General features: G+C 37.0%; 1 protein-coding gene and 2 long non-coding RNA genes across 6 annotated transcripts; 1 reads left to right on the forward strand and 2 right to left on the reverse strand.

Annotated features, from left to right (window-relative positions):
* Window positions 1–657: 657 nt before the first annotated feature.
* Window positions 658–23,075, reverse strand: LOC137073909 (uncharacterized). Of its 2 annotated transcripts, none has more exons than XR_010904820.1 (3): window positions 23,009–23,075; window positions 21,231–21,399; window positions 658–1,056 (listed from the first exon to the last, which is right to left on the reverse strand). It is a non-coding gene; the product is annotated as an uncharacterized lncRNA (long non-coding RNA). The 2 variants fall into 2 exon arrangements; XR_010904821.1 differs by lacking the exon at window positions 23,009–23,075 and adding an exon at window positions 22,561–22,674.
* LOC137073911 (uncharacterized) lies at window positions 22,837–32,519 on the forward strand. Its single transcript, XR_010904822.1, has 3 exons — window positions 22,837–22,920; window positions 28,732–28,826; window positions 32,382–32,519. It is a non-coding gene; the product is annotated as an uncharacterized lncRNA (long non-coding RNA).
* otx2a (orthodenticle homeobox 2a) lies at window positions 25,654–32,594 on the reverse strand. Of its 3 annotated transcripts, none has more exons than XM_067442619.1 (5): window positions 32,503–32,594; window positions 30,381–30,498; window positions 28,742–28,859; window positions 28,416–28,567; window positions 25,654–26,774 (listed from the first exon to the last, which is right to left on the reverse strand). In XM_067442619.1, exons 3-5 carry the CDS (start codon window positions 28,836–28,838, stop codon window positions 26,040–26,042), a joined length of 984 nt encoding a protein of 327 aa, XP_067298720.1. In that variant the 5' UTR covers window positions 28,839–28,859; window positions 30,381–30,498; window positions 32,503–32,594; the 3' UTR covers window positions 25,654–26,039. The 3 variants fall into 3 exon arrangements, with proteins under 3 accessions (XP_067298720.1, XP_067298721.1, XP_067298719.1); XM_067442620.1 differs by lacking the exon at window positions 32,503–32,594 and adding an exon at window positions 32,246–32,349 and having other exon boundaries at window positions 30,381–30,420; XM_067442618.1 differs by lacking the exon at window positions 32,503–32,594 and adding an exon at window positions 32,246–32,266 and having other exon boundaries at window positions 30,381–30,809.
* Window positions 32,595–72,089: the final 39,495 nt, after the last annotated feature.

The raw sequence follows: 72,089 nt of genomic DNA on the forward strand, positions 1-72,089 counted from the left end.
GACTGAAACGTTACCTGGGATGAAGACATTTCACACGCGACGCCAGAAGAACTCCTCTTGCAGTTTTCAGGGGAACTGTTATTGCTGCACCGACCCGCGGGACGCTTTTACTAAGTTATTTGGCCCGCACCGCACCACTGTATATATTTTTACAACACGCCGCGCACCTGCGACCATTAAATAGACATACGGGGTCCGCGGGTTATGAGACGACCCGCGCATCACTAGTTCAGGGCTATCAGGGTTGTCATGTCAACAAATGCACGCGCGATGGCATCCCCTGTTGTAGGATTACAGAGCTTACGACAGTAGTTGAGGACATTATTTTTTCCAAACTGTAGGGGGACCCCGAGAGCAAAAGTAGCCAAGTGGGGCTTTAAAATCTTGCTAAATAAAACTTAATGTCTTTAATGCCTATGTGCTTAAAAGGCCTTAAACGCTTGAACCCCGCTAAATGCTGCTTGCAGCTTTAATTATATATAATACTATAGTAAAATTAATATAATAATATAGTATAATATAATATATATACACTACCTTTTAAAAGTTTGGGCACAGTAAGAAATTAATACTTTTATTCAGCAAGGACATATTAAATCAATCTAAAGTGACAGTAAATACATTTATAATGTTACAAAAGATTTCTATTTTAATATAAGTGCTGTTTTATTGAACTCTCATGTGTCAAAAGCTGACATCAATTCTTCATCTCAGCATCTGAGCTCAGGTACTAAAGGATTTTTTTTTTTGCCACGCACATACATGTGCTAATGCACACACATGACAATACACACATGCATACGCACACACTTACACTACGAGCTGTCTTGTCTGCCATTATTTTTAGAGAGACACTTGATCGGCCAATAGGACGCTTCGGCTTTTAAACACTTGCTCTCACACACAAACAGGCTGGCGCCGCTCTGTCCCTGTCCGGGGCTGAATGGGAATCCTGTGCCACCGGGTGCGGTTGTGCGGTTGTTTTCCTGCCCTCCTCATCAGCCTTTTCTTTATCTCCTTCATGTCTCCTTTCTTCTCCTCACCCTCCCTCAGGGCCTGCAGAGCGAGCAAGAGAGAGACTCTGAGGAACTGTAACTCTAGAACGGAAATTAGTGTGACGCAAATTGGGGTTGGATGTCTTTTTTTTTTTAGGCGCTGAAGTCGCTGAGGTGATCAGTCTAACAAGCAAAACAACCCAGCCAAAGTCTCCAAGGCCTCATACACATTGCAAAGTTTTGGAGGGACTCCCCTATTTTTTGTTCTGAATTGATTTCCATGTATTATGGGGACTTTCCATAGACTAAATAATTTTTATACTATATAAACTGCATATTCTATCCCCCTACTAGGGCTGTGCGATATTGAAGAAAAATACGATATGCAACTTCTTGTTAAATAATGCGATATTTGGTTTGCAATTAGTGTGTAAACTCAAATTATATTACAAAAATTATTTAAAAACTGAGAATTAAACTATTTGTGTTTCACATTCTTTCTGGGAAAAGAAAGCATCGCTACAACTTCTGAAAGTGACCAGCAGTGTTGTAGAAAATATTTGTGTCACAAATTGTTTAAGTTTCAAAGTTTAAGTGTGTGTCAAACAGCGCGAGACTGCGAATGACTGTTTTTTTGCAAATTATTGCATTTAATAACTCTTTTTAGAGTCAAGCAAAGTCACATAAGTAACGTGCCCAGTCTATTCTCTGCCCAATGTGTGACCTAAAACTTTCCACAATGTTGAAGTAGCCTATTAAAATCATTCAGATATTGCGAGCCATTGCGATATGCATATTACGATATGTACATTTGTGATATTTTGATAATTTTGATATATATTTCACAGCCATACCCCCTACACTAACCCAAACTCTAAACCTACCTGTCACACAAAACCTGTCTGGATTTTTACATTTTCCAAAAATGTCATTTAGTCTGATCGATATACTGTTTTCCTCCTGAGGACCAAAAATGTCCCCATAAAGTCAAAATGTACTGGTATTACTACTATTTGGTCCCTGTAATGTAGAGAATACCACACACACACAAACACACACACACACACACGTAGTGTTTCCATGTTTTATGGGGACTTTCCATAGGCGTAATGGATTTTATACTGTACAAACCGTATTTTCTATCCTCCTACACTGCCCCTGCCCCTAAACCTACCCATCACAGGAAACATTCTGCATTTTTTCTTTCTCAAAAAAACTCATCCTGTATGATTTATAAGATGTTTTCCTCATGGGGACCTAAAAATGTCCCCACTAGGACAACTATTTCAGATATTGCCATCTTTGTGGGGACATTTTGTACCCATAACGTAGTGATTACCAGCCCACACACACACACACACACACACACAAACACACACACACACGTTACACACTACCATATCTAGCGTAGCGTCAGTTCTGGCAGGGCACGTTAGTCAAGCTCGCATAAGCTGATCACGTCTACCTATAGGAATACACCGTCTATCACAGCATAGATATATAAAAGCTCCTTCAGTACCATCAGCAGCTATCGCGTTTCTCCAGAGCTCATTTGCCCTCCTCCACCCACAGTCCTCCTCTCGTCCAGTCAGGATTTGGTTTTCTAATTCCCCTTTAATCAGACTAAATTCCTGAATTATTTTGTACATTTAATCCAAAATAGTGATGTGTCGTTCATGAACGATTCATTTATTTTGAACGAATCTTTAATATGACTCAAGAACGACGGGTTTTCTCAGAGAGCGATTTGTTCATTTTGTGTTGACTGCGAATGCGCAACATCCCATATGTTCTGTACAGGGAACAAAATTGATTTGTTTGTCTTTCGAGTCCGGGTTTGAGTCATCCGTTCATCAAGTCTCAGCCCCATAGACAATGCTATGCAGTCTGTACCGGAAACAGAAATGATTCGTTCTCTTTAGTCTTTCGGTCTGAGTCTTGTTCTTTTGTCAAGTGACGTGACAGCCGTGTTGGATACAGAAATAGTTCATTCACAACCTTCCTCACAAACAAGTGCGTTTAGGAGTTTTTTATTTTATTTAATTTTTTTAGTTCAGTTTTTTTTAGTTAGTAGGCCTATAATAATTTTTCCTATAAATCCTGGACACATTGGGTTGGTCAGAATGGATAGGCATAATAACAGTTTATTGCCCATATCTTCTGATGGTTTTATAATAATAAATATATTACAATCTGCAGTCAATAATACGACTGTAATGTTGTATATGTTGTGACTTGTGAGACACTGAACCGGCGCGGTCATGTGACAAAAGAAGGAGACTCAGAGTCAGACCCGAAGAACGACTTGAACGAGAAGACTCGAGAGATGAACTAATCTCTTCTGTTTCCTGTGACTACATAGCCTTCCTCTATGGGGCTGGGACTTGATGAATGAACGACTCGAAGACTTGAGAGAACTAATCTTTTCTGCTTCCGGATGCATGTTACATATGAGGCATCACAGCCCAGATCAGACATGATGACAAAAATAACGGCTCGAACCATAAATCACGAGAGGTGTACTAATCTTTCTAATGAACAGACGTGATTAAATGTGAAGTGACTAAAGAAAGAACGATTTGAATCGGGGATGTTGAGGCAAGCTGCAATTAATTAATAATTTTTATTCTCAAAGTTTGGCCATGACTGCATTAGCTTATAGGTTAAAAAGTACTAAATGTGTTGAAAAATTTACCATTTGTACATTTTAATTAGATTCTGCTTAAATGAACGAAATGACTTGGAAAAAAAGATCCGTTCATTTTACTGAATGAGATTCAAAGATCTGAGTCAGTAAAATGATCCAAACTTCCCACCACTAATACAAAACATGAATGATATCTGCAATACATTATGTTGGTTCTGTTCTGTTACCCTCAGGGGGTTTATCACTGTTCTCCCTGCTCTTATCCAGGCTGCATGGATGCGCAGGGAGTTCTTGCCAAGAACAGAACCAAACTGTATCCTAATAGTCAATCTTCAAGAAGTTAATCTTCTTTGACGATAGTGGTCCTGACAAAACTGATCATTCAAAAATCCTTCTAATATGCTGAGTTGCTGCTCAATTATTATTGGTACTCAATTTTACTACTAATAGTTCTTAAAGGGATCCCCTGGTGTTGAGATTTGTATGGCTTAATATAACATACATGATGTCTCTTACTGAAATATGTAGTAGAAAACCCATGAAAGATTTACGTTATTTAAAAAATCGATTTTATATTTGGACCATGGGCGGCGCCATCTTGTTTGCGTTTTAGGTTGATGACGTAGAATGGTGGCACTCCTCAATCAGCTGGCGTTACCCGTAGCTATTTTTACCACAACGCAACTCGAACATTGTTTCAGAGTTAAACAAAACCAATGAATTGCTTTGTAATTGTACTTAAAATACACTCAAACATACATGTGCACACAAACTTTCTCTCTCACAGACTCACACACACCCCAACAGATCGGCGCGAACACACACACACACACGCACTGCGTGCGCGCATACATAACCCTCAATCACTATTCCCTGTGTTGATATCATAGATAGACTGTTGTTGATATGCAGTAGATTAACTGTAACGCCTAATGTATCCAGCAGAGGGAAATATCTAGGTAGGACGATGGGATAGGGTAACGTGAGGAAGAGAGGCAGGATGTTTTGGTGATGATGCATGGGATTGGTTTGTGCATTAAAGTTTGAGCACAAGCTCAGTGAATTAACCACAATCTTTAAACTTTCATCTTTAAGACACGAATAACATTCCCTGCTTTTGTTCACTAATACAACTTGAAGGAGTGAATGAAGACGAGTGCGTGAAGTCGGACAGCTGTTGTGTGTAAATCGGCTGTACACTCGTTTTTGCGATGCAACGTGAGACTGAATGACTGCACTTGAACATGTCCCTATGGTGTCGGACAACACTACAAATGGCCGTCCCTTCAAATAATGCCCTATTTCAGGGTATAGGGGGTCGATTTCAGATTCAGCCCCTGACGTGGAGACTGAGCAGCGCAACATCTCGATTGAGACAGCGCAGTCTGTCAGGGGTGTGTGCTCGCCCGCCGGTCTGTTTGTGACTTGTGTAGGTGAGTTTGTGTTCACATGTATGTTTGAGTGTGTTTTAAGTACAATTACAAAGCAATTCATTGGTTTTGTTTAACTCTGAAACAATGTTCGAGTTGCGTTGTGGTAAAAATAGCTACGGGTAACGCCAGCTGATTGAGGAGTGCAACCATTCTACGTCATCAACCTAGAACGCAAACAAAATGGCGTTTGGTCCAAATATAAAATCGATTTTTTAAATAACGTCGATCTTTCATCGGTTTTCTACTACATATTTCAGTAAGAGACATCGTTTATGTTATATTAAGACATACAAGTCTCAACACCAGGGGATCCCTTTAATAATTGCTCAAGAAGTTAATGTTGGTTCTGATAGAAAGGTGTCAGAATACACCATAATCACATCGTAGTTTGTTGTGTATGGTGCTGCATAGCCACAGACCAGTCAGCTCGGATCAGGGCTGTTTTGGGGGACCTGGAGGGGATAATTATTTATATATATATATATATATATAAAATTATCAATCAGGCACAGGTCCCCCTTTTGGTGCCAAAACAGCCCTGATCCGAGCCGACTGGTCTGTGGCTATATGCAGCATTTTGAGCTCCAGTAGCTCATCTGTTTGATGAGACCACTCGGGCCAGCCTTGGCTCTCCACGTGCATCAATGAGCCTTGGCTTTTTTTTTCAAATCTTTGATATATAAAATAAATATTAATCTTAAAATAATATCAATCTTAAATATAATGTACATATTCTGATGCCACTTGCAGCAATTGATTTTAGTCTTTAGTGTTTAATTTTAAATTTATTTAGACAAAGATGTTGCCATAACATAATTAACAGCTCATCGGCATCAGCCAGAATTTTAACTCTGGTGCATCCCTATTCAAAAGATTAAGGAAAGTGTATTCTTTGTGATATGACACATTGAAATTTCTTTTTACGTGCAGCTTCTCAGTGATTTATTTCACATACAGCCAGTTTGTCTTATAAGTCAAACGTATGATAACAGCTTTGCCATTTCAGGACAGATATTATCAGGCGATGTTAATCAAATTGTGAGATTCGTGCCATCAAATCTTTCATTGTTGCTTCAGACAACTGCAACCAATCAGATTCATCTGCCTTCTCGGTCTGAATAAGATTAGACCATATCCACACACCACAATACAAGACTCATGAGGCTCGTAATCCAGATTACTGTTAAAGCGATCGTTAACTGAAGAGATTGTTGTGTAATCGTTTTGTTTGAGCATCCAGCAGGATCGATCGTATTTTAAGGCATTTTAATCCCTCTGATGCTCATTTCTTTAGCTGGTATTGTGGCTCTGTTCTTTCTTCCTAATGGTGAGATAGGCTGATAGAGGAGTAATCTATCCCATAGTACATGCCAGATCAGGAGTGTGAGAGTGATAAGACATAGATCCCCACAATTTTTGACTCAAATCCCTTAAAAAAGCCTTGATTATTGTGGTGACCAACAAATATCCAGCTAACAGTGAATGTTCTGACATGGTTCTCTCCAACATATTCTTCCAGTAACATTAACAGAATGTTTGTTCAAAGTTATCTGGTCTTCACAAAAAACATTATTTATACATTGTTTATATTTTTTTCCCTGAAACATTCGAAGGGGCAGTAACGCTACACTTTTCATTCTATCGATGTCTATTCATATCATACGCACGCAGAAAGCTCATGCGACTACAGTTGGGCGTGTTCCAAAGTTTGGTGAACTCTGATCTGCAAATTCTTCCCTGTCCCAAATAGCACACTTCATGTGCACTTGGGGTCTTGTGGACTTGAAATGGCCGCCACATACAAGTGCCCGTTAAGACCGTAGGGTGTCCCATTTGTCATGTTAGGTTTCAAAACAGTGCTCGCCCCCTTGTTTATATGATATATGCCCTCAATACACACTTTTGCTGAACCCTCAAACCATGATAGTCTGGACTTGGAGGAAGATCGCAAGGGCTTAAGGCTCTATATCACGTGAAGACTTGTGACCAATAGAAGATCTCAGAATTAAAAGAAATCATCTCCACTGCAATCCACTGTTTTGCGGTAGGGGGCGCTATTGGACATCTTCTGAAAGATTAGAGAATCTGCAACCCAATCTCACGGCAATTCATAAGTATTTCATGAGGTGACTAATTCGTATGAATTTATACAACCTCACTCGTATGAATTTGTAAGATTTTTGCTAAATCGTATATATTTGATGAGTTGCCTAATTTGCATGATTTGTACAAATGACCTACCCCTAACCCCGCCCCTACACCTACCTGTCACTGCGGTTTAGACAAATCGTACAAATTCATATGATGTCGTACGAATTAGCCACCTCGCACAAATACATACAATTGGTCATGAAATAGCGTTTGACTCTCCGGATCAAAAAACAGGAAAAGAAGCAGAAACAAGCGATAAAAGTATTGCTTATGCATATGTAACGCGGTCATCAAACATGAAACAGCATTTAAATCAAAACTAATGTTACCGAAAGAAATGCTGATAGACAGAGATTTTCTCAGATTTTTGTTCAAAATGTAGATTTTTGATGAAACATCCACAAGTGCTGATAAAAAAAAATGCACGTAGCTAGAAAAAATTGTTTTTTTGTTGTTGTTTAAAAGCAAAGGCTTTCTTTTTCTTGTGATATCTTATATTCAGATATTAATACAACAAATTATTTTGGGGGCCATGTAAGTTTTATGAAAATAATAAAAAAAGCTGGTGCTGGTTGGCAACATAAAAAAAATGCGGGCGGGTAAAGAGTTAATAATAATAATAATAATAATAATAATAATAATAAAATTGACGTTTTGAATGTTCAGAGAACATTGACAAATAATTAAATTTTAGTTTAGCGCTGACATATGACCTTGATTTTTTCTTGACAGATGGACAGTCTATTTCTAATTGTGCACAAAAAATAGCACTAAATGTCAACAAAGTATGCTTTGAAATTCCCTACCCAGTTTTAGCGTAAGATACTTACATCTACCAGCAGGTACTCATCAAAACCTTACAATGAGGAATAATTTTAGGCTCCACAAAAAACCTTTCAGTGATCAGTTCTTAAAAGATAAATTTTTCTTAATGTGAAGAACATTTCAATAATCTGAAGACCCCTTTTCCACTTCTGTGGAATGGGTGTTAACGGTTCTACATTGTACTGCAGACGCCAATAAAGAACCTTTATTTTTAAGAGTGTCAGATGGGCCATATTTTAACTTGATCAGATTTGTGACATAGTCGCGTCCTCTGGTGTGTGTGTGTTTCTTTCCTCTTCCACACATCTAATTAAAGTGTGTGTTGTCAAAGGGCTGATCTTTACCGTGAAATCATCTTAGCGGATAGAAGGCCTGGGAGAAAGACAGAGCGACAGAAAGAAAAGAGACAGGGACTTCAATCAGCTCCAGCTGGGATGGTTGTTCTCATTGTAGCTTGTATTAGCTGTAGTTTAAGCCTGTTTTCTACTTAGAGCGGCAGCTTTTGCACAAACGTTATTGCGAGCGCTCTCACTGTGCTCTTCACCTGCTCTGATTATTGAAGCCAAACATTTGTACAGCACTAACCAAAACTCATCCACTATCTTCAGCAACACAAGCGTGATTTGAGTTTAGAAATTGGTTTGCATGGTTCCATTTTTAACCCTTTTACCCAAATTATATAAATAGTAAGTCAAGGTAACTTATGCTTTTACATTACTTCAAATAACTTTAATTTATCTGAAACTGGGCTGGGATTTCTATTTACAGCCTTTTTTGTGCATAATAATTTTAAGTGAGAGATTTAGTACACTGTAAAACATTTTTGTTGGTTTTTGTTGGTTTAACTTTTTTTTGTTTTTGTTTTTTTTAATTGAGCAAAATTGCAAATTTACAAAATAATAACTTTTACAAGGTAGGGGATCAATGATATACATACACTTACAGAAGAGGAGAAAGAGAGGAGAAAAAAAAAGAAAGAAAAGAAAGAAAGAAAAAGAAAGAAAAAAAAGGGGGGGGAAAGAAAATAGTAATAATAGAGTTTTAGTAGCAGTAGTCATCATAATAATAAATATAACAACAAAAATAATAGTAGCAGAGGTGGTAGTAATAGCAATAGTATTCATGTTAACAATCGTAATAGTAGCTGTATCATCTGTGAATTATAATAACGATAATAGTATTAGTAATAATAATAATAGTTGTAGTAGTAGTAGTTGCAGTTGTTGTGATAGAGGTAGTGATGACAAGTATAAATATAGTAGTATTCATGATTATAATAATAGCAGTAGTGGTAGTACTAGTAATATATAATAACAGTAATATTATTAATAATAATAATAAGAATAATGATAAGTAACGTTATTGTAGATATACACTATTTAATTTTATTTTATAGATCTGGGAACGACTCCACAATTGCCAGTGAGCACAACCAACAGACATCCCTAAGATAGACATGGTCCCCTCTCTCCATTCCTCATCCCCCAGCCCCTTTCCTCCTCGCCAGTGACTCCCAAGCCCAGCAGTTAACCCTCTCATGTATTGCTGTGTTTTCCTCCACCAAGTATGCTGGGGCACCACAACAGGCACCGCCAAACCAAGCTCTCTTAGTCTGGTTGTGACCTGTCAGAACAGAAGATATGTTTGGGTAACCCTCAGCAGCTTTTTATTATTATTATTTTGTTGGTTTAACTTAACAAAGTAAGCAACCTGGTTGCCTTAAAATTTTGAGTTTATTGAAATAAAAAATTGAGTTGATACAATGAAGGAAATTTGTTTAATAAATAGAAACTCAAAATATTTTTGTATCTGAACCACAAAAAAAATTGGATGAATCATGAAAATAGCACAATTTGGCATGTTTCACTGCATGATCACAAATAAAACACACACAATTACCCAATATGCTTACTAAATCTTTTAATAATCTTTTATTAAAGGTTGTCGAATCTCAAAAAATGTTCATTGTATTAACTCAAAATTTTAAGGCAACCAGGTAACTTTTTTAAAAATATTTTTTAATGTTTTTTAATGTTAGTTTAGAGGAGTTTCTGTAATTTTGGTTGTTTTTAAGTAGCATGGCAGATTCCAATGCAGCGCCAGGCTTGCAAGTGTTTTTTGCTAGATATCATTTTCGCGTCCAACGACACATTGCTTAAATAGCAAATGCACTCGCGGCCATCTGTTCACCCGCTGGTCTGAAAACCAGGTGTGTTAAGGTGCATTGTTGGCGCGTTGCTATTTTGAGGCAACTGAAATAGACCAACAAGAACCTGGTCTAAAGTGATAAAAATAACCTGGTCTAAAACATAGTATTTTTTTGTGTTATCTAAAGGGCACTTTAGTAATATGTGCAAACAAACAATGTTAAAATATTAAATATTAAGTCTTTCTGCTCGCAAATTCCGCCATTGTAAATAGCGAATCCGCCATGGTGCGAGTGCAACTGGCTTTTAAAGGGAATGGGAGATGAGACTCTGACTGGTTTATTGCACATTACAACCAAAACACACCCGTGACACATTAAGAGACTAGGTACAACTCGTTTGGACTATACTTCTGGCGTGCCGACTGTTTTTTCCGTCAAACTATCCATCGTTCCATCGTTAAACTAGCAAAAGTGGATTCAGAAACACCCTAAGTGCACTTGCGCCTTGCGCTTCAGACCATGTGCTCAGATCTTTAAAATAGGGCCCCAAGTGATCACTTAAATGCATTGCAAGGGTTCTGCCAGTAGTGGGCACTTGTGCATCATAAGCAATGGCGTACATCTGAGTGAATAAGTTGTAGAGAAGTTAGTAAAAGAAGGGCATAAAACTTAAACTTAAACGTAAAGGACTTAAACATAGCCTCTTGACTCAAGATTCACAGTATTGATCCTTCAGGCTAACTGTTTCCCTGTAAGCCAGTTTCAACATTTTCTCCTTACAATTCTTATGAATTAAAGCCAATCCCTAGTGGACATGCTCCTTGTTAGCCTTAAAGGGATAGTACAACCAAAAAATGCACATTTTATCATTACTTACTCACCTTAAAGTTGCACCAAACCTGAATGTGTTTCTTTCTTTTCTTGAACCTAGAAATCTAGACGCACCCTAGCGGCAGCAAATCTAATCTGCCCGCAAGTGTCGTCTAGCAACTCTCAATACCCTTCTGAGCTGTAAACGGCAAACTCTGGATGGGCCAATCACATCGTTTATAGAGTCGGTGGGCGGGGCTTAACATAATGACGGCCGAGTTGCGTTTGCGTGCTACTAGTAAACACAGAAACTGGCGAACGGCGGTCTTTCGAATTAGCCTTGACCGCGACTCTGGAAGACTTGGAGTTAAGCTTTTCTCTGAGAAAAGAACAAAGAACGGCACTGAAGTCATTCTTAAAAAGGGAAGATGTGTTCGGATTTTAGCCGACCGGATACGGCGAATGTTTAATCTGTCAACTAGCTCTGTTTCACCTTCGTTGCTCTGGTTGGTTGTAGCGCTATCCTATCGCGTGCAGAGGGAGTTAGAAAGACAACCGTTTATCCCGCCCCTCAGATTGAGCTGTCAATGGTGAGTTTCCAGACCAAACATCTTGATGTGGGTCTGGCTTGTCAGGCTACACAAAATAAAATATTTTAAAGAATGTTGGTAACCAGACAGTATCCATTGACTTCCATAGTAATTCTTTCATTACCAACATTCTTTAAAAAATATATTTTGTGTTCTTGGTTGTCTAAATTATGACAAAATGTTCATTTTTTGGGTGAACTATCCATTTAAAAAATGCCCTTCCAGGACAAAATGATCGGGTATATGAAAAAATATGATTTAGGAAATACTTCCTAAATGAAGAACACTAAGCAGATTGTGTCTGGGCCAACGGTCAATATCCAGATAACAGGGACCGTTCTCTGAACTTTAGCAAACGTTCTGACAACATTCTCTCAAGTTATGAACTAACATTCTCCAAGTAATGTTAATAGAACATTTGCTCAAAGTTATCTAGCCTATAATATGTATATACACACACACACACACACACATTTATACGTTCTTTCTGAAACATTTTAGTTGGACGTCCGTCATTTTTTTAAATGTTGCTACTTGTTTTAGAATGTTCAGACATCATTCAAAAGTAACACTCCCAAAATGTTTGCAGAATTCTAAAATGGAATGCTTACTTAACATTCACAGAACCAAGAAAGAACATTTTTAAAACATTAAAAAAAAAACTGGACGTTTTGAATATTCAGAAAACTTAATGGGAACATTACCAAAAAATTCTTAGAGCATATTTTTGTTAGCTGGGTACTTACATATTAACTTTCACTGTAATCTCTTACACACACACAGGGAGATTCCAAAGATAGCAACAGTTCCAGTTGAGCCGCTCTGAGAGAGTCACCGCGGTGCGCCCAAATTGAAAGGGTGGGACCGGGGCCGCCAAGCATGAAAAAGGATAGAAACGAGGTAGGGAGAGGAAGAAAGCATGAAAGAGAAAGAGGAACAGGGAGGGCGGCACCCTTAAAGGACCCCATCCCGCTCTCTTAAGGAAGATGAGAGAGTGCGAGTGACGAAGGATGAAAAAGAAGGGAGAGAAACAAATTAATAACACCCCACCGACCACTTTAAAGAGGACAAAAGCAGGGAATGAGAGAGGAGCGGACACAGGGAGAGGTGAAGACACAGGGAGAGGAGGGACGCTAACGTTTCACCGTTACACCCACCGGGGTTTCCGCCCGTTTCATTTCGCCACAGAGGATAAACTGACCAGATCAGTGTATGTTTATAGCCACTATATAATACTTACAGGATGACTGCATTCTTTAAAAAATTATAAGATTATATAAAATAATTACTTTAAGAAATAATAAAAGCATGGCCCCACGTTATATTAGGTGTCCTTAAGTACTATGTACTTACTTCAAAAAATAAGTACAATGTACTTACTGTCTGTGTTCAAATTGTATTGCAAACACTTTTGCTGATATTGAGGTGGGATACGGGTAGAGTAAGGGACAGGTGTGTTTTGTGGGTAAGTTTAGGTGTAAGGGAAGTGCCAACTGTGTAATTACAAATGTAACTACAGAAATTAATTACAGACATAATAACATGCAGGCATTTTTTTTTAAATGTAAGTACAATGTAAAAACATGTATGTACATCAGGGGTGCCCAAACTTTTTCTTATGAAGGGCCAAAAATCAAACTTGATTGAGAGCCGTGGGCCGAAAGTAATTTTTTTTTAATCATAAATAAAGTTGCTATGGGTTCATTTATTTCATAATGTTTAAAATAAATATAAAACAACTTTAATCTGATTAACTAATGCAGTTTTATTTGTCAAGTGTTGCATTTTAATGACCAATTAAAGGGGCAACAATCCCCAAGTGTTCAATGTAAAATACAGTTCAATGCCAAATACACACTGATACAGATTCATAATGAGGACGGATATTGTACTCTTTTAAAAAAGGGAACAGACTGTTTGCAAACTAGACACACTGCCTTTGATTGGACATCTGTGAATATAAACTCATCTTGCCAAGCTTTTTTAAAATGTCTCTTGTCTGTGTGCCACTGCCTTGATTTCTCCATTATTGCATTTAATTTGTTGATGTTTATTGATGTCGTGTCGCAAAATACGCAGTGCTGCACCTTGAAATGGGCATTTACAATATATATATTTTTTAATTAATTTACATTTAATGTAAACATTTAATTTCAGTTTACTCTGTTGAAGTTTAACAATAAAACAAACAAATTCTGTCAAATTAGAAATTAAAATCTGTCTCTCTCTCTCTCTCTCTCCTCGGACGGTATGGTGGGCCAAATCAAAGGTAACCGCGGGCCGCAGGCCCTAGTTTGGGCATCTCTGATGTACATAATAAGTGCAGTATTAATACAAATTTAACTGATGGTTACTGTTTATATAACTTACTGTCATGGACTGACATTTGCTATTCTTCCACACTGTACTGAATCAGTTGCGACAATACATTTTTAAGCTGTTGCACTGCATTATCTTCGTCTGACTAAGTTGCTTATTCTGATTTTTAATGTATCAAACCGCATTTTAGGGGTAATCAAAAATGCATGTGCCCACATTGAATTTGCAGTGAAAATGCTAATATAACAAATCTTTTAAATCTGATTATTGACTAAAATAAAAATAAGTAATCGCTGTTATTTGAAAGTGACAGTGGCTATATCCTCTTGAAAGAAAACAATTTAATAAAAAATGTTTTGGGTACAACTTAGATTTTACAACACTATGGAGTTTAGTTAGGGGAAAACTGTCCCATCATCTGTCCCATCAAGGACATCACCAGCATGTGTTGTGTTTTGGGTGCTGGTGTCCCAAACCAAGACATCGTTAGCTTAACCAGCAAAGCACCAGCTAACAAGGAAACATTCTTATGTTTATATACTGGCAAGGTATATTAAGTAAAATTCTTTGTTCAAAGAATTTTTCTTTCGTGATCCTAAAAAAGTTTTGATTTAAGTTTTGATTTTGATTTGTTTCAAAACGTTCTTAGAACATTTAAATGGAACATTCCCTTAATGGTTTATCTAACAATCGTAAAACCCAAAAAACACATTTTTTTGTTTTGAATGTTTATACACTGTAAAAAATTAATTAGAAAAAAAGTTACCTGGTTGCCTTAAATTTTTTAGTTCATTGAAATTAAAATTTTTAGTTAATACAATGAACATTTTTTGAAATTCAATAGCCTTTATTAAAATATTATTAAAATTTTTGTAAGCATATTGGGTAATTGTGTGTTTTTTGCTATTTTCATGATTTATCAAAATTTTTATGTGGTTCATATACAATATATTTTGAGTTTCTATTTATTAAACAAATTTCCTTCATTGTATCAACTCAAATTTTTAATTTTAATAAGCTCAAAATTTTAAATAAGTTAAACCAACAAAAACCAACAATTTTTTTTACAGTGTACACTGTAAAAAAATATGTTTTAACTCATCAAAATAAGTTAAGAAATGTTTTTTATAAGTTATACAAATGTAACTATTTTTTTAAGTCAGTTTAACCTAAGTTGAAATAACTTAAACATCCAAGTCGATTGTACTTAAAAATTTCAGGTTGTGACTATTTTTTTTTTTTTTTACGATGCAGAACATTGTAGAACAAGGAGAACATTAGTAGAATGCTCTTAGAACATATTTTTGTTAGCTGGGGATGTACTTGGGCAACCCGCATTGCCAGCTAACGTGATAATGAACATCTGGACAGCAACAGACCACGTTCAATAAGATACAAACTTTTTGCATATGTGAAAATGTATTTAAAAAATAAGTTACCTGGTTGCCTTAAAATTCAAGAGTTCATTGAAATTAAAAATTTGAGTTAATACAATGAACCTTTTTGAGATTCGACAAACTTTATTCAAATATTATTAAAAGATTTTGTAAGCATATTAGGTAAATGTGTGTGTGTTTTATTTGTGATGAAGCAGTGAAACATGCCAAAATTGGTTAATTTCATGATTTGTCAAATGTTTTATGTGGTTCAGAAACAATAATATTTTGAGTTTCTATTTATTTAACTAATTTCCTTCATTGTATCAACTCAATTTTTTTATTTCAATAAAAACAATTTTTAAGGCAACCAGGTTACTTACTTTTTTAAGTTAAACCAACATTATTATTTTTTACAGTATATCAGTAGAGGAGAGATAGAAAACTAATTAAAGTAGTCAGAATACTAAACGAACGAAAGGTGTGTTTCGTGTCGCATAATGAACTCCGACGTTCGAACGCCTCTTTGATTCCTGAACCATCAGAACTTCAGAAGTTTAAAGGTTCCGCTCAACTTTTGTCCGAGTCTCATTCAGGACCATAAATAGTCATAAAACGTGTGTAAGCGGTCCTCAGATCTGTGGCAGATGAAACCTCGGGGCCAGCCTTAATCCTGCAGCTCTCTGCTGTCACTCAAAGTCTGACAGTACCCAAGGGCTGCTGGGAGATCCCTTTACGCTCCTGCTCAGACATGCAACACAAAGCAAACACACAACAAGCTCAGCTGTAAACACACTTTGGGCAGGGTTGTGGCGCGCTGGATATAGTTTCAAAGTCGGAACGTCGACGCATGTGTGTTCAGAAAACACACAAACAGATTGGAGAGGTCGAGGAAGTCATCTTTAGGCTGTTTGTGCATTTGGGGCGTTTTGGGCACGGTGTGACCCTGTTATAATTTATTCACCCTCATGTTGATCCGACTCTTCTTGTGTGAAATAGCACAGCTATGTACTATAGGAAATGGGGCATGACGGTTAAATATAAAGTTTAGTGTTATTACAAAAATATTCTACCACAGAATGTAGCGATTGATATCGATGAGTATTATGTTCTTAAATGGATAGCTTTTATCTAGCGTTAATCGTCTTCTTTTCTCTTTCGCCTAGCAGAGATGAACTCTACACATGCGAATCATCAATGCTTGCATGGTGGAAGCATTATGCAGTGAGCATAAGTTTTAGGCCAACTTGATTTAGTCCTTTCTTTTCTTTATCTAAATTATTCAAACAGAGAGAGAGAGAGAGAGAGAGAGAGAGAGAGAGAGAGAGAGAGAGAGAGAGAGAGAGAGAGAGAGAGAGAGAGAGAGAGAGAGAGAGAGATTGTAGAGCAGACACCACACATGCTATCTGCATGGCTATTTTGAGACTATATTGAAGGACTTCAGTGAGACAATAAAGCTCAGAGACTGACTATAAAAGAACAAACTGACAGATGGCAGTGAAAATACCAATGCTAAATGTACAATGTAATAGTAAAATGCAGCTAACCACACAATCATGCCTAGCTAGAGTAAAATAAATCAACAAATAAACAGTAACTACCGCATCATTACTCCGCCTGAATGAGCCAGCAGCTCTCATTTAATATTCAAATTAGGATAAATAAGTAAATAAGCGCTTGTTACCTATATCCAGACATGCTCTTTATTGACCTATTTTAAATTAAATTTTAAAAAAAGTTTTTAATTTCAAATGAAAGTGGCAGTTTGAAGGAAAATGTAAAACCATTAGGATTTCTGGCTGGACTTCCATCTTGTGCAATCAAACCGTTGCAAATGATCCAGAACGCTGCAGCACGTCTTGTATTCAATGAGCCCAAAAGGGCTCATGTCACACCTCTATTCATCTCTCTGCATTGGCTACCACTCGCTGCCCGGATCAAATTCAAAGCCCTGACTCTTGCTTATGGATCTTCCACAAGCGCAGCACCCGCATACTTCGACTCACTCCTACGCGTCTACACACCCACCAGAAGCCTTCGCTCAGCTAATGAGCGAAGGCTTGTGGTACCATCACAGAGAGGCATGAAATCCCTCTCTCGAACTTTTTCTTTCATTGTTCCGGGTTGGTGGAACGATCTTCCGTCCTCCATACGCACAACAGAATCACTCACTTCGTTCAAAAGACAGGTAAAAACTCATCTCTTCCATGAGCACTTAATCATACAATAAAAAAAAAAAAAAAAAAAAAATCCCCCTCTATTTCTCCTTTCTTCTTTCCTTTTCTGGTCTTTTCTACTCTAAGCAGTGTACAAATCTTAGTATTTAGGGCACTTTTTGTGTTTCGTTGCCTCTTCTTGACGGATCGCTTCCTGTTCTCCTGAGTTGTAAGTCGCTTTGGATAAAAGCGTCTGCTAAATGCATAAATGTAAATGTAAATGTAAATGATTTCCTTAAAGGGGGGGTGAAATGCTGTTTCATGCATACTGATCTTTTTACACTGTTAAAGACTTGGAATCCCATACTAAACATAGACAAAGTTTCAAAAGTTAAGGTGGACGTTTGATGGGAGTATTTCTTTGTCAAAAATACTACTTCCGGTTAGTCATAAGTTTCGGCAAGTTTTTTGAGATCATGCGTCCCCTTTGACGTTAACGGGGGCGGAATTTCCTTGTATGGGCCTTACGGACAATTCTACCGGAAGCGCGTGAGAGAGAGCGAGAGAGAGAGCGAAAGTAACAGGCTACGCCCATCAAAGCGCTGGCTTGTAGGATGCTAAACAGGTGATATAACCAGTAGCTACTGACTTACCCACTGATAGGCCGGCGGTCGATCTGTATTAGCACTTTCCTCACGCGACGGGCGAATCACTTTCCTCACAGAGCGACTCACTTTCCTCACGCGGCAGGCGAATCACTTTCCTCACTGAGCGAATCACTTTCCTCACAGAGCGACTCACTTTCCTCACGCGGCGGGCGAATCACTTTCCTCACTGAGCGAATCACTTTCCTCACAGAGCGAATCACTTTCCTCACGCGGCGGGCGAATCACTTTCCTCACTGAGCGAATCACTTTCCTCACAGAGCGAATCACTTTCCTCACAGAGCGACTCACTTTCCTCACTGCAGCGCGCTGCTGCACACGTCATTATTTAGCTCCGCTCACATGACACGCCCCCACCCGCTCGGCTTTTTTCGGAAAGACTCGGAACAGCGCATCTTTCTTATATAATTATAAAAAAAATAAAGACTTTTCGGAGATATGCAGGATGCAATGCTACTCTATAGGTACTCAAGATTGACATGACACTGACTGAAACTGAGTGTTTCACCCCCCCTTTAAGAGAGCGGGGTCCAGCTGTTACATGCAAATTCCTGATGGGCTGCTAGCCAATCAGAACATATTCCTTCAAACATAAATATGAGTGTATAAAACTCTGGAGCCACCATTTTAAGACACCCCTCGCTGCAGCCTGTAGCACGATGATGTGGCTGGATCAGATCCGATACGTACTGGATGGTGGATCGTTATGGCAATGTCATAGCCTACCGAACTCTGGGTTAATTTATAATGCATATGCGCTAGTCTTAGTGACATGTATGATCAAACTGTGTAGTTGTAGTACTAATAAAAAGTATTGATGAATAAATCATCTTTTCATAAATGTGATGCTTAAATTATCCTAGTTTCTCTGTACATGCATGCAAAAAAGTTAACATTTTAATATATTCTGATCATGCTGTTGAGTGTAAGGAAAAATGAGTCAAGTAATTGTCTCTGTAATTTTAATCCTCAAGGTACAATGCAACACGATCTGTAAAGAACTTAAAATACCAGTAGCCTACACATTCAAGGGAAAATGCAAAACGTGTGTCCTGATGGCGTGAGCATGTTATTAATTCTTATTTTTGCGCGAGAGGTTTGAGTATTTATCTATCCAGCAAAACTCTCCTGTGCATTCAATGATGTCCCAAAAACTCTACTGCGCATGCGTATATGACGTCACCGAATTGTGAATGAAAGCACCAGTATGTGTTGGATCTGATCCAGTACGTCATCGTGCTACAGGCTGCAGCGAGGACTACTTGACCATTTTGGCAGGTACTCAGGGGAGTGCTAGAGCGGTTGGAAGCACTCAAATAAATGTGTGACAAAGTTTCTGCAACAGCTCTCTGATCGCAGTGTATTACACCAGTGTTTGAATTCCTCGCTTCATTTCATTCACTCCTTGCTTATAGTGCACTCAACTGCCATGCACTTTATAGGGATTAGAGAACCAGTAAACAAGTCAGCGATTTCGGACACAGCAACAGAGTCGATGCCTGTGCTATTCAGAGACGATCAATCGACTATTTTGGAGTCGACTCCCCATCACTAGTTGAAATGCCATGAATTTCAGTTTTTTCTTCGTTCTAACTATTTTGCCTCACGTAACTAATGATAAAAATAAGTTCCTATTAAATATGATACTTAATCATAAAAAACACAAGTGATTTTATATAGGAATAACAGTCAGAAACTATTCTGAACTAGGCTATTTGAAACAGAATTAAGAATCAACAAATAAATCCCTGCATGGGAGCTGCTACACTGTAAAAATCTTTGTTGGTTTAACTTAAAAAAGTAAGTAACCTGGTTGCCTTAAAATTTTGAGTTTAATGAAATCAAAAATTTGAGTTGATACAATGAAGGAAATTGGTTTAATCAATAGAAACTCTATATATTATTGTATCTGAACCACATAAAAATGTGATAAATCATGAAAACAGCACAATTTGGCATGTTTCACTACGTCATCACAAATAAAATACAATTACCTAATATGCTTACAAAATCTTTTAATGATATTTGCATAAAAGTTGTTGATTCCCGAAAATGTTAATTGTATTATCTCTTTAAATTTAATTTCAATGAACTCAAAATTTTAAGGCAACCAGGTAACTTATTTGTTAAATATTTTTTTTACAGTGTATAGATTCACATGGATACATACATATTTAACGTTTTTAGTGCTGTCAATACATCAGTATTGTACGTTATAGTGTGTATAAAAACGTAAGTAAATGTATGTGTTGTAGAAACACACTTTACGTAAAAATAGACACGCATTCTCAGGAGATCATGTTGATATTTTATATAATCATTGTTTGTCTGCCTCCCAGCTATATATTTACTTTCACACTTATGGGTTTCTTTGGGCTGAACTGAATTGTATGCAAGATATCCAGAGGCAGACAGTAGTGGAGTATTACTTTCTACTCAAGTCAATTTTTAAGTATATACTTTATCAGTGTTTTTCTTTTACTAAAACTAAAAAACTATTACTTCAATGAATTCCAAAGCATAATATATAATGTCATACTCTTTACTGCACTACATTTCATTACAAAAAGTTGTTGTTTTCTTACCTTTAATACTTAATTACAATAAAAATGTAGTGCTTTCTTACTTGTATACAGTACACAGTATACAGTACTAAATTTTTTATGTAATTAAGTATTAAATGATATTCAATATATAATGTATTGCTGTAAAAAGTACAATATTATGTTTTGGGATGTTGTGAAGTAAAAGTTTTCCAAAGAAGAACACTGATAAAGTATATACTTAAAGTAGATTACTTTGAAAGTAAAAGTACTTCAATACTGTCCGCCTCTGAAGATATCTAATAATATCTTTATATAATAATATAGTTCATACTCCATTGTATATCTTATATATTGTATCTAATATATGGCCAAATTATATAATGTACATTTTTAGGATTATATAAGGCTGTTCATGATTTGTAACTATATATTTAATATATATTTTTTTATCATTTAATTAGATTTCTGACTATGTATTTAATGTTTGATTAAACATTCAGAATAGGTCCAATGTTATTAATTCCTTTTTTGTTTGCATAATATATAATGAGCGGAAACCCAAGCCCACCTGGACCACTGCAGCCAGAGGAAAACTGAGCTTCTTCCCTCCGGTCCGGAAACGGCTCCCATCATGCCTGCTTCAGGTTGTGGTCTGCTATTGGTGGATCTCATGTGAGTGACAGGCTGCTCCGCCCTCGCGCCAGTGAACACATCATCAAGAGAAGAGCTGAGCTGAGCTGCATGAGGGAGGGGAAGATCTTTTGATTCGAGATTACGAGGGACCATGATGTACACAGATAAATGAATACAGCAATATTCCATGAAGAAAAAAAACACAAAACAAGAACTGTCCATTTTGATTTCATTGTGACTTCAAGCTACAGACACTTACAGGAGTGTGTTTCACAAAACCACAGTTGCTAACCTGTTAGCAACTTGGTTGGCAATTGGAAATTGCATTGCAACCAACAGTTGTAACTTATAGCAACTATGGTTTTGGGAAACACACTCCTGTATAGGTTTGTCAGCAGTTTAACAGCACAGTGTGTTGTAGATAATGATCTAATCATCAATTTAATTTAAAATCTCATGTAAACGTGTTATATTTTTTGTTTTTTTTACATTCAGTCACAAATGGATGAGAAGTTTAGACAGATTGAGCAGAAGATATCATGTTTGCAGGTTTGTGTTCTACTCAGCTCTGTTTGTGCACCTCAAACCACACAAACAGGTGGAACACAAAAATAAAAGCAGAGCAATGTGCCATTATTATTATTTTTTTCTACGTTTTGTTTTACTTTATTTTAATATACTTTTTTAAAATCTTTAATGCAATAAACATATACAAATTGTGAGTTAAAAAAGCCTTTATGCGCACTAAAGTTCAAAATTTTGTCAGTAAGATTTGTGTTTGTTTTATAAAAATAATTAAACAATTATGTTATTAAGCAAATACATTAAATTAAGACCTTAATATTTCTATTTCAAATAAAAGCTGTTCTTTTGAACTTTATGTTTATCAAAGAACCCTGAAAATTATGTATCATGGTTTCCACAAAAATATTAAGCAGCGCAACTGTTTTCAACATAGGCTAAGTTAGATAAAGCTTAATAAGAAATATTAGAATGATTTCTGAAGGTGATGTGATGTGACACTGAAGACTTGGAGTAATGATGCTCAATACATTTTTTTAAACATGTAAATTCACATTTAACAGTTATTTTAAATTACCATAATATTTCACAATATCACTGGTTTTGATCTACGTGATTGTGAAGATGAATATCTTCTCTTCACAACCGATAATGTTTTACAATGTAAAAAAAAAAAAAAAAAAAAAAACCTCTGTCAGAGATCCGCCATATGGCATTTCTGTTCAATAAATTACTTTACTCACCTGTTTTGTTGAGTAATAAAAACTTCATAATCTCCGAGTGTTTTTACAACATTTGAAACCCCGCCATCTCCGAGAAGCCAAGCCAGTGTTGATGATAGTTTTGTCGCGTTTTCGTTTTGCCAGCAGACTCTGTTCGGCGTTTTTCTTTTTAACGTGTGATTTCCCTGCTAGCTTCTCCATGTCAACATTGTAACTAACTACCTGCCTATCGCATTCCACACAAGAATCGAGTAACTTTTCTCTATTTATGGACATGACGAGATTTACGCGAGTAATTACTCGTATACTTGAGTGAAGTAGGCCTACACAATTTCCCGCAAAAACCGATCAGGTCTCAAATAATAAACATACTGAATCAGGGTAAGACAAAAACACTTTTTGATGTTGTATCGGCACATTATTTAAATTGTTAATTTTGAACTAAAAAAGTTACATAGCATAGGCCTACCTTTAAAATAATATTCATGTTTGTTACACAGCCCACTCCACCAATACAGCACTCTTCGTGCTTGACATTTACACAGTTAAAGGCATAGTTCACCAAAAAAATGAAAATTACCACGGTAAGTCATCCTAGATGTATATGATGTTCTTCTTTCAGACGAATATAATCAGAGTTATATATAACAAAAATGCCCTTCCAAGCTTTATAATGGCAGTGAATGGCAGCCCAAAAGTTGCAGCCCAAAAAAGGGCATCCATCTATTATAAAAGTACTCCACTCGGCCTGGGGGATTTATAAAGCCCTTCTAAAGCATATCAATGCGTTGAAAAACATCCATATTTAACACGTGATAAAGTAAAATATGTATTTTCTGGTAGGACGCTTCTGTAGAAAGTAGGACGTAGAGTAGGCTGAGCATTTTGAACTGCGAGTTACACTTTCTTCTTGAATACGGAAGGCGGTTTGGCCGGAGCTAAATATTTTAAATATGCATATGATAATATTTATATAATAAATATTATTTTCCTAACACAAACGCATCACTTCACTTCAAAAGGCCTTATGAACCCTCCGGAGCCGTGTGGAGCACTTTTATAATGGATGGATGCACTTTTTTGGGTTTCAAATTTTAAGCTCCCATTCACTGCCATTATAAACCTTGGATTAGCCAGGACAACTCCGATTGTTTTCGTCTGAAAGAAGAATGTCATATACACTCCATCAAAAAATGGTGCATGACACTGCTAAGCCTATGTCATCTTAACTGCATATTGTTTCCCTAGGCAGATTTGTCAAACAATTTCTGAACTGTTGGGCTACCACTTGATTTGCAATGCAAAATCTGGGTCCTGAAGTAAAACCTGTTTTCTGAATACCAGGATAAATGTACGGGAGGTGGTGTTATGTGGTGGGAACAGGTGTTTGGATTACTGCGGTCCAGTTTTAACCAGACAACCGCATTCCTCAAACATGCTCAGAGATTAGTTGAGCTTGTTTGATGCAGATGTACCAAATCCCACGATGTTTGCGCCTCAGTAAGATGCCATGCAGCTACAGCTCAGCAGGATCCCACTGACCAAACAAGCAAACATTGCCATCCCGTTTATCCAGCCCTATTTACCCAGCTGTCTTGAGGTAGCTGATAATTAAAATCGTGATTTGTCATTTTTCTGTTGGATAAATAAATCTGCACATCATTGCAAGCCACTGATTACCAGTCAGAATATACGTGTTCATTAATGTGTTGATATGACTTAATTATTGTTTATAAGAGCTTTTCTCTGGGATTGACTCTAAACCACCCTTTTATTCAAGCCAACACTAAAATGAAATTATGAGCAGTTTGCTCAGTTATTAAACTGTGAAGCTATCCTCAATTTATAGACTTTTAGCTTTATAAAGCTTTATTAAACAGAAACATCTCCTACAACAACCTATAGTTAACAGGCTATATTACTTTGGTGGAAGAACTGTTTTTTATCATAGTGCTGCCACCACCATTTATGAAAAGCAAAAAACCATTTGAAGCCATATTTTACAGTGATTTCACCATGGTTAAAGGACTTTTAGGCCATTCACGTTGTACACAAGGCCATGAGTGACATATTTCTGCATTAGAAAATGTATTTAAAAATGTATTGGATAAGCCACTTGTGAAGCTATACACATATATTTGTGAGGGATAGACTGCACATCATTTGAGTTATATTGTTAATACACATATGGTATATAAAGTCTATACATCTACAATGTCACCAGTTGTGTTTATGAACTTTTATTGGTGGAATGAATATTTAGGTCTCTCATGGACTATAGCTTTAAAATTAAATAATTATAACCTTTATTGTAGACCTTAGTCATCCATGACAGAGGTTGAAGCATAATATTGTTTCTTTATAATAGTTTTAAAATATTAATTATTGAGATATTTTTGAAATGTAAATATATATATATATATATATATATATATATATATATATATATATATATATATATATATATATATATATATATATATATATATATATATATATATATAAACATTATATATTAGTGTGCAATATTAAAAAAATGGTATATATAATAAAACTTTATGTATGAATGCATATTATACTTACAAACTTTTATGTTAGAAGCAATTAATTGTTATTAATCAATTTGACAGCACACCCACAAAATATATTATTACCAAATAAGGATTGTTATAATTGTTTATATAGTGCTGTCAAACCAATTAATCACAATTAATTGCATCTAACAAGGGTTTATGTAGGTATCTATGCATATTTATATATATATATATATATATATATATATATATATGTGTGTGTGTGTGTGTGTGTGTGTGTGTGTGTGTGTGTGTGTGTGTGTGTGTGTGTGTGTGTGTGTGTGTGTGTGTGTGTGTATATATAAATATATATACCACACACACACACACATACATATATATATATATATATATATATATATATATATATATACAAACTTTTATGTTAGAAGCGATTAATCATGATAAATCAATTTAACAGCACACACACAATATTTACAAACGTATATATATATCTGTCATTTTGAACTTGATATTTTTTGTACACGTTTAAGTCAAAAAGGGAATGAAAAAACAATTCAGCTCAATTTTAAGCTTATATTTATTAAATGAACATGAATGCAAAATAGTTTTTAACATCTCACATGAGCTGTAAGGCGCAAGTCAGCTTTTCCTCTGGAAGGAAAATCCTATATAAAATTATTATTGCCTTCATTGTTTCAAACACCACGTGTCTCATTCGTTCAGTGCGTCATGCCGGGAGTGCGTCAGATTTGGCCCTCGCTTCTCTCTCTGTCCGTTGAGGGTGGCGAAGAACCCGTCTCGATTTTAAAATGCACATGAAACTTTGGTAACCCTTGTTCCTACGGCTGGAAGAGGTTGGCTCAAAAGTCACTACTTCTTCCCCAGTGGTGTCCGATGTTAAGGGAGGGACTTTCTCCAAAGGAAAACAAACAAGTAAACGTCAGGAAACAACATCAGGAGTCCTTACAAAACCTGAAAACGCCAGGCAGCCTGGTCTTTGTAGTCTAAGCAGTCTGCAGAACTGAAGTTCAGTTTCCATGATGATGCCACGGCGGCCTGCTCTTTGTAATCTTTGTAATCCAGACAGTCTGAGGAGCTGAAAGGCAGCCCACTGCCGCCGTACCCCTGGTGAGGGTGGTGTGGGTGCCCGCCGCTCTGCCCGATGTGGTGGTGTGGGGCGGTGCTCAGCTGTGTGTGATGGGTGTGCGGGTGATGGTGGGCGTGCCCTGGCATGGGCGCCAAGTAGGACCCGCAGTCCATGCCTCCAAAATAAGAGGCGGCGTTCGAGGCGGGGTAGCCCTGGGCGTAGCTGGGAGCCTGGTTGTAGGGCATGGGATACGACGGGACTCCTGTGGAGCCCCCGGCGCCCGAGATGGCCCTCTGCATGCAGGACGCGCTGGCCGGGGGGGAGATGTCGGGAAGCGAGGGGGGAGCAGGGAGCGGCGAGACCGGAGCGGGGCTCCAGATGGACGAGACAGGTGTTGTTCCTGAGGACGAGCTGCTGATCAGACTCACGCCGGGGTTGGAGCCCGAGGACGAAGACGACGAGGAGACGGCGGGAGGAGTGAAGTGGCCGCTGCTCTCTGACCCCGGGCTCTCGCGGGATGGAGAGGGTTTCTTTTTCGCCGGACGGATCTTTGAATTGCTGCTGCTCTGCTGCTGCTGCCGACACTTTGCCCTTCTGTTCTTAAACCAGACCTGCCAACAAACATGTCACAGGTTAAAGGGTTAGTTCACCCAAAAATAAAAATTCAGTCAATAATTCCTCACCCTCATGTCGTTCGACACCCGTAAGACCTCCGTTCATCTTCAGAACACAAATTAAGATATTTGTGTTGAAATCCGATGGCTCAGAAAGGCCTTCATTGACACCAATGTCATTTCCTCTCTCAAGACCCATAAAGGCACTAAAGACTTCGAAACAAAGCCCATCTCACTACAGCGGCTCTACAATCATCTTATGAAGCCATGAGAATGGTTTTTGTGCGCAAAAAGAACTAAATAAGTGATGTGCTGATTTCAAAACAAAGTTTCGAACGGTTATGAATCAGCGAATCGATTCATGATTCAGATCACATGACAAACTGCTGAAATCAGGTGACATTGGCGATCCGAATCATGAATGATTCACTGATTCATAGCTGTTTGAATCTTTGTTTTGAAATCGGCCCATCGCTATAAAAGTCGTTATTTAGTTCTCTTTGTGCACAAACACTATTCTCGTCACTTCATAAAATGATTGTAGAGCCGCTGTAGTGAGATGGGCTTTGTTTCGACGTCTTTAGTGCCTTTATGGGTTTTGAGTGAGGAAATGACATTGGTGTCAATGAAGGCCTTTCTGAGCCATCGGATTTCAACACAAATATCTTAATTTGTGTTCTGAAGATGAACGGAGGTCTTACGGGTGTGGAGCGACATTAGGGTAAGTCATTAATGACAGAATTTTCATTTTTGGGTGAACTAACCCTTTAATTATTATTGGATGGATTAAAAATCTGCAAATATTGTCAATGACCTCAAATGTTATGTAAATAACTGCACTGACACTTTCGGATGAGATCAAAATTTGATATATGAGATGATACTAACTTTGCAACACCGACACTTATTGAGTTGAATTGAATCAACACTGACTTGAGAATAATAACACTATTAGTCTTCTGTAGAGCTGATTTAAAGCTGAATTATAATTGATGAACTTTGCAATGCTGACACTGAATTGAACTCAAACAACGCTGTAGTGAATCAAAGTGAATAATGACACATTGCCTTCTGTAGAGCTGCTTTATCCTAGTTTTATGATTGAAGAACTGAAGCATTGACTCAGTTATTGAACTGAACTGAAGTTTTCATAAGATGAACTGTACAACACTGGCAGCATTACACTGAATTGAATCAAGATTGAACTAAACTGAGCTGAAAAAGTGTCTTCAGTAGAGATGCTTTAAGTTGAATTGAACTTGTCTTATAATTGATGAACTTTGCGGCACTGGCACGGTTACTGAACTGAACTAAACTGAGCTAAATGACACTCACTTTGCAACAGTTATTGACCTAATTTTTTATTGATTTAACTGAAATAAGATGGACTATATTGTCTTCTGTAGAGCTGCTTTATAGATTAATTGTACTTGTTTTTATTAACTTTGCCACACAGAAGCAGTTATTGAATAACTCAAGTTCAAATAAGTTAATTTCATAACTGGTGAATTTTAACACTTATTTTCCTGTTCATTGATGTGAAGCTACTTTGAAACAATATGTATAAAACACTATATAAATACATGTGACTTGACTTGAAATCTAGAAGCATATGGAAATCGGCACCACACCACCCACCTGCACTCTCGACTCGGGCAGATTGATTTTCAGGGCCACCTCCTCGCGCATGAAAATGTCCGGGTAGCGTGTCTTTGCGAACAGGTTCTCCAGTATATCCAGCTGAGTGCGAGTGAACGTGGTTCTCTCTCTTCTCTGTTTACGAGGATTTGCTGCAATAGGGAAGACATTCAAAGTTACAAAATTAAGTCTAAAAGAGTTTCTCCTTCCTGACTTTGAAGCGCTCTTGAATTGCCATGCATTGCTTAAAAGTACTGAGAAGTTATTATATGTTGCTTATGTGAATACAGATTCTCTTAAAATGTTTATCTTTCAGGGATGCTTACCCGGATATCCCACAGAGGGATGGAGGAGGTCCATGGTCGTCCCGCTGAGCCCCAGCCCGTTCATGGCATAGGGGGACTGTTTGAGGTATGACATCATTGTTGAGCTCCAGAGAGACACCTTCAGCAATAACACATTATTAATTTAAAAAAGGAATTGCAGCTATTTTTTTTTATCACTATAACACATTGCAGCATAAATACACAGCATTTGGCACAGCCCCATTGTAAAAACATGTTAAACGCATGTCAGGAGAGTGATCATCAGTGTGAATATGACTAATGTCTTGCCTTTAATGATCTCTTTTTTCACACTCGACTAATCAAGGGCTTCACACACACTAATTGGCCATTTGCATGTCATGCCCTGTTAAGCGCTCCTGATGGACGCGACGCCGCGCGAAGCGTTTGATCTTTCCTTTTGTTGGCGGTACAATTATGAATTTAGGCTAGCCTACATAATGCTAGTTTTAATTTAACACATGGTAACAGATAGGCATTTAAAAGCTATGTAAATTATTTGCATTTATTACAATTTAATTATGCAGTCATACGGAATGACTATATTGCTATATAGCTCTATATTTAAACATTAAAACACCCCTGTAAATATATATATATATATATATATATATATATATATATATATATATATATATATATATATATATATATATAAATGTGTGTATGTATAGCCTAGCTACTCTGTAAACAATTATTTTTCAAATATTTCAATATAGTCTATATAGAACGAACAAACAAATAGGTAAATATTAACAATTTTTTAAACGAATTTTACTACTTTGAAAGTTGGAAAGGAATATTATCCACAGTCATACATAATCTTCTGCATCTTCTGAGCGCTGCTTGAAGCACAAGGCCGGTCGGGATCAGCTCGAGACTTATGCGCATTTGGAATTATTTGGGAGGACCGACCTGTGCTTCGCCGCAATTGTTATGAGGCAATAGTACAAATGTATTAAGACAAAAGTTCTGTAAATGACATGTTGCGCTTTTTCTCCGTCGCTCATGCCTATGAATGGCCCCATTAATCCCACGCTGAGGACAGATAACATGGGCCTAAAGACTCCACAATCGAGCTTTAACTATATGTAAATGACCACTGAGTGTGCAAATTATTCTCCATAGCCATTTAGATTAGACCCAGAGGGGACTCCATTTGCAGAAGAAACCTTATCAACTAAATAAACGACACAAACTCTCGTGCACACCGAATACTCTGCAAAGTTTGGCTGCAATTAATTACGTTTTGAAAGAAACTAATAATTCTAGGAAAATGCCTATATGCAACGCAAATTATTTATTTGCATTCGGCCAAGGCATAATTTCTAAAAAGGCATAGGCCTACACATTTAATTAAAGTGAATTTCTAAACGCAACTTAATAACCCCTTCAAATAGGAAAAAAATAAGTTTATTTCCTGTCTAAACGTTTAGGTTAAAGTAAAGTGGTGCCAACGTTACAATCTGTGAAGTATTGCACATTTAAATCACCATGAAATCTCATGAAATCTGGTCGGAATTGGAAAAATATATTGTTATAGGCTATGGAATAATACAATAACAAAATAATAATCTGCACTTTTACATTAGCATATATATTTTAAACATTTATACTGTACCTTTTTTCTTGGTCTTCTGTGCTCTTTTCTTTGAGATCCACTGAAAATCCACAAAACCAAGAAACACTTATTTTTTTCCTTCTTTTTTTGTGTGAAGATAAGTCTGAACTCCAGCTGGCTGGAATTGTAAGAAAACAATTTAGCCACAAACTTCAAAAATTCCCAATATGATCGCAAAGTCCTTTTGCACTCAGTCAGATGTGGCTCGTTGTATCCACGCGTAATATTAGAGTGATGGGATGGCCAACGCTGTCGAAATGAGATTGATCACCTTGTTGATGGCCTGTCCGTCTATGAGCAAAAGACACCTGCGGACCCGCCCATCATAGCCAATCAGAAGGCTCGTTTGTCCTTACAGACGACTGCTCTAGCCAATCAGAATGAAAAAGTGCTCATTAACTCCTCCTTTCGACGTGACGACACATTAACCTGCAGTGTGAATGAGCGGGTCGCGAGGAGAGTAAACAGTTTGAATACACTTTTAATTGGAGCCTTTAGTGAGCGCATCACCCCGGGAAAGGAAATATAAATGTTAAGAACTCAATTTTTAAATAAATGTACCGTTCGGTCGATGAAAATCCGTCGTTTTTAGTGAGCAAATCTTTTTTCTAACAATTAGCCTATCAACATGCATAAGGCCTACATATTTCCATCCTCACATAGCTAATGCATAAAGCTATGCATTTAAGAAAAGTTAGCTTGGGTATAAATACAATAATAATAACAATTATAAGCATGTTTCAATTGCTTAATTAGGCTATAAATGAGATGGCGATGAACCGTTTTACATGCGATTCCTTGCGGGCCAATTAGCACTTTTAATCTGGATTTGTACTAGGCTACGTTAAAAAATAGCCCAAGAAAATTAGAGAATTCCGGTAGGCTATAAAACTATTAGTAGCATTTGTTGTTGTTGTTTGTGAGACTGAGGCCTATGGTGTAACCGTGCGAAGAAAAAGAGGCATTAAAATGCTACAAAAATTAATCTTGATATATGTAGCCTAGCTAAGCCTATATAAACAGTGAAACGATTCTTTAAAAAAAAAATAACATCTAGGCTATTTGAACAATTATTTGTCTGCCAAATCAAAGTCAGTGTGGCGTAACAACTTTTTTTTTTTTTTGAAAAACAAAACAAAGAAGAACAACACAAAGTATTTTAAGTAAAAAAAAAAATAGCCTATTCTTACATTTTAGTCAGGGAAGTGGCCTATAACAAACTTTTAGACATTGACTCGATGTTAGGCTAAGATAATGAATAGGCTAGGCTACATAAAAATCAATGTAAAAGTGTGCTAGTATTAGTTAGTATTTTTTGTTTGCTATTTTAGAGCACTCTAAAAACATTTAACATTTTAATTAAAAATGTAAACCAACGGTTACAAGTTTAAACCAACAGATTGAATTGTTCATATGTTTATTTGGGTCAAATATGGGCAAAACCAAGCGTTGGGTGTAGCCTAATTAAACATTTTAAACCGACGGTGTGATTAGTCCATATTTGACCCAAACATGAGTTGAAGCAACCCAGCATTTTTTTTAAATGTGTGTGGTTAAACTATTATATGGAGAAAACGTTAGGCCTATAAACTTTTATAGGCTACAAACAATTAAGTTATTCATAAGGAACAGGCCTATAAGAATAAGCAATAAATCATTAGATCAGCCATATGCTTTCTACAGCTATATTACCAAATCAGAATTAGCCTATTGCTCCATATCTAGTGTCGCACACAACGATGAGATACGAGATCCTTACAACATATAGACCCGGAAAAAAACGCATGCGGACTTCCTAAACACTTCTGCATGCACCACAAGTTGTTAAACGATCCCGTAAAATCAAGATATCTGTTGGCACTAACCTATTGTCCAGGGGTATTTGTGTAATCCCAAAATGCAGTGGAGTTTCCTGAGCAGTATAAACCCGTAAAGCCGCGGGATCAGCCGGCCTAAAGCGAATGTGTGTGTGTGTGTGTGTGTGATTGGTCTCTTTGCCAGGCGGATTGTCGTGTCTCTTGTAAATTGTCGGCGCTTATTAAAACGATGGTGCATAAAATCCCCTGTAAATCCCAGAGTTGTCAGAAAGCGCGAGGGCAGGACTCGTTGATCTGTCACTCACCGGAGCTTTGGTGAAACGAGGAAGAAGCGGAAAAGTTTTCCACCTGGATCGCGGAGCTCATGAGGTGATCAGCAGGTAGACTCAGACCCTGCTTTAAATCATACAAGTAGGCTATGCGAGATTTTCAAAAGTGCTAGACATCTTTTCTCGGTTTAATCTAGGCTACTTTTGTGTTTTGTATCAGGCATAGGCATTTACGTTTTATTTTAGGCTATGGATTGGTAACGAAAAGTTGTTCTTACAAGAAGTTGTAGTTCTGTCAACAATACCCATGAAAATTAAAATAAATCGTCCTTCTGAATCGATAAAAAAACCTTTCCTGTGTCGTTTCTTGTCATTTGATTTGTTTAGCATACTTTTTTGTTGTTGTTGTCAAACTTTTACTTTCGAATATTTTAAGTAGCTTTTCAATCGTTTTTAGATGTATTAATTTAAGAAGATGTAGCCTACATTACAAAATAATTTTTGATTGTAAATAATATTTAGACCTATTCATATAGGCCTAGGCCATGTTTGTTTTACTCGGTCGTGAGAAACAGAACCTTCTTAATAAAAAAAATAAATCTAATAAATTAAACTTCAGCTCGAACATGCCTAAATTGTTTTTTTTTTTTTTTTTGCCTTGTTATAAAATATTTATCCAAAACTTCACTATAAAAAAAGGCTGTTTTTTTTTTATTGATCCAAAAATGGGTTGAAACAACCCAGAATGTTTAGTGTTATTGCATCACAATGGTTGGAGAGAACAGTTGCAAATAAGCCTAAACATCAAAAATGCTTTGATTGATAAGAAAGTTATCCAGAATTAAGATGAATTCAGCAGATGCATTTAGATATCAATGGTGTCATAATGCCTCGGTCACACCAATAAGGGTAAATATACTTAGTTCAATATAGCCCAAAGTTAGCTTATTTAAGAGAAATGTGCACGTATAGAAGAGCACACAAGCATGCTCAATATCAAAGAAACCATGACTGAACAAATGTGCTGGATAAATGACAGCAGTGATTAGAGAGCTCGCTAACTGATCGAAGCTTTTGTTCAGGGGGAAATTAAACTCGCCGCTGCTGCCAGAAAACACAACCTCTCGCCTGCAGCTTTCAGCTGATCTCAGTTCAGAGTTTGCATTTTAAATCCAGATAACGCGACTGTTTCGAGACAGAAGATCAGACCCCAGGTCAGAACTATAATCTGAGACCCACACAGGCCCTCAGCTTAACCTGCATACATTATTCAGCAGACTAATTTTAGGTTTTCTGGGTTGTGTAACATTACAAACTCCTTACAGTGTGGCGTAACAATTCACAACAAACCTGCTGAAGCGTCTTCAGTGGCATCTGGGTTTAGGGAATCTTTCCATTGCACAAACGGTTAAGTGGAAAAAGGTTCTTCAGATTATTAAAATGTTCACACTAAGAAAAAAAAGGTTTCAAGGTTCTTCTATGGCATCGCTGGGGGGCTTTAAGAACCTATTTTTGAGTTTCATGTAATTTAAGTAGTGTCAAGTAATTAAAAATTAGGATTTATCCCCACTTTTTCCATCAGTATCAGGGTCACAAAGATAAAAGATTGTCCATGACTTTTCCAGCTGTTCAAGATAAGAACATGAAAAAAAAAAAAAAAAAAAAGAAGAAGAAAGAAATTCCATGAATTTTTAAGACTTTATTCATTTATTTTTTACTTTTCCAGGCCTGGAAATCATGATGTTACAATTATATATTTCTATTGCTGTGGAAACTGATTGCCTGAATTCAGACAATGATTCGATAGAATTGAGTCCAATGTAATGTAATGCATGTCCGTTATTAATTATAACATCACGTGAAAAGAAGAGCTCTGTTTCATACAGTACATTTCTAGGCAAAAGCAACATGTCACGATTACATTTTAGTGTCATCAAGAGCAACTTTTGCGTCACTGATATATTCTAGTTTTTGTTAAAAATTTAAATTAGATTTTATTTTTTACATTTTCTGTTTTCACTCTTGTAGTTAAAGTTTTAGTCATTTTTTGTGTTTTTTATTAGTTATTTTTATTATTATAATTTTTTATACTTCAAGAAAAAAATGATTAATGTCTTGGTAACAAGTTGAAATTAAATACGATTTTTTTAAATATATAGTATATACACTGTAAAAAATATGTTCAATAAGTTATAACAACATATGTTTTTACATTGTTTTAACTCATCAAAATAAGTTAAGAAATGTTAAACTTCTTTTTATTAGTTATACAAGATGTAACTCATTTTTTAAAGTAAGTTTAACATAATGTAAGTTGAAATAACTTAAACATCCAAGTCGATTGTACTGCAAAAGTTCAAAAATTGCCTTTTTTTTCAGTGTGTATATTTATACACTGTAAAAAAATATTTAGAAAAAAAGTTACCTGGTTGCCTTAAAATTTTGAGTTCATTGAAATTAAAATTTTGAGTTAATACAATGAACATGTTTTGAGCTTTGACAACCTTTATTAAAAGATTATTAAAAGATTTAGTAAGCATATTGGGTAATTGTGTGTGTTTTATTTCTGATCATGCAGCGAAACATGCCAAATAGTGCTATTTTCATGATTTATCACATTTTTTATGTGGTTCAGATGCAATAATATTTTGAGTTTCTATTTATTAAACAAATTTCTTTCATTGTATCAACTCAAATTTTTAATTTCAATGAACTCAAAATTTTAAGGCAACCAGGTAACTTACTTTTTTAAGTTAAACCAACAAAAAACAACCAATTTTTTTTTAAGGAGTATATATAGTCTATTAAATTAATATTTTATTTCCGGTCATATTTTTTATTTGTTTGTTTCAAGTATTGACTATGCTATTTATGGTTTGAGATTTAATTTTAATAGCCCTGGTGACGTCACTTAATGATGGAGGGTAAAAGCCAAACACTCACTGTGAGTGTGGACATGAAGATAATGGAGAGGAGGGAAGAGCAAGGGAGTGTGGAGCTGTCAATCACAGCACATGGCCCCGCCCCCCTCATTAGGAAGGTAAATAGAAGGGAGGAGTGATGAGAGATAGAATGAGAGAAACAAGACTCAGGAGGAGAAACCAGATACACAGCTTAAACACACACACACACACACACACACACACACACACACACACACACACACACACACACACACATTTCCGTGTTTTATGGGGACTTTACATAGGCGTAATGGATTTCATACCGTACAAAACCGAATTTTCTATCCCCCTACACTGCCCCTAAACCTACCCATCACAGGAAACATTCAGCATTTTTACTTTCTCAAAAAAAAACATCATTTAGTATGTTTTTAAAGCTATTTGAAATATGAGGACATTTGAAATGTCCTCATAAGCCATATTTATAGTGTAATACCAGTGTAGTACCCATGTAGTTATACAAATTTATGTCCATAAACCACATAAACAGGCTCACACACACACACACACACACACACACACACACACACACACACACACACACACACACACGCACGTCAGGTCCACTATCTGTGTGTGGACTCTCCATAGACGTAATGGTTTTTACAAACTGTACATTCTATTCCTTTACACTGCCACACACACACACACACACACACACACACACACACACACACACACACACACACACACACACACACACACACACACACACACACACACACTTTAACAACATACTCCACTAAAAATCATCACAACAATCATCACATCATATTAGCTGCTTTATAACCTCCAAAAGACAGACTGATACTTAAGTTGCTATTCAATGAATAATGTTCCTCAAACAAACAAAACGTTCTCTTTTTGTGTTCCATTGTAAAGTAAGCAGGCTATGGGTTTGGATGGACATCAGGGGGAGTGAATGACATAATTTTAATTCCTGCCTGAACTTTTCAAGCCAAGTTCATTTTTGTCACTCCAGCCTTCCACCTCTATCCTGTCTCAGCATCTCAACACTTGCTAACAAACACAAGTGGTTCATCTCAACATGAGCAGCACAATATTTAGCTGCCAATAGATGGAAGAGTGTTTCGTTTCCTTCAGGTTTTTCCATCTTGGCTTGTGAAGACTCGCGTTATAACTTGCATGGCTGCCATAATCTCTCTCTCTCTCTCTCTCTCTCTCTCTCTCTCTCTCTCTCTCTCTCTGTGTGTGTGTCTAACAATGCGGTTCACTGGTTACCATGTGAAGCTCACACAGCCCCACAAGAATGTGCAGGTTCAGATCCTCATGACCCGCCCCACAGAAACGAGAGAGAAAACAAAAAAGAGAGGGATTAAGACCTGCTTGCAGGACCGAACGAAGAGGAGAGGGGAAACTCAAAAGTGGGTCTATTGATAGACAGTCTCAAAACTAGTTTCCAGTGAGAGGAAAATGCCATCTTGGCTGTCATGATATTGATCCAGTCATGTAAATTGCAAAGAGCAATTAGATTCCAAAGCAGAAAAAAAGAAAAGTGTTAAAGTTTTAGCCGCTTTCAGGTCGTCATGAAACTGAACAGGCATCTAGTTTTCTCAAACGTGCTGCGTAACACGAGAATGAACCTCATTGGTTCTTGCTGAAGCTCAAACGTGCTGCGTAACATGAGAATGAACCTCATTGGTTCTTACTGAAGCTCAAACGTGCTGCGTAACATGAGAATGAACCTCATTGGTTCTTGCGGAAGCTCAAACGTGCTGCGTAACACGAGAATGAACCTCATTGGTTCTTACTGAAGCTCAAACGTGATGCGTAACATGAGAATGAACCTCATTGGTTCTTGCGGAAGCTCAAACGTGCTGCGTAACACGAGAATGAACCTCATTGGTTCTTACTGAAGCTCAAACGTGCTGCGTAACACGAGAATGAACCTCATTGGTTCTTACTGAAGCTCAAACGTGCTGCGTAACACGAGAATGAACCTCATTGGTTCTTGCGGAAGCTCAAACGTGCTGCGTAACACGAGAATGAACCTCATTGGTTCTTGCTGAAGCTCAAACGTGCTGCGTAACACGAGAATGAACCTCATTGGTTCTTGCGGAAGCTCAAACGTGCTGCGTAACACGAGAATGAACCTCATTGGTTCTTACTGAAGCTCAAACGTGCTGCGTAACACGAGAATGAACCTCATTGGTTCTTGCGGAAGCTCAAACGTGCTGCATAACACAAGAATGAACCTCATTGGTTCTTGCGGAAGCTCAAACGTGCTGCATAACACGAGAGTGAACCTCATTGGTTCTTGCGGAAGCTCAAACGTGCTGCGTAACACAAGAATGAACCTCATTGGTTCTTGCGGAAGCTCAAACGTGCTGCGTAACACAAGAATGAACCTCATTGGTTCTTACTGAAGCTCAAACGTGCTGCGTAACACGAGAATGAACCTCATTGGTTCTTGCTGAAGCTCAAACGTGCTGCATAACACGAGAATGAACCTCATTGGTTCTTACTGAAGCTCAAACGTGCTGCATAACACGAGAATGAACCTCATTGGTTCTTGCTGAAGCTCAAACGTGCTGCGTAACACGAGAATGAACCTCATTGGTTCTTACTGAAGCTCAAACGTGCTGCGTAACACGAGAATGAACCTCATTGGTTCTTGCTAAAGCTCAAACGTGCTGCGTAACACGAGAATGAACCTCATTGGTTCTTACTGAAGCTCAAACGTGCTGCGTAACACGAGAATGAACCTCATTGGTTCTTACTGAAGCTCAAACGTGCTGCGTAACACGAGAATGAACCTCATTGGTTCTTGCGGAAGCTCAAACGTGCTGCGTAACATGAGAATGAACCTCATTGGTTCTTGCGGAAGCTCAAACGTGCTGCGTAACACGAGAATGAACCTCATTGGTTCTTACTGAAGCTCAAACGTGCTGCGTAACACGAGAATGAACCTCATTGGTTCTTGCGGAAGCTCAAACGTGCTGCGTAACACGAGAATGAACCTCATTGGTTCTTGCGGAAGCTCAAACGTGCTGCGTAACATGAGAATGAACCTCATTGGTTCTTGCTGAAGCTCAAACGTGCTGCGTAACACGAGAATGAACCTCATTGGTTCTTACTGAAGCTCAAACGTGCTGCGTAACACGAGAATGAACCTCATTGGTTCTTACTGAAGCTCAAACGTGCTGCGTAACATGAGAATGAACCTCATTGGTTCTTACTGAAGCTCAAACGTGCTGCGTAACATGAGAATGAACCTCATTGGTTCTTACTGAAGATCAAACGTGCTGCGTAACACGATAGTGAACCTCATTGGTTCTTACTGAAGCTCAAACGTGCTGCGTAACACAAGAATGAACCTCATTGGTTCTTGCGGAAGCTCAAACGTGCTGCGTAACACGAGAATGAACCTCATTGGTTCTTACTGAAGATCAAACGTGCTGCGTAACACGAGAATGAACCTCATTGGTTCTTACTGAAGATCAAACGTGCTGCGTAACACAAGAATGAACCTCATTGGTTCTTACTGAAGATCAAACGTGCTGCGTAACATGAGAATGAACCTCATTGGTTCTTGCGGAAGCTCAAACGTGCTGCGTAACACGAGAATGAACCTCATTGGTTCTTACTGAAGATCAAACGTGCTGCGTAACACAAGAATGAACCTCATTGGTTCTTACTGAAGCTCAAACGTGCTGCGTAACACGAGAATGAACCTCATTGGTTCTTACTGAAGCTCAAACGTGCTGCGTAACACAAGAATGAACCTCATTGGTTCTTACTGAAGATCAAACGTGCTGCGTAACACAAGAATGAACCTCATTGGTTCTTGCACGTCAAGCCAACATGCTTGAGCTTCTGTTTAACACAACTGATGTGTGAGTTGATGAATGCTTATATGTGAAGAAAAGCCCAAATTTAATCAGTTTGAGATTAGTTTTACGATCTCTTTATGAACTTTTTTAAGCGTCAAAGTGGTAGTTGTGTAGCTGTCAATGGAGGGACAGAAATCTCTGTCAGATTTCATAAAAAAGATCTTCTTTTGGGTGCTGAAGAGGAATACAAGGGTTTGGAACGACTTGAGGGAGAGTAAATGATGACTGAATGTTCATTTTTGGGTGAACTATCCCTTGAATACAATGTGACGTTTTTTTTATTTATTATTTTAAAAGTTTGTATTTTACAGTCTTATTTTAGTACATCAAATTAAAAACAATAAAAACGAGCAAAGCACATAGTCACTTCCGCAAGTAAATAAAATAAGTTTTAGTGGAAGTTAACTATACCATAAAAAGACCAATCACAATCCAACATGGTATGATGACCTCATCTTTATCAGTTATATTGTGCAAGCTGAAAATGGAAGATCTTAAAATTGTTTTGTTTAAAAAAACAAACAAATAAACAAGTGGTTCAGCACATTTAATGCAGAATCTGCAAAACAGCTTGGTTGGAGTTTGAATTAATTGTTTATTAAAAGTTTTATACAATATGTAGAATGTAATTGAATAACATCAGTGCATCCTTGCCTATGAAAAATCACAGACATAAGAAACAAATGTTACTCTTAAAAATCATAATTTGCCATTGAAGTGAAGCCATTTCCCTGATCTGACCCTTAAAATGATGCACTGTAAAAAAAAAAAAAAAATCTCCAATTGAACATTTTCTAGTGAGTTATCACATCTACATATTTCAGTTGCCCAAATTCTGTCAATTAAGGAATTTAATTCACAGAAATTCAATTTGGCCAACTGAAAAATGTAGATGTGATAACTCACTAGAAAATGTTCAATTGGAGACATTGATTTGTTTTTTTTTTACAGTATGTGGATATTCAGATGGATTCAGTCAGTCATATTAAATAACATGTTTGACTTCACTTCTCCACATTTGCAGTTGTCCAACAGGTCACTTTGTTCAGAAACGTGAGCAAACATCAGTCACTTCCTCCTCATACGTTTCCCACCAAAGCACCTAATCTCTGTTTCATAATCTCATTACTTGATATCACACCAACAGATTATGAGAGCCAATCTCCTAATTACCATTAAAAAAAAAAAAAATACAGCATTAAAGTGAATTGAAAAAGTTAAGCTGTCCGGTCATCAAACTAATTGCAATCTATTGATTATGGATCTGAATCTTTATCTTGAGCTCAGTGGATTCACCATGGCAACCGGTGCGGCGCTGGCAGGTTGCCATACAAATGTCAGAATCGATCAGATGGAAATGGACTATTTAAAAAGGCTGAGCGACATATGGACGAACCCACTGGAATAATGCTTTCATACAGGCCATTCCTGCCCCGCTACTGCTGTTCATAATCAGTGGCCAATGTGTTTTGCCTGGGTTAAGCCGGTTATTGTCACCGAAACATATGACAAATACAGATAACAAAGACTGTCGTTTATGTAATCAGTGTTTTGTTCTCAGCATTTTTAAAAATCCTTTAGTGTCCCAAGGCAATTATCCCCCAGGAACCACTGATAAACCAACTGCAAAGTGTTAGTAGGCAAAACCATGTGACATATCTATATTCAGACAAATGCATTAGAAAAACATCAGCTGATAATCATGTTTTTGAAGATTTCTGAGCAAACATTGTGTAAAATAATTCTTTAAAATAGTGAAATGTTGGGTAATATAATGTGTTCAATAATGTGTATCTTTTTTACATCAATATTTAATAGTACTTATAATTTTATATAGCAATATATTTTTTACATAAAATAATACTTATAATTTTATATAGCTTTTATATATTTTATTATATGTATTTTTTATACATTATATATATATATATACACTCTAAAAAATATGGACTAACCCAGCAGTTAGTCCATATTTGACCCAACATTGGGTTAAAACAACCCAGCATTTTTTAGAGTGTGTATATATATATATATATATATATATATATATATATATATATATATATATATATATATATATATATATATATATATATATATATATATATATATATATATATATACCCCAACTTTTACATTAGATGCTATTAATCACAATTAATCGATTTGACAACAATAGTGCAATTTTTTGTAATATATGTATGTGTGTGTGTGTGTTAAAATATATATATAATACATATAAAAGCTATATTAATTATTTTATTTATATAAATAAATATTAATACTGGGCAATCAATTAATCGCATCCAAATAAAGTTTGTGTTTATATAATATACTGTATGTGTGTACTATGTATAATTATTCTGTATATATAAATACACATGCATGTATTTATTTACAGAAAATATGTTATATCATCATATATAAATCACACACACACATATATATATATATATATATACAGTGTATACATGCAAATATTTCTTAAATATACATGGAGTGGATATTTATACATAATAATTGTACACAGAGCACACACATACAGTATATTATATAAACACAAACTTTATTTTGGATGCGATCAATCGTGATTAACTGATTGGCCAGCACTAATAAAAATAAATAAATAAATAAATAATATATATATATATATATATATATATATATATATATATATATATTTTTTTTTTTTACATGCACACACACACACACACACACACACACACACACACACACACACACACACACACACACATAAATAAAACATGATATATTTACAAAGATGTTTGTTAGATGCAATTAATCGCGATTAATCGAGTTGACAGCACTAATTAATATATATATATATATATATATATATATATATATATATATATATATATATATATATATATATATATATATATATATTAAACTCACTAGAATAAACTCAAATAATCTGTGAGGCAGCAACATTTCACAGGTTTGCTTTTTCAAGCTTTCAAAATGTATGTTTTCGCTAATAAAAATGCAAGTACTAGTTGTTATTAGTAGGGTCAATATTAGCACTTACAAATATTACAAGTCACTCAAAGGGATTTGAATTATTGTGTAAAATGTGTGACTTGAGTTATATTTGACTATTGCTCACACATAGATAATTCCTTTTAACACTTTCATCGTCACACATTAATGCATGTACTTGCACTTAATGTAAAATTACTTCACACTTACTATAATGGGACAGTCCTGCCATGTCATAAATTAATATTTAAAGAGAAAATGATTTGACTAGCGGGTGCATATTTTCCTGGCAGGCAGCAACTGTTCAACCTGAATTAACGGGAACAACAATCGCAAACATGCAGAACCTTTTCGGTTCATTTTTGCGACATGTCTCGATGGCTTTCCTTCTTTTGTGAAGGGCACATATTACAGGCATAAGACTTTCACTTAATCTGCAAAGCTCTCGAAAGCTCCTTAAAAAGGCTCCCTCTAAAACTTCAGTGCTTCACAGTCTTTTGTGCATCTATTTTATTGCGCTTCACCCTGTTTGCTTTAGATAACAAATCTGCTGCTCGCCCTCAGGGTAAAGGGAGCATTACAAATTAATCCCAGCTTTAATAAGTCCAGACTAAGCCCGAGTTTTCCCTCCGTCAAAAAAAGAGAGAGGGTGGGTCAGTGGGGAAGATGAAAAGGAAGAAGGGAAAGAAATATATTAAAGCCTGTGATCACAGCCGGCTTGTCTTGTTTGTCATCCCCTCTTTTTTTGTTTAATCCTTTGCTCTGTAATCCAATTTGTCTCTGAGTTTCATCAGGGCCTCAACCTGCCCCATCCACCTCTAAAAACCTTGCGTTTACCGTCTAAAATGATATTTCCTCTTCCTGCTTCCATGAAGGGACCCGGTCTGATCCCAGTGCACACAATTGTATTTACACAATTTATTCTGTTTATTTGTATTTGTATGTACACAGCCATCAAACCAAATCGCAAATGAGGAATTCGAGTTTTGTTGGCTTTTGAGAACTGAAACTCAAAGCTTTCAAAGAGGGTTTCTGTTTTTGCAGGAATGGGAAGGCGTGCGAGTCAGCATAACGCTGGTCGTTGGCTCTCAGATGGTCGAGGGAAGATTATAGATCTTGATTTAATTACTGTGAGAGGATGAGGGCTCAAGCACTAACTTAAGAGCTGCGCTTGCTGACAAATGAGTGGAGAGGAGGAACTCTTCATTATGACAGCCTCACTCGGCTTTTTAAACACTGGTCAGAAACCAGGAGATAAACTATCATTATTTTAATATTGATAGTCAGTTTTGTTCATTTTATATACTTTATATTGTGCATTGCTATAAATATTTAAAAAACTGGCTGTCTAAGTATATTTGACAGTCAATAATAATAATAATAATAATAATAATAATAATAATAATAATAATAATAATAATAATAACAATATAGTATTAATACAACAATGTGTTTGTTTGTACATTTAAAGAAAAGAATAATGGAAAGAAGAATGGATGGATGGAATGAATGATGGATGGATGGAACAAACAATGGATAATGACAGAATGAAAAATGTAAAAAGTGGATGATGGAAAGAGCGATGGATGATGGAACAAACAATGGAAAGAACGATAGATGGATGGATAGAAAGAATGATAGACAGTTGGATGAATATAAAAAACAAACTATAGATGGACCAATGGAAAGATGGATGGATGGAATGAACAAACCATATATGGATGGATGGATGGATACACGGAACAAACAAACCATAGACCGAACTATGGATGGATGGAATGAACAATGGATGGAACGATGGATGAATAAATGGAACGAACGATAGATAAACAATGGATGGATGGATGGATGCACAGAACAAACAAACCAGTCAGAACTATGGATGGATGGAATGAACAATGGATATAAAATGGATGGAATGATGGATGAATAGATGGAACGAATGAAAGATAGAACAATGGATGGATGGAATGAACAAACCATATACAGATGAATGGATGGGTGGAATGAACAAACCATATACAGATGAATGGATGGATAGAAAAAACTATAGACAGAACAATGGATGGATGGATGGATGGAATGAACAAACCATATACAGATGGATGGATGGATAAAACAAACTATAGACAGAACAATGGATGGATGGATGGATGGAATGAACAAACCGAGAAGAGACAGAACAATGGATTGATAGATTAAACGAATGAATGATAGATAGATAGATAGATAGATAGATAGATAGATAGATAGATAGATAGATAGATAGATAGATAGAACCATTACAACATCACAACAAATGATGGATTAAATAACCGAGCACTTCAATCTTCTGAGGCAAGAGCCACACAATGACAAACTCTCTCTCTCTCTCTCTCTCTCTCTCTCTGTAGGTTACAGACCGAACAGAGCGGCATAACAGATCCTCATAATCTCATGACAAAAGCTAAAAGGTGTCCTCCTGTTCAGCGAGCAGACGAGTGTATGATATGTGCGGCCTCCCGCAGCTCTCGCTGTCTGTGTCCGAGCTCAAAGACTCTGGGACAGGAGCGGAGGGGGACAGCGAGCTCTCAAAGACTCTGGGACGGGAGCGGAGGGGGACAGCGAGCTCTCAAAGACTCTGGGACAGGAGCGGAGGGGGACAGCGAGCTCTCAAAGACTCTGGGACAGGAGCGGAGGGGGACAGCGAGCTCTCAAAGACTCTGGGACGGGAGCGGAGGGGGACAGCGAGCCCTCATCTCGGTCCTCCTCGCACCCCTGAAAGAGGTTGATGTTTCAGAGGGAGTCCTTGTGTCTGAGGGGGTCCAATCTGGCTTCCTTTTCAGAGGGAGAGCTTAAAAAACACACTTGTGGATCTGTTTGTGAGTGTGTAATGTCACTGCCTTTCATGTGAAGTATGCCATTTCTGAGGGAGAAGAAAGAAAAGCTTTTCTCTCTCTTTTACTAATCTAAGATGGAGACCGTGGAGGTAAAAGTTATGTGGTTCATATCTGGGTGTACAGCTTACATGACCACTGAGTGCTTATCACGGTATACAGCTTACAGTGAGCTGAAGTGTTTTCATGGTATACACTGACCTAAAGGATTATGAGGAACACATGTTCAATTTCTCATTAATGTTAATTAATTATCTAATCAACCAATCACATGGGGTGTGCTCCTGGTCAAGACAATCTCCTGAACTCCAAACTGAATGTCAGAATGGGAAAGAAAGGTGATTTAAGCATTTTTGAGCGTGGCATGGTTGTTGGTGCCAGACGGGCCGGTCTGAGTATTTCACAATCTGCTCAGTTACTGGAATTTTCACACACAAACATTTCTAGGGTTTACAAAGAATGGTGTGAAAAGGAAAAAACATCCAGTATGCGGCAGTCCTGTGGGCGAAAATGCCTTGTTGATGCTCGAGGTCAGAGGAGAATGGGCCGACTGATTCAAGCTGATAGAAGAGCAACTTTGACTGAAATAACCACTCGTTACAACCGAGGTATGCAGCAAAGCATTTGTGAAGCCACAACACGCACAACCTTGAGGCGGATGAGCTTCAACAGCAGAAGACCCCACCGGGTATCACTCATCTCCACTACAAATAGGAAAAAGAGGCAACAATTTTAACTTATAATTAAGATCACCAAAATTGGACAGTTGAAGAAAAATGGTCTGATGAGTCTCGATTTCTGTTGAGGCATTCAGATGGTAAAGTCAGAATTTGGCGTAAACAGAATGAGAACATGGATCCATCATGCCTTGTTACCACTGTGCAGGCTGGTGGTGGTGGTGTAATGGTGTGGGGGATATTTTCTTGGCACACTTTAGGTCCCTTAGTGTCAATTGGACATTGTGTAAATGCCACGGCCTACCTGAGCATTGTTTCTGACCATGTCCATCCCTTTATGACCACCATGTACCCATCCTCTGATGGCTACTTCCAGCAGGATAATGCACCGTCACAAAGCTCAAATCATTTCAAATTGGTTTCTTGAACATGACGATGAGTTCACTGTACTAAAATGGCCCCACAGTCACCAGATCTCAACCCAATAGAGCATCTTTGGGATGTGCTGGAACTGGAGCTTCGTGCCCTGGATGTGCATCCCACAAATCTCCATCAACTGCAAGATCCTATCCTATCAATATGGGCCAACATTTCTAAAGAATGCTTTCAGCACCTTGTTGAATCAATGCCACGTAGAATTAAGGCAGTTCTGAAGGCGAAAGGGGGTCAAACACAGTATTAATCTTAAAGCTACACTGTGTGATATTTTCCCCCGTCTAGCGGTGTAAAGGTATATGACCATCCAGTGAATAATAGTTTCTGTTCCTCTCAATTTCGATTTCGTTTCAACTCCTACGGTGGCCGATTTAGTCATGGCTTCCAGTTCGACCTCTTCGGTGAGTGTTGCTTCAAGTGATGAGGTTACTTTTGAAAACTATTATAATTTGCAGTTATTTAATTTGCCAAATGATCTATGATCAAATTAATCTATGTCAAATGAATAATAGTTTTACGTTTTCGTTATTTTTTACCATTTCATTGCTAACATCAGCTATCAGGTTCCCAGACGAATGCAGGCTAATCTTAGTAAAGTAACTTTTATCAGTGCTATCGTTATTCTGTATATTGTACGACATCACTAGCGTAAGGCAAACAAATTATAATGCAATTCAAATATTAATCTCATGTTATCCGTCATAGAACACGGATTTATGTTATGTTAAGGTAAACAATACTTTTTCATCATTTACTCGAGGAAAACTATCCTAGACGTCGTTCTAGTGTTATGCACAGCACACCATGATATAATTAGCCAAGCAGCAATAAAACTTCCAATATACACACATAGGCTGAATTAATATCACCTGTCGAGAAGAAAGCAGGCAACGTCAGCGTCCTTTTTAAAATCGTTGCTCCTCATGAGCTCTTTCCATTTTGGAAAGGCCACTCCAATATTTACTTTTGTCTTGTTGATTTGCCCGTTGCGTTGCCGTCTTAATTCTCTTTTCCGCTTCCTTGGCGACTCTGATACATATCCCGCAATGTTACTAGGTCCCCGACCCGGGTCGAATTCGGTAATCAATTCCGGGACGTGGTTGCTTTCACGCAGAAGGCGACCCGGCAATGTGCCGGGAATATTGCGGGTCCGACGTGCAGTGTGAAAGGGGCTTAAGAGTGATCCTCCATCATCATATAGCAGCCTCAAGCAATCCTCGTCTTCACATTCGACACGGTGCCATCGAGTGTAAAAACGCGAAAAGCGAAGCTTGAATTTACGGGTATGTCCCTTTTGGGCTAATGTACTTTCAAGATGGAGTGGCAACATGGCGACCGCCATCCGAACCCCTCACCCGTATGTATTTTCAATGGCATATTATAAAATTATGAGAATACTTTATTACTTGAAAGAAGTAAATATACATTAATGAGCACATATATTTTTGAAAGAACTAAGTGTTTTTAGCTAAGAATAAACTAAAAAAGTTACACAGTGTAGCTTTAATAATCCTTTAGGTGAGTGTGTATCTTTCATTCCACCTATTAATCCATCCACCCATCCTTCTATTTATCGTTTGTTCATTCCATCCATCCATCCATCCATCCATCCATCCATCCATCCATCCTTTTGTCTATGGTTCATTCATTCGTTCCTTCCATCCATCCATCGTTCTATCTATGTTTTATTCGTTCCATCCATTATTTTATTTATTATTCATTCCATCCATCCATTGTTCTGTCTATGGTTCATTCGTTCCATCTATCCATTCATAGTTACTTTTTAGTATTACTGTAAAGCTGCTTTGAAACATTAGGTATTGTAAAATGCGCTATATAAATAAAGGTGAATGATTTGACAATGGATTGTTTATTCCATCCATCCATCCATCCATCCATCCATCCATCCATCCATCCATCCATCCATCCATCCATCATTCTGTCTATGGTTTGTTTATTCTATCTATCCATCCATCCATCCATCCATATTTCTTTCTTTCTTTCTTTCTTTCTTTCTTTCTTTCTTTCTTTCTTTCTTTCTTTCTTTCTCTCTTTCTTTCTTTCCATCTGCAAATCAAGGTGATTTTTCATGGATGTATATTTCTTTGAAATAAATGCTATTTGTTTTGAATTGCTATTTAATATAATTCATAACTTTAAAAATATAATATAATTGACATAATATAATCATTACTTGATATAAAATAAACATTACCAACTGAAATAAAACAATATCATTTAACTTGATTTAACAAAAATAAATAAAACTACACCTGAAATAAAAAAACAGTTTAACTATAAACATTTTAAAAAACTACTAAAAATTAAAGATTGAAAAACAAAACAAAAAAACAAAAAAAAAAAACATACAAAAATACTTAAACTTTAACTAAAAGTGAAAATGGAAAATCTAGAAATAAAAATCAATTCAAAATAATAAAACACTATTATGGTGTGTCAACAATACTAAAATAACACTGATGATAATATAGAGTTGAGACTATTTGTATTAATAGTATTCATTTTACTGTATAGAGAGAGATAGTTAAATATGTATACAATAATACATTTAAAATTGAAGGATCATCTCTTCAACAGAGACTAACATGTTTGTGAAAAACAACTAAACTTGAGATACAGAAAAGAAAAGCAGAGAAATCTGGACAGACAGACAGATAACAAACTATTTATCTTCAAAAGCCCTGATACTGTAGGTTATATTTGGTTATATCTAGTTTCTGCACACTGGGCGTTAAAGGGATATAGTTCACCCAACAATGAACATTCGGTCATCATTTACCCACAGTTTATCAATCCAAATTCTTTCTTTCAAGGAACACGATCAGTGTAGAATGAAGTGAATACAGGGACTGAGCAAGCTTCTCACGCAAACTATTATATGACTTCAGAAGACTAATAATATAATGCACGAGTCTTATAGACTAGGATACTTTCCTTGAAATGTTGGAGGTTCGATGGCACTCGTGCCACTCTACATTCATTGCAAAGATTGGTTTGGACAATCTGCCTAACAAGCCTATTTGTATTCTCTGGAAGAAAGAAGTCATAGGGTTTGGAACAACATAAGGATTTATAAAACCACTAAAAATCCTGATAAAACTCACTAACGTTTCTCTAATTGGCCTTTCGTTATCGTGCTCACGCGCTGACTCCAAAAAGAGCAACATTTCACATCTAATTACCCAAAGCTTCTTTTTAACATGGTCTTAATCTCTAGAGAGAGAAAAATTTATACAAACAGCAATAAAAGGATCGCCGCTTCTCCGCAGACGTTGCCTTTTCTCGCCCCCCAAAAAAGACAAACCCTGACCGGCACCAGATGTCACTGGACCGGCCAACATTGAGAGCAGTCAAAAGCAGCCGAGAAGCGAGGGAGGAGGGAGCGAATAAATTAATCACTCGCTTTTCTCTCTCTTTGATGGAATTAAGCTCACTCGCTTCTCAACGATCTGCCTTGCTGTGTGAATGTCCGTGCATTTAACATTTTTTTTCTCTCTCTTTTTACTGGCACCCCTCCACGCTCGCTCTCTCTCTCTCTCTCTCTCTCTCTCTCTCTCTCTCTCTCCATTCCTGATGGGAAGCATGAGGCCACCCAGAGGAGATGAAGGACAGAAAGAGAGAGAGAGGGAGCGAGAGAGAGAGAGAGGTAATCCCTCCGTTGTGTAAGGGTGCGGGCCCCTGTCCTTTACCCCCACATTATCCTCTAAAAAATCCTCTCTGCACCCCCCCCACCCCCCTCCTAGTGTGTCTGCATTTACATACAGCAACAATGTGTGTTGCAGCAGACTGATTAGTTGTAGGGGGAGGTGTTTAGTGTATATGTGTGTGTGTGTGTGTGTGTGTGTGTGTGTGTGTGTGTGTGTGTGTGTGTGTTTGTTAGCGTTGGGAATCGAGAACCGGTTCTGGAACCAATGACGTGAGTTCTGTTTGTCCGTGCAGATGGAACACCTAATACTCAGATAGTGCACTCATCATGGAAATTACATATATTTTAAAAGAATATCCTTGAGTGTGAACTTAACGTAATGTTTTTGGACACTTCATTGCACGTTACAATTAAATGCTAATGTATTATAGATTTACTTTATATTAAATGCTATTAGTTGAACTTAAGAGCGCTTTTTCGACCCACTTAAGGGCTGAAGAATATGGAGCCGCACACATGACGTAAAGGAAAAAATTGTAAATTGTTCACACGATCCAATAATTCGTTCCCTTGTTTTACTATTGTACGCACAATATAATAATCTGTTCCCTCATTTTACTTAATCGTGCACATGATATAATAATTTACTCTCTTAATCTATTAAATCATGGCCAGGTCCTTCTTATTTGTTCCCTTGCTTTAATCTTACTTACAGGTGGTCACGATTTAGTACAATGTAAAAAGTGATCAGTTGACTTAACTTATAAAAAGCAAGTACATAAACTTCATGCGAATTTAAAAAAAATAAGTTGTGTAAAATGAAGTTTACATAGCTTATTTTTAAAATTACATATGAGGTTTGTTAATTTAAAGACAACAGTTTACTCACTTTTTTAAAAGTTAATTCATATATTTAATATATATATATATATATATATATATATATATATATATATATATATATATATATATATATATTGTGTTATATTATATTTTCTCTTTTCTAAAGTACTTAAAGAATCATTAATTTAAAGTAAGAAAAGGAAATAATTGAACATACACATACAGTGTACATATGTGCATATACTTTAACCATATTTTGGGGACAAAATTGTACCCAGAACTAAGGTAAAGCTGACAAAATATCCCAAAAACTCCTTTTAGTGATGTAGTTTTGTAAAAATGTTTTAAAAATAAATGCAGTTGCTTTCTTTAATATCCCTATAGTATTTATAACTAGCTGTGTATAAAAAAAGCAGTCTATGAGTGTGTGTGTGTGTGTGCGTGTGTCTGTGACAAATTCAGACTCCACCTCAACAATTAGTGACCGAAACAAATCAGTCAAGTGTCACATTACCCACAATACTTCACATTACTCACAACACACACACACACACACACACACACACACACACACACACACACACACACACACACACACACACACACACACACACACACTACTTAATGAATTAATCTCATACTTGGGCATCTTAAGCTAACACCATTAACTAAAGTTGACTCAGGGGTGTAGGGAATCTCCAGAGACCCATGTGAAATACAGCTAAATCCTTTCTGCTTGTCGTAGGATGAGAACATCTCACTGGGACTTCAAATCATTTAGATTCATGTACTTTCATTTCATGTCCAATCCTTTTTAGAAAGTACAAAAAAGTCCCCTTTTCCCCAACCGACCCCATTTTCTCTGTCCCGGACATTCACATGTCAATCATCAAACCCGTCTCGGTGGACGTCCCTCAAAACACAGAGCAAACACAACAGGCACTAAAGAAAACAAGAGCGCTGAAGTTTGAAGAGCAGAGCGGTCTGTCTTTATCAGGCCGCAGGTAAGAGCGTCTGCGCCGGTTCACATGTGAATGGACCTCTAATTAGCTGCATATCTAACGCGGAGAGCTCTGTGGAGTTAATGACGCTCCATTTAGGACAGAGCCGTTGGCTAAGACTTCAGTTTCTTCCGGATATCCCGAGTGTTTGTTTATCTGGTACTGAGGTGGGAGGGAGGGAGCTGGGAAAGGAGGAAGAGGGAAAACAACACTTATATAAAAAAGGGAAAGAAGTATTAACTTCCACATTTAAAAAAAAGAAAAAAGTATTGTGAGAAAAACTGGGGAAGCTACTTTGAACCTCTAGGCTAGTTTGTCAAGACACAAGCTCTTCAATCTCAAGCTGCAAAGTAGACACTGAAGCTATTTAGGTAGTCAATATCTTTTAAAATACATAAATCATTGTGCTTATAATCAGAGCAGTAGCCAGTTTATCTTGCACAAAAAATAGCAAATTTGAAAGCTAAAAAAATATTCAAATGAATTAGTCAAAAACAACAATCAACACCGTAAACGTAGAGACTTCTGTAAAGTGATTCAAATCAGTGAATCAATTTGATTGATTTAAATGAATCGTGTCAGTAAGATTCAAAAAGATTGACTGCAATGAATCTGATTCCCAATGCTACTGAAAAAATGTAGCATTGGTTTTGTTTTTTGTTTTAACCAGAGAAGACCATATACTATGCTAAGGAGTAATTCAAATATTTATGTACCAAGGTATTTGTATGGTACTCCAAGGTACTTTAAAGAATACACTGAAAATTTGGAGTAGGGTTTACATTTTTAACTCAGAAATTGCTAGTAAAATTCACAAAGAACTATAAAGAAGCAACAAGTAACAAATTTAATTAAATGTTAAATTTTAAAATAGAAAGACGGTAATAATATTTTCTTAATAATCATTGTTTATATACAACTTCAGCACAGTCAACCATAAAATGACCATGCACATATCCAAAACATAGGCTAATTATAATATTCTAGTGTTATTAGAAAGCAAAATTTACCCCTTGGATTTGGTGCAACATCGATATAGGCTTCTGCTCTGATTGTAAAAAAAATAAAAGATGATTTAGGCTACAGCAAACCAAAACATGTCTTTACTGTGGAAAATGATCAAAATAATACGGCTTTACCACCGCAACATGTTAAAAAATGCCATACTTTTTTATTGTAAGAATAAGAAGCTAGACAGTAACAGATGCAAGACTCACAGTGCAATCTACATATAGTTATTATATGGCTTGGTTAAATAAACTGATGCTGAATATTGATTTGAACTATACAACAAGAAAATGTGTTGCATGAAACTAGCAATTAAACAGTTAGCGTCACAAAACTATGCCACGACTGACCAATCAGAATCGAGTATTCCTTCGAGGCGGGTGATAAATATACATATTTTTATCAGGCTTGTTTAATGTGTTATGGCGCCATTCATCTCCTCTCAACTCATTTGGCGGATCAGTCAAAGATGAACGGCAAATCCAAGTGAGCATCCGGAGAGTTGGGTCACATGTGACGGTGAGTGTGTTGAGTAAGAACATACACTCCTCTAATGAATGCATGTTTGCCCCCAGCCTTTCAGATCAGCAGCCTGACGCACACCTCCCTCCCCCTGCGCTCTGACCACCTGCCCCTTCCTTCTTTATCTCCAGATTTCCAGACAATGCCCAAGGGATCCTGATGCCTAATCCTCTCCATCCCTCTCTCTCTCTCTCTCTCTCTCTCTCTCTCTTTACCTCCATCCCCCCATCTCTACTCCCCATTTACCCAGACTCCTCCTCTTTTTTTTTTTTAGACAATGTTTGGACATGTGATACCGAGAATTGCTTAAAATATCATAATGCAGATGCAATGAAGTAACATTGAAGAAATGTGATGTAAAGGAATCAGCTTTGGAGTGAGAGTTTATTAGCCTTGGGAATTGAAGTGTTAGACTTTAAAAAAAATATATAAATACTGTGACCAGATGATTTTTATGATGATTGGTTCTGCTAATCTAAAGCGAATTGTTCGATTTCTCGGTTGCGATCAGACTAATGATGACTCAATGAATCTTTACACGTGGTTCTTGATGACTGCAGCTAAAGCTTGTGAGAATTAAATCAACAATTGCTAACAGATAGTACATTTGACAATGTTTAGTTAAACATTTGTTGTTACTTTTATTATTTTTTACATATAGTTACAGTTGGTGCCGCCTCGAAAGGGAATCGTTAATGAAAAAAAATCTTTAAATTCCTTATGATTTCCAACTTTAAATATACAGTATGTTGCCTATTTTTCACTTTGAAATCTAAAGAAAAAAAATTTCTTTTCTTTTTACTGGTTAAAATGTAGTAAAGCTATACACTTTAAAATCGTTGTTAGATACTCACAAAGCTACTAACACAAAGTTGCTAATATTTAAGGGTCAAAATATAATCAATATTTGTAAAGGCATAAACTACTCTTCAAAAGTTTGATGTTGGTAAGATTTATTAAAAAATGTCTCTACTGCTCACCAAGGCTGGATTTATTTGTTAAAAAATATTTTTTATTGTGAAAAATTATTACAACTTAAAATAACCTTTTCTATTTTAAAATGCAATTTCTTCCTGTGATTCCTGTCATCCTTAGTGTCACATGATCCTCCAGAAATCCTTCTGATGATTTGCTGCTCAAGAAACATTTCTGATTAATATCAATGTTGAAAACAGTTGTACTGCTTCATATTTTTGTGGAAACCGTGGCATTTTTCAAGGTTTTTGATTAATAGAAAGTTCAAAAGAACAGCATTTATTTGAAATATATTTTTTTGGAAATAAGTTTTTTTTACTTTTGATCACTTTTGATCAATTAAATGGTTTCTTGCTGAATAAAATCACTAATAAAAAATTAAAAACACCTAATATTATTGGCATTTATCTGGTACAAAATCAACGAGTAAATTTACTCCCAACTAATATAACCAGAAAAAAATCCTAATTTATATAACTTATTTGAAAACACAATTATCAACAACATTTAACTTATTTTCCCCCTGTGATTCAAAGACTAATGTTCAGCATCATTACTGTCATATGATCATTGAATCATTCTAATATGCTGATTTGATGCTTGAGAAACGTTTATAATTAATTATCAATGTTGAAAACGGTTGAGCGTCATATTTTTGTTAAAATGGTTATACATTTTTCAGGATTATTGATGAATAGAAAGTTCAAAAGAACAGCGTTTATTTGAAAATAGAATATTTTGTACAAATCTTTACTGTCACTTTTGATCAATTTAATGGATTCTTGCTGACTAAAATAAAGAATTAAAACATAAATGGATAAGTAATTATTCATAACAAGTAAATGTGCATCTCAAATACAACTAATAAAACCAGAAAATATCAGAATTATTTGAAAACACAGTAAATCAACCACATTTAACTATACATATTTCACTGTACAAAACAAGACATAATCCCAGGGGCTTCAGATGAATCAATGAATCGCAAGAAAACCAAATCATTCAGAACCAGAATCATTAAAGAATCCCAGGCTGTTCTCTCTTTTCCATCTTCAAATCTAAAGAAATATGAGATTTGCATATTTCCTGCTTTAAACGTTCCTCTTCATAGTGAAGACCGGATCTTTTCTATGCTAAGCAAGATGAGACCTCCAAACTGAATTGCAGACTAAGACTAAACTAGCCCTGCAGAGGCCTGTCAGGGACCGCAGTTCCCCACGAGTATCCCTTTCCTAGCACGCTCCTTCTTTCCCTTCCGTCGGAGGATTTGGACTTGAAACTCTTAGCATGTCTAACTCTTGAAAGATTATAGCAGTTATCCTATTTGAGTTGTTTAAGAACAGCATTCTTGCATGGGCCGGGTCAAAAAGACCACGGCGCTGATTACAAGCTGAAGTCCAGTGTAAAGCTTGGCAGAGTAACATTAATGAATGGTAAGCTTCTTTGGCCGTGTGTTCCCTAAAGAACCGGCCTGATAATATACTTAAGGCAGGACGCAGAGTTGTTTGTGTCAAAGCCAAGGCGGTGTTTGGCCGTCCCGCTCACGTAGAGGGGCTTAACACCAGACGGACTAACAATGTGGCATCATTTACATCGCAGGCCACTCTGGGTTCAGAAAAGACTCCAATAGTAAGTAACGCTTTTAGTGTCAGGTTAAAAAAGCAAATACTGTCCATGATTTGGAAGCTTTCCGACAATATTTATGTAGGAAGACCTGCTGATTTATTCCCCAAAACAACGGTTTGCAAAGGGTTTTGCTTTAGGACCCACTGGACATCAAATGGCAAAAAGGTTTCGTATCATCAAACATTGACTACACGCACCCTCATCCGATTATAATGAGATTTAAGCAATATTGCGGTTAAACTTTACCTCATATAAACCCAATACTTCGATCAAACTGTTAAGCTCATAATCGCAGTAAATACAGTAATATATGTGGCATTTTGTTGATAATAATTGCAATAATGAAAATAACTTGCAATGCCAAAAGAAAGAATCAAATCTGAGCCGCCTAAACGAGTCGTTTGTTTCGAATCTCTATGTCACTAGAAAATACATTTGCATGATGCCCATCTATGTTGTATGCTGTCCGCCCACAAACAAACATATTGACGAAATTATATTGACGACTGCTTTTCAGTGTGTTCAACACGGGATTCACAAAACGCTTACTCGTGAAAGATGGGTCAGTACCCAGTTTACTTGGATCAGCTTGCTTCTAAGAATCACAACCTGTAAGTATGATTAATAATTGATGTATATATTTTCTACCCGGTGTTCAAAATACGCAGTTTTGTGTTTAATATTGTGTAAGTTTCCGGATAACCCACATTATTACTGTCCCACTGAAATACTTCTGCTAATCAGCTGTAGGCCACTTTTACCTCAAACTGTGTCTATAACAGTTTTTCTCAGTCGTTTTGGTACTTTTCTCGGAGCAAACTCACAATTTGCAAAACAGTAAGTGCATTTCTCAAAACAATTTGTACAAATAGCAAAACACCATGGATAACCTGCAAAAGCCACTCTCTTACACAAAATCCTTAGTTCATCTCTCAAAAGTAAATATCTGAGTCAATGAACATGTCAGTGCCATCAGAATGACAAGTTCTTGTGTCATTGTGTACGGATAAGACAGTCAAATTGTTTAGTCATGTTGTCAATATAACAGTTTACTCTGGAGGGATGTTCTGAGGAAAACTACGGCTAAAGTTTTCATGACAATTATTGTCCATTGTAAGTTACATCTTAGTGTATGTGTGAGTGTAATTGCAAGAGAATGAAAAAGATTCAAATTTACACTTTTACTGTTTGTACTGTATTTTATCAACCTGATCACACATGAATGCGTATAAATAGTACGAGTGTGTAATGTCGTGGAATGCATACACCAAAACTCATTTTGGCGTGCATATGATACGCACTTTATGGCGTATATATGAGACGCTCTCTTGGGTAGGTTTAGGGTAGTGGGGTGGGGGGTTCGTATTTATAATACGCCATAAAATGCGTATCATATGCACGCGAAAAACAGCGTATCATATGCACGCCAAAATTAGTTTTGGCGTATACATTCCACGACATTGCACACTCATACTAGTTATACGCATTTTTCGTGAGATCCGGCTGATTTTATTGACAGAACATGTCATTGAGATACAGAAATCAAAAGACAGCACTGAATAGCACACACACACACACACACACACACACACAAACCTAAAGAAGAAATGTGAACATAGGAAAATATACCTGTTGATTGATGTTTCATGAGAAGCACCTTCGTTAGAGAAAGTCAAGATTCACCGGGGAGCAATTTACCAATTCAGGACAGATTTAGAAAAAGTCTAATGGAAATATAGAAAGTATAGAAATATGCTTGACATATTATGATAACTTGTTCAACCATCTTGCAGGTAAAGACTTTTACTATGAGCTTATGCCTAAATGTTGTGGGGGGTGAGACTATTCAACAGAGACCCAATATAATACATTTTGATCAACATGACATAAGCACCTCATAATGTAGGAAACAACAGAGAATTGGACATAATCATTTGCATGGATGCAGCAAAGCATTTGCAACTTGTCCAAAGAAATGAGAAACTGCTTTTTTGATGTGCACAAGTGAAACAATGATGTGAGAATTGAACAAGTAGTTTTGAGAATTTCAATTCTGATCTGAGAAATGTACCAAAGCGACTGAGAAAAACTGTAACTCTTTCCCCGCCAAACACATTATTTTCCGTTATTTGTGAGAAAACGCTTCCCCGCCAAACACAGAATTTTCCGTGTTTCTGTGTTTTCACTGTTAGACGCTAGGGGGCACAATTACGCATCTTCTGAATGAGCACAGCATCTCCTGATCAAAACACAGGTGAAGAAAAGCAAATGCATATGTAAAAAAATGGGATCATTAACATTAAATACCATATAAATCAAAACTGTCTAATGTTACTGAATGAAATGTGGACCCAGGACGAGCTACAGGACTGTGCAAGCATTAGGGGTGTTGATGGACTCGATCTCCTCCATCTGTGTTTAATCATCTCAAACTGAACTTGAAACATCTCGTTCTGAATCTGATCTGGATACAGTCTTCCACAAAAATTTGATTTTCTCACACTGTAAACAAATATTTAGAAAAAAAGTGCCTTGGTTGCCTTAAAATTTTGAGTTAATACAATGAACAATGAACATTTTTTGAGATTCGACAAACTTTATTAAAATATTATTGAAAGATTTTGTAAGCATATTGGGTAATTGTGTGTGTGTGTTATTTCTGATGACGCAGTGAAACATGCCAAATAGTGCTATTTTCATGATTTATCACATTTTTTATGTGGTTCAGATACAAAAATATTTTGAGTTTCTATTTATTAAACTAATTTCCTTCATTGTATCAACTCAAATTTTTAATTTCAATAAACTCAAAATTAAGGCAACCAGGTTACTTACTTTTTTAAGTTAAACCAACAAAAACCCAAAACAATTCTTACAGTGCAGCTTTTTGTTCAAAATGTTATGATTTTGTTTTGTTAAATGTTCAAAATGTGTGTTCAAAAATTGAAACGTACCATAATTCCATAATTCAAGTGTTGATAAAAAAAAGAAATGCGTGAAGCTACACTGTAAAAATTATTTAGAAAAAAGGTGGTTGCCTTAAAATTTTGAGTTCATTGAAATTAAAATTTTGAGTTAATACAATTAAAAAAATTGAGATTCGACAACCTTTATTAAAATATTATTAAAAGATTTTGTAAGCATATTGGGTAATTGTGTGTTTTATTTCTGATGACGCAGTGAAGCATGCCAAATAGTGCTATTTTCATGATTTATCAATTTTTTAATGTGGTTCAGATACAATAATATTTTGAGTTTCTATTTTTTAAACAAATTTCCTTCATTGTATCAACTCAATTTTTTTATTTAGATAAACTCAAAATTTTAAGGCAACCAGGTTACTTACATTTTAAAGTTAAACCAACAAAAACCAACATTTTTTTTTACAGTGTAGAATAAAACTTTATCTTTTTTGTTTAAAAGAAGAGGGTCAGCTCTTTCTTTTGATATATTGCATGCTCAGATATTCATAAAACGAAATATTCTATGGGCTATTACATTTGTGTGAAAATGGTCAAAAACTCTGGCGGTGCATGGCAAACTTTTTTTTAAACGCTGGCGAGGAAAGAGTTAATGCAGATTGTCTGTCATTCTTGAAGCAAGATTTGTTTTCACAAACGTTTATGTTACACCACTCATTGACGTTAGTGCTGGGCTAACTTACGCACCGTTATTAATACAGTTCACATGTGCATCACAATAAATCATGGACGTACACTTATTAATGCTGATGGTGAGGAATTACAGTTGACAATTACAGTTTACTTCAAAAGAAGTATATATATAAACTGTGCTTTGACAAAAAAAAAATATTATTCAAAAAGGAAAGTCATACAGGTTTGTAACAACATGAGGGTAAAGAGTGCATTTCTTTATGCAATGCTATGGTTATCTGCATTTTATTTTTACATGTTTTCCATTTTTGGAAGACAAATTGGTAACAAATCCCTGCATGGACAGATACAGTATAACGTTACCTTCATCGGTGTCCCTTTCAGGCCATGTCAGGAAATGTTGAAATCCGAAGGGAAAATCCCCCTCTGACTGTGGCCTGTTAATGTCATTAATGAACAGGGTTAATTAGCACCTATGTATCAGTATAAACATCAGTCAGTTGAACAATTACCAGCTTTGTTAATGAAAGAGTCATGTTGGGACACAGTCACCACACCTACTTCTGCTCACACTGACAAATCCAAATCCCAGAAGAATCAACGGTGTGAAGACGTGACAGGAAGGAGAATTAAGATCACAATCATTAAAAGATTAATCATATCCACCACACCTCGATGAACAGGGTTTGACTCTATCCACAGGGTTCATTGAATGTGAAAAAGCAATTACATTTTATTCAGCAAGTGACACACGGATACTAAAAATGATAAGGCGATAGATCAGATCAACTATTTCCCAAACAAATAAGTTCATATTGCTCAACATTGCTGGTTTGTCAAGGCTTAGCATGCACCGCAGCAAAGAATAAAGTGTATGGTTATTGTTTCTGGGTTATTATTTTGGGTCAATATTTTTGAATTGGTATTGAGCATTTGTGTATTATTTTTTTAGTTATATTGCATTTGACAACTTTCCTTGTGAAATGCAATGATTATGCAGTTCACTTTATTATGAGCCGAATAAAATTATGCTGAATTCAAATTTAACCGATATTTTTTTGAACAAAAATGGCTGGATGAGAATTTTAGCGTTTATGTATATATTTTTGATCGCATAAATTTAAATTGGCACAAAAAAAAAGTGTGTTACTGGGATTTTTTAAAATAAAAAATCTCAATGCATCCCATTGCCAGGATTTTTCTTTTTAACTTAATATAGGCCTATATATATATATATCACAGGTATACTAAACCCGACATGCACTAACGTCCCTGTCAGTCCTGAGGAAGTGTCTTCTTGCCATTAATGGGACAATAATGACAAAAAAAGCACTTAATCAGGGTTATCCCGTGCTCTTGATGAGGTCATTAAAATGTGTCATTTAAAGCCAAGCTGTTAACAATCACCAATCAACAATCAGCCGGTTAACAAGTGAGAACAAGACTTGTGGATTCACACCTGAGAAAGAGGACGATAAACAAATGAAAATGAGATGGACAAGTGAAGAATAAGACTAGACATTTGTCTGCGGGCCAAAACAAATTAACAAAACCGGGAGGACGTGTCAGGTTTAGATTAAACATTGTGATATTCAAATACACAAAGAAAGTGTGTTTGTACAAGCTGGAGAAAAAGACAACAATACGTTTAAAACAATTAAAACAGATTCATGTGTAAATGTTCAAAATATAAATAAATCAAATCAATTATTGAATATTTTATGTTATTTATTATATATTCAATCAGATTCAGCAAAGTTATAGCAGAAGGGTCTACAGTGTTATTGTAAAATCTGTCAAAAAAGTTATTGTTTATATGACAAAAATAACTACTGATAATTAGTTAGATTTTTTTTCCTTTGCATAATTCAATCTTGACTGTTAGAGAAAAGCTTTAACATTAAACTATTTTACAAGTCTGAAAATAATGTCTAAAATGTTTAAAAATGCAGAAATTAAATGAATAAATGTGTCTATATATATATTACATGCACTGCAGCAAAAAAAAAGGATATGGTTATTTTTTTTAAATTAAACATTACTTAAGATTAAACACTTTTTTTAAGGTGACGTAGTTACATTGTACTTACTCAAATATTTACTAAATAATATTAATTATCTACATGTATTTAGTAGAGTTATGGGTTACGTTTAGTTACTTGTAATTATGCATGATTTACTGTTATTACTATAGTAAGTACATGTAGTAACTACGTCACCTTAAAATAAAGTGTTACCTAAACATCCGAATCAATGGCCATCTAAATAAATAAATGTTACGCAAAAATGAGGCAAGTCACCACAACACTAGGAATTTCTGTCCACCTGAATTGTTGTTAATTCTCTTAGAGAGACAGACAGAGCGCTCCAATTATCCACCCCCTCTCCATGCTAACAGTCCCAACACAGATAACTAATTAGCTACATTACAGTCATTTCCATTTTAATGCTTTGTTTGCTGGCATTGTTTAGGAAAACAATGGGGAGAATTGCAAATGGGAGAGAACTGGTGAGACTTAGCTAATGAAACTGGCCATACACTGCCCTACCCTCAGGACAAAGAGAAGGGGGTCGGACTTAGAAATGGGACCATTGATAGTCATTTAATTGACAGATGTGAGTGTTAATGAACTGGGATTCAGAAGTAAAATACTGTACTGTTCATGTTTTCTGAATTAAACTGCTCTATGCACCAATTAGGTTTGAAAATGTAATAAGACATCACACCTTCGACTCTAATTCAAATTAAATTCTGCTTTCAGTATTTTTTTCTTTCTCTTCACCTTTCAATAATCTACTTAATAATGTTATTTCAATACTAACAAAATGTTTATATCTATTCATAGTTTTACCTAAAGCGACTAACAAAAGAGGAACATCAAGGAATTGGTCATTGAGCAACAATAGCATAAAACAAATGTAATGCAGGTTTAAATCGCAAATGACATCTGGCTGGAACATTATACATAGGTCACACATTTTCATATATTGTAAATGTGAAACTCAGGAAACCTGTCAAGAACATGAATGGGTCATATTTTACCAAGAAAGAATGAAGCAAGATTTGCAATGTGGTGTCTTAAAAAAAGAAGAAAAAAAAGAAATCCACATTTAAGCAAATTTGATTCAAATTTTGTACTGCAATATACCGAAATGTGTTTAGATAGACAGACAGACAGACAGACAGACAGATAGATAGATAGATAGATAGATAGATAGATAGATAGATAGATAGATAGATAGATAGATAGATAGATAGATAGATAGATAGATAGATAGATAGATAGACAGACAGACAGACAGACAGACAGACAGACTGACTGACGCTGGACAGACAGACAGACAGACAGACAGATAGATAGATAGATAGATAGATAGATAGATAGATAGATAGATAGATAGATAGATAGATAGATAGATAGATAGATAGATAGATAGATAGACAGACAGACAGACAGACAGACAGACTGACTGACGCTGGACAGACAGACAGACAGACAGACAGATAGATAGATAGATAGATAGATAGATAGATAGACAGATAGATAGATAGATAGATAGATAGATAGATAGATAGATAGATAGATAGATAGATAGATAGATAGATAGATAGATAGATAGATAGATAGACAGACAGACTGACTGACGCTGGACAAACAGACAGACAGACAGACAGACAGACAGATAGATAGATAGATAGACAGACAGACAGACAGACAGACAGACAGACAGACTGACTGACTGACTGACGCTGGACAAACAAACAGACAGACAGACAGACAGACAGACAGACAGACAGACAGACAGACAGACAGACAGACAGATAGATAGATAGATAGATAGATAGATAGATAGATAGATAGATAGATAGATAGATAGATAGATAGATAGATAGATAGATAGATAGATAGATAGATAGACTGACGCTGGACAGATAGATAGATAGATAGATAGATAGATAGATAGATAGATAGATAGATAGATAGATAGATAGATAGATAGATAGATAGATAGATAGATAAATAGACAGACAGACTGACTGACGCTGGACAAACAGACAGACAGACAGACAGACAGACAGACAGACAGACAGACAGACAGACAGACAGATAGATAGATAGACAGACAGACAGACAGACAGACAGACAGACAGACAGACAGACTGACTGACTGACTGACTGACGCTGGACAAACAGACAGACAGACAGACAGACAGACAGACAGACAGATAGATAGATAGATAGATAGATAGATAGATAGATAGATAGATAGATAGATAGATAGATAGATAGATAGATAGATAGATAGATAGATAGATAGATAGATAGATAGATAGATAGACAGATAGACTGACGCTGGACAGACAGATAGATAGATAGATAGATAGATAGATAGATAGATAGATAGATAGATAGATAGATAGATAGATAGATAGATAGATAGATAGATAGATAGACAGACAGACGCTGGGCAGACAGATAGATAGATAGATAGATAGATAGATAGATAGATAGATAGATAGATAGATAGATAGATAGATAGATAGATAGATAGATAGATAGATAGATAGATAGATAGATAGACAGACAGACGCTGGACAAACAGACAGACAGACAGACAGACAGATAGATAGATAGATAGATAGATAGATAGATAGATAGATAGATAGATAGATAGATAGATAGATAGATAGATAGATAGATAGATAGATAGATAGATAGATAGATAGATAGATAGATAGACAGACAGACGCTGGACAAACAGACAGACAGACAGACAGACAGACAGACAGACAGACAGACAGACAGATAGATAGAAAGATAGATAGATAGATAGATAGATAGATAGATAGATAGATAGATAGATAGATAGATAGATAGATAGATAGATAGACAGACAGACAGACGCTGGACAAACAGACAGACAGACAGACAGACAGATAGATAGATAGATAGATAGATAGATAGATAGATAGATAGATAGATAGATAGATAGATAGATAGATAGATAGATAGATAGATAGATAGATAGATAGATAGATAGATAGATAGACAGACAGACGCTGGACAAACAGACAGACAGACAGACAGACAGACAGATAGATAGATAGATAGATAGATAGATAGATAGATAGATAGATAGATAGATAGATAGATAGATAGATAGATAGATAGATAGATAGATAGATAGATAGACTGACGCTGGACAGATAGACTGACGCTGGACAGACAGACAGACGGATTGATGGATGGATAAATTAAATTTTAATTAAATTCAAAGAAAAGTAAATTGTCATCTGTTAGTGTTGTTGATCATTAGAGAATCTTCCAGTCAGGAGAAGGGTGTTGTTATCTGTGTTGTGATGGTGTGAGAGCAGCTGAGGAGTTTTTCTTTTGTTGAAGTCATGAGGTTTTCAGTGTGAGGTAGAAGTCAGAAATCAGGTATGTGTGGAATGCTGGCGACGGCACTAATCTCTAATCCTCCTCTGAGTGAGACGCTGGAGGAGCCCGGGTCACTTACTCAGAGAGAGAGGGGGGGAGAGAGAGAGAGAGAGAGAGAGAGAGAGAGAGAGAGAGAGAGAGAGAGAGAGAGAGAGAGAGAGAGAGAGAGAGAGCGCTCCTTGTACTTGTCGCTTCTGCTGACCAATCGGCTTTGAGTTGGAAAGGAATGCTGTATAGGCTAACTTCACTCACTTTTGCCAAAATGCGCATCAGGTGTCATATATTTCAATTTGCACTTTAATAAATAATAGGTAGTGCAAAACGGACATAAGCGTCATTAGCGCTTTAAATATGGGATCTATTCTGACCAGGCCTATTGCATCCTCAAAGAATGAAGCTGAGAAAAATAGGTGAGGTAACCCAGTCTACCACAGCGGCGGTCAGCGGGGGATTTTAACCGCCAACACACTAACAAGAGCCCTTTAATTTCTTGGTAAGTGTTGTAAGATTTGGCTTTGAGTTTTGACATGGCTTGTGGTCCCCTAAAGACTTTGAGGATTACGAGGGCCACCCAAGAGGAGCGAGGGCCGAGACAGGAGCGGAATACATGAATTCACAAAAACCTAGCTGAAAATGTGTAAGATGCGGACAGAGGCCGAGAATATGCCACCTAATGAGAGGTCAAGGGTCAACTGAAACATGCAGCATATGACTGGACAAGATTGGATCAATTAGTTGCTCTGTTTTTTTAGCCCGTTCTCAAACTACTGCCCAACACACACACATAAAATATGTTGTGTTATAATAAGTAAATCGCATAAAACTAAAAATTAATCAACTAATCTATGCTAATGCACTTCCAAATCATAATTATGTGAATGACAGTATTGGTGCTCAAGGGTGAAATGACAACATTAGCATTAGCTGGCTGCTTCTGCCCCCTATTGGTCTTAAAATATATAGCACTGGACATTTGAAGAACAAGCACACTTTTCAGGTAAAACATGCCACACTCAATAACACTCTATAAAAGGCCAAATGTACCGGGTTAATATGAAATCATTTTTGTACTTATTTTTTCACACACAGTAAGAAGTGGTAACCTGCAATTGTTATCTTAAAGAGCAATTTCCACCTGATTTACCCCTCAATAAGCTTGAAATGAAATTGAATGCATTTAGGTTAATTCAGTGAAGTTTAATAATATTCATGAATTGACTAAAACTAGTAAATTTGGATGTTACGATTTTTTGGGTTGTTTTACGCATATTTTGAATGGCTTTGTGCTGTGTATTAAGTTGGAAGGAAATTTATTTTTGTCAGAACATAATACATTATTTTGATTTATTTCTTTCACTGTAGCTTTTAAATGATAAAAACAATAGACATACGGTTGAAAATGCATGCAAATGGACACTCAAATGTTAGAGGAACATGTCCATATTTTAGTTTATGTCCGATTTCTCAGCTAGGACTAAAAAAAATACCTAACCAACCTGAAAATGGACCACTTATTTTTTCGGCTAGGATAGGACAGGGGTCAGCGTTGGCACCCTGACTGGTCTGCGGCTATCCAGCCTCATACACAACAAACTGCGATGCTCTGTGTATTCTGATACCTTTCTATCAGAACCAGCATTAACTTCTTGAGCAATTTGAGCTCCAGTAGCTCGTCTGTTTAATCGGACCACACGGCCAGCCTTCCCTCCCCACGAGCATCAATGAGCCTGGGCCGCCCATGACCCTGTAGCCGGTTCTCCGCTGTAACTTCCCTGGAGCACTTTTGATACACTGACCACTGCAGACCGGGAACACCCCACAAGAGCTGCAGTTTTGGATATGCTCTGAACCAGTCGTCTAGCCATCACAATTCGCCCTTGTCAAATCCTTACGCTTGCGCATTTTTCCTGTTTTTAACACATCAATCTTTGAGGACAAAAGGTAGCCTGAGAAGCCAGACCAAGATGTTTGGTCTGGAAACTCAGTTCTGGATTGGTCACCTAAACTCAGACCGGGCTCATTCCGAGGGGCGGGATAAACGGTTGTCTTTCAAACTCCCTCTGCACGCGATAGGATAGCGCTACAACCAACCAGAGCAACGAAGGTGAAGCAGAGCTAGTTGATAGATTAAACATTCGCCGTATCCGGTCAGCAAAACCCCGAACACATCTTCCCTTTTTAAGAATGACTTCAGTGCCGTTCTTTGTTCTTTTCTCAGAGAAAAGCTTAACTCCAAGTCTTCCAGAATCGCGGTCAAAGCTGATTCGAAAGACCGCCGCCGTTCGCCAGTTTCTGTGTTTACTAGAAGCACGCAAACGCAACTCGGCCGTCGTCATTATGGCCCCGTCCACCGACTCTATATACATGATGTGATTGGTCCTGCAAGAGTTGCGGGCAGATTAGATTTGCTGTCGCTAGGGTGCGTCTAGATTAGAGGCTGACATTTTTCCGGGAATCCCACGGGAGGATGGGAGTCATCTTTCCTATTAATCACGGGATTTGGACGGGACAGGATAAATGGTTAACGGGAGCAGACGGGAGCGGGAATCAACCAATAGCAAAGACGAAAAAAAAAAGAAAAAAAAAGTAAATGCAACATTTAGTTTCCTTTTAATACGCCTACTAGGGCTGTCATTAAAAAAAAAAACTAATATCGAACGGATATCAAATATCAAGCAATGTATTAGAATATATTCGAATATAAAGCTTTCAGTTTGTCTACCGCATCAGATGTCGACACGGTCCTCTCCAGCAACTGGAATTTGTTTACAGATGCCATAGCAACTCTCAACGGCCACCAGTACTTATCCTACTGTCTATGGGACTTATACGGTTTTATAAAAGCTATTTATTTGTTGTAAAGTGTAATAATCATCTCAGAAAAAATAAATAAATTCTAATGTCAGGCGCAGTTGAAGGTAGTTGATTGTTTGCTTACATGGGTAGGTTAAGGGACAATGTCTTCTTACGAAATAAAAAGTTTATCCCTCAGAAAAATGTATTTTCCTCCCTTGTCAATATTATAGGTTGGTGCATGTGCGCGCTCTTCAGTGGTGAAGGCGCGCGCTGTGTATCGCGTCATATAAGGACGCACACTCAAAAGTAATCCGGTCAGGTCGTTTACATGGTGAAATGTTTTGTTTGATCGATTCATGAAAAGGTTTATCCCACCCATCTCAAACGATTACAATTTCATTCAGTTTGGGCATTTTAATTACGATTGAGGTGCATATTCGAATATTGAATAAAAAGTGACAGCCCTAACGCCTACAATGTAATGCAATTAAAAAATAACTACATGACCCAGCCATTCCAGAAGCCATCAGTGCTTTTTGTCAAGGCTTCCCGCCGGAATTCAAAGAGCAGTGCTCTAAGAACTATAACTAAAACTGTAAATATAAACTATAAATGTATTTTTTTCTCAACAATAAATGAGTAAAATGCAGCTTTATGTGCTGTTTGGATTTATTATTTATTATTATTACAAACTATTGTAGACATGGTGTGAACTATGTACTGTTTTTCTTTTATTTGCTGTCTTCCATTTTCTGGAGAAAATCTAGAAACGGGCTCAGCAGCTGGTCTAAAACAGGATGGAGAGCAGATTAAATCAAATTCTATGTTTTAACTAAACACTAATTGAAGAAAAAAATATATGGGAGCGGTACAGGAGCGGGAGTCAGTTTAAACAGGAGCGGGATGGGAGTGGGAGTCAGTTTAAACAGGAGCGGTACAGGAGCGGGAGTCAGTTTAAACAGGAGCGGGATGGGAGTGGGAGTCAGTTTAAACAGGAGCGGGATGGGAGTGGGAGTCAGTTTAAACAGGAGCGGTACAGGAGCGGGAGTCAGTTTAAACAGGAGCGGGATGGGAGTGGGAGTCAGTTTAAACAGGAGCGGGATGGGAGTGGGAGTCAGTTTAAACAGGAGCGGTACAGGAGCGGGAGTCAGTTTAAACAGGAGCGGGATGGGAGTGGGAGTCAGTTTAAACAGGAGCGGGATGGGAGTGGGAGTCAGTTTAAACAGGAGCGGTACAGGAGCGGGAGTCAGTTTAAACAGGAGCGGGATGGGAGTGGGAGTCAGTTTAAACAGGAGCGGGATGGGAGTGGGAGTCAGTTTAAACAGGAGCGGTACAGGAGCGGGAGTCAGTTTAAACAGGAGCGGGATGGGAGTGGGAGTCAGTTTAAACAGGAGCGGGATGGGAGTGGGAGTCAGTTTAAACAGGAGCGGTACAGGAGCGGGAGTCAGTTTAAACAGGAGCGGGATGGGAGTGGGAGTCAGTTTAAACAGGAGCGGGATGGGAGTGGGAGTCAGTTTAAACAGGAGCGGTACAGGAGCGGGAGTCAGTTTAAACAGGAGCGGGATGGGAGTGGGAGTCAGTTTAAACAGGAGCGGGATGGGAGTGGGAGTCAGTTTAAACAGGAGCGGTACAGGAGCGGGAGTCAGTTTAAACAGGAGCGGGATGGGAGTGGGAGTCAGTTTAAACAGGAGCGGGATGGGAGTGGGAGTCAGTTTAAACAGGAGCGGTACAGGAGCGGGAGTCAGTTTAAACAGGAGCGGGATGGGAGTGGGAGTCAGTTTACCAGGAGCGGAATGGGATGGGATGGGATTCTTTTTTAAACTTTGGTCTGGGAGTGGGATGGGACAAGATTTCTTTCTATGGGAGTGGGATGGGACAGGAGTGAAAATCCACTCCCGTGTCATCCTCTAGTCTAGATTTCTAGGCTGGACAAAACGTTCACTTGCTGCATAATATATCCCACCCGCTAACAGGTGCCGAAGAGATAATCAGTGTTATTAGCTTTACTACTTAATGTTATGCCTAATTATGTCTAAAAATATTTTAATGTTGAAAAGAAATACACAAATTAGCCTTTCCAATAGTAAACATATTTAAAGTAAGTAGCTAATGTTTATTATTAAATAATAATACATATACATACCAATTCTGTAACACTTTACAGTAAGGTTTCATTGGTTAACTACTTTAGTTAACATGAATCTACAGCATTTATTAGTCTTATTTAAAGTAAATTTCAACATTTACTAATAAATTATTAAAATCAAAGGTTGTATTTGTTAACATTAGTCAATGCACTGTAATTTACATGAACAAACAATGAATAGCTGGATTTGATGTAACTAATATTAAAGCTGCTGTCCGTAACTTTTTTGTGTTCAAGATTTACAAAAATTATAAAATGAGAATGTACAACATTAATCCATTTTCCAAACTGTGTTTTTGTCTTACTCTGACTCATTATGGTACACTTATAATACCGTAAGTGTTTATATTGGGTCTATTTCAGAGCGGCCTGGTGCGGAAGAGCACAGTCCCAGCGTGACTCGCCATAAACATAAACAGAGAGAAGTACAGTGCCTTGCGAAAATATCCGGCCCCTTTAAACTTTGCAATCTTTTGCCACATTTCAGGCTTCAAACATAATGATATGAAACTGTAATTTTTGTGAAGAATCAACAACAAGTGGGACACAATCATGAAGTGGAACGAAATTTATTGGATATTTCAAACTTTTTTTAACAAATCAAAAACTGAAAAATTGGGCGTGCAAAATTATTCGGCCCCCTTAAGTTAATTCTATGTAGCGCCACCTTTTGCTGCGATTACAGCTATAAGTCGCTTGGGGTATGTCTCTATCAGTTTTGCACATCGAGAGACTAAACTTTTTGCCCATTCCTCCTTGCAGAACAGCTCGAGCTCAGTGAGATTGGATGGAGAGCGTTTGTGAACAGCAGTTTTCAGTTCTTTCCACAGATTCTCGATTGGATTCAGGTCTGGACTTTGACTTGGCCATTCTAACACCTGGATATGTTTATTCTTGAACCACTCCAATGTAGATTTTGCTTTGTTTTGGATCATTGTCTTGTTGGAAGACAAATCTCTGTCCCAGTCTCAGGTCTTTTGCAGATTTCATCAGGCTTTCTTCCAGAATGGTCCTGTTTTTGTCTCCATCCATCTTCCCATCAATTTTAACCATCTTCCCTGTCCCTGCTGAAGAACAGCAGGCCCAAACCATGATGCTGCCACCACCATGTCTGACAGTGGGGATGGTGTGTTCAGGGGGATGAGCTGTGTTGCTTTTTATGCCAAACATAACGTTTTGCATTGTTGCCAAAAAGTTCAATTTTGATTTCATTTGACCAGAGCACCTTCTTCCACATGTTTGGTGTGTCTCCCAGGTGGCTTGTGGCAAACTTTAAACCACACTTTTTTCTTCTTGCCACTCTTCCCTAAAGGCCCGATTTGTGCAGTATACGACTGATTGTTGTCCTATGGACAGTCTCCCACCTCAGCTGTAGATCTCTGCAGTTCATCCAGAGTGATCATGAGCCTCTTGGCTGCATCTCTGATCAGTCTTCTCATTGTATGAGCTGAAAGTTTAGAGGGACGGCCAGGTCTTGGTAGATTTGCAGTGGTCTGATACTCCTTCCATTTCAATATTATCGCTTGCACAGTGCTCCTTGGGATGTTTAAAGCTTGGGAAATCTTTTTGTATCCAAATCCGGCTTTAAACTTCTCCACAACAGTATCTCGGACCTGCCTGGTGTGTTCCTTGTTCTTCATGATGCTCTCTGTGCTTTAAACGGACCTCTGAGACTATCACAGTGCAGGTGCATTTATACAGAGACTTGATTACACACAGGTGGATTCTATTTATCATCATTAGTCATTTGGGTCAACATTGGATCATTCAGAGATCCTCACTGAACTTCTGGAGAGAGTTTGCTGCACTGAAAGTAAAGGGGCCGAGTAATTTTGCACGCCCAATTTTTCAGTTTTTATATTTGTTAAAAAAGTTTGAAATATCCAATAAATGTCCCACTTGTTGTTGATTCTTCACAAAAAATTACAGTTTCATATCATTATGTTTGAAGCCTGAAATGTGGCAAAAGGTTGCAAAGTTCAAGGGGGCCGAATACTTTCGCAAGGCACTGTAGCTCCGGCTGCAATGTTCTTCTGCAAGACGCATGAAGTTCTGCTTATTAACCGCTAGAGCGCAAAAAGTTACGGACTGCACTGCAGCTTTAACAAAGATCAATAAATACTCTAACAAATGTTTTGTTCATTGTTAGTTTAGGCCTAGATTATTTAATACATTA

Source organism: Pseudorasbora parva, chromosome 4 (genome assembly GCF_024679245.1).
Source record: "Pseudorasbora parva isolate DD20220531a chromosome 4, ASM2467924v1, whole genome shotgun sequence".
NCBI lineage: Eukaryota > Metazoa > Chordata > Actinopteri > Cypriniformes > Gobionidae > Pseudorasbora > Pseudorasbora parva.

Coding starts and splice junctions, on each gene's coding strand:
- otx2a (XM_067442619.1), bottom strand. CDS start 28,838: ATGATGTCATACCTCAAACAGTCCCCCTATGCCATGAACGGGCTGGGG. Junction 28,568..28,741: donor TCCCTCTGTGGGATATCCGG/GTAAGCATCCCT, acceptor TCCCTATTGCAG/CAAATCCTCGTAAACAGAGA. Junction 26,775..28,415: donor TGCCCGAGTCGAGAGTGCAG/GTGGGTGGTGTG, acceptor GTTTGTTGGCAG/GTCTGGTTTAAGAACAGAAG.